Raw genomic sequence first — 72,089 nt, 5'->3', positions numbered from 1 at the left:
CCGCTGAGGAGGTTCTGAATCGATCTTTACATGTATAGATGTCAAAAAGAAAGAGGGCATGAGTATTGTCAGTGAGAAATATTGTAGACTAATACTTTGGTGAATGTGGGGGTATGGCAAGGAGGTAGGTCGTTGACTTTAACAAAGAGAGGAAGTAGGTGGTATTGTCTGGTGGTTTGGGAGTCAAGGATGATGTTTATTTTATAAGTTCACAACTTTTACTCTACACTTATTGTTTATGTATGTTCATCTGTGAGTGATAAACTTCAGTAAAAAAGTTTCAAAAAAGAGAAGACAGAAAAAAACTCAATTAGTCAATTTAAAATTATCTGAGAAAAAGAAGGCATGAAAGTCTTCAGTGTCTTTGGTAATGTGTGATGCAATCTATTTCTAGTATTCTGATTACTATCTAATTATAATCTCTTTCTCAATTTGACCACTGCCCCTTTGGGTAGAGATGATGTGAGATGAGTCATGACATTATAACATGAGTGGTTAGTATTAACTGGCTTGAAAATTTTAACTGAATAAGACAAGGGGGAAAAGATCAATGGGAAAATCTTAATTTTTGCCAAAACGCTGTGCATTTATTTTTCATTCACCTGGAAAAAATTAAGTAAAAGAACCAAAACATGATTAATTCAGAATATAAATATAAACATAGATTTAATTTCCCTAAACAAATCCAACTACACAAACATTAAACAAGAAGACTGTTTAATAGCTGTCACATGATGTAGTCATGTTGAGAATTTGATGTAAATGTGTATACCAAGTGGAAACAATCACAGATAAGTGGAATAGGTAGATTTGCAAATGGAGAGTTGTAATAAAGACAAGTGCCAATATAATTCAAAACTTCCCAATCCCCAAATTTCATAGGTTTTAGGGCAGGGGTTCTTAATCTTTTTTGTTCCACGGACCCCTTTGCCAGTCAGGTGAAAACCATACACCCCTTCTCAGAATGTAGCAGCCAATAGTTTTATGACACTCAACATTGGCATGTATTTAAATTAAATTTTAGGATTATTCAAAATTATGTTTTCCCATAATTTCAATACCTGATAACCTAATATGGTTCAACATCTGTTCAAACGGTCATTTTCGGCAAACATTTAGAAATTCGAATTCCCCCACAGCGTCATAAAACCATCTCCTCCATCCTTACAAAATCTTTTTGCAGACAATTATCCACTGCACTCACAACACGCTATATCAAAGGAAAAATCATACTAAATGCACACTCTACTGTGTATTATTTAATAAATACATCACACCCACAATAATGCATCCCCACAAGAATAATATGCTTTTAAATGCATAAAATAAAATTAAAAAGGAAATCAGTTACATATACTGAAATACAGTTACTAAAATTAAAAAAAACCATATGGTATAATACTATACTTATGTGCTTCTTTCTTAACACATTAAATAATAATTCAATATATCCAAAATATAATAATTTTAAGTTAAATTTTATTTTTTAAAGACATGTCATTATGCAGACTGTTGTTCTTTATCTTGAATAAGAACATTAAACTCTAATTGAGTTGATTTTTTAAAATTCAAACTAATGGCTCCCCTGAAATCTTTCCATGGAAACTTTTGGGGGTCTGTGGACCCCTGGTTAAGAATCCCTGCTTTAAGGTTTTATCATGGAGACCTTATTAGTATATTTATTTAAAATTTAATAGTTATCTAAATTGTAAGCATTTTTTTAAGTCTTGCCCTTAAAGATACATACTCAGAATATATAAAGAGGCAAATTGAAACAAGAGGAACCAAAAACTTAAATCATTTGAAATCAAAATGCAGTAAAGAGAGCATATGAGAGTCATTAGAGACATTTTACACAATTCACAACCCTCTGAGTTTTAGAGATCTTCTAGGTCAGCACAAATGAAAAATCGCATTAAGAGTAGTTTTTCCCTTGAGGAAATTTGCCCTAAACTCACCAACTAACCTAATAAGTTATACTTCACCAATAAGAATTATTCAATATGTGTGTTTTATAGGGAAATCTATTCTTGGTACAAAATCAGATTATTGGTTTGCCAATTTTACCATCAATATATTGCCAATAAAATCACCCAAATTTTTAACTTATTAATACATCTCATTCTCTTTGTTTATATTTTTCTTTCAATTCAATATCCTTTTCTCCTTCTTTGTTTATTTTTGCTTAGTTTTTTTTTACTTTTTTCCTTGCAATGGTAATTTTAACATGCAACAAAGAAATATAAAAATGAAAAATGCCAGTCGTGTTTAAATAGCATATTAAGACATGCTCTGATTGACTGAGCTTGTGGATGATTTAACAATAGAGTTTTTAAAATATACAAAAGGAAGTAGACTTTTTCTAATTAAATAATTGCATCCAAAATAATAGGAACAGAACACAGAGATGAATAAGGATAATTTACATGTATAATTTTGACCATATTGAAGTTATTTCAGGACATATAATTTAGTAAATCCACTACTAGAAATGGAAACATGAGACTATTTGCCAAGCGATAAAATCTGAATTCTTCTGCATTTATACAGAATTCAACATTATTACTAAAATACCTAAGAGGAAACCCTGGAAACATTCTTTATTTTCTGCATATACACTGGGATGTAGTAAAATTAGAGAGAGGAATCAAAGATGATTCAGAGAAAAAGTTGAATGAGCACTATAAACATAAATCTGAGGAAATACTGGTAAGATTGCAGTAGCATCAGCAACATACATTTTGGGTCTTCCTGAATCCGCATATTAAAACTGGCAAAACAACTAGATAGCAAAATCCAAAAACCTATGGGCAATATATAAAACAAAGTTTTGTGAAAAGATACCTCCAAATTACTAATAAGAAATAGAATGGCAATAAACAAAAGATGTATATGAATTTATCATCTATTCTGGAGAAAAGAATGGGAAAAAATTGGGCATCTGACCGACCTGAGAATAGGAGAATCCCCAAATATCTAATGGATAGTCACAGATGTAGAAGTATTTTTGTTTTAGAAGAGCAGATGAAACCAGGAGTGATGGTGCCCATTGCAGTGGTGGGTAAATGCAAGGGTTCTTAGTAAGACCTAAAAGAAATGGAGCAGTCGAGCCCTAATAAACTTGTAAAACTGAGCAACCAGGACCCTCTTTCACAGTGGGGCTTCCACGTTAATGACAAAATACTGGGAGTGAAATAAGGTTCAATATACAGTGACCTTAGATATCAAGGATGAGAAGGTCCAGATAAAGGTAGATGCAGAGTACAGAGCTAAGAAGTCACAGAAAGACAATGTTTAGCTTTGTAAGAAACTGTCAAACTGTCTTCCAAAGTAGCTGCACCATTTTGCATTCCTTCCAAGAACGAATTAGAGTTTTTTTGCTCTCTATCCTTACGAGCATTTGGTGTGTCAGTTGTGCTGGATTATAGCCATTCTAATAGGTGTGTAGTGGCATTTTGTTATTTAATTTGTAATTCCCCAAAGACACATGATATTGCATATCATGTTTTTGCCATTTGAAGTGTCTGTTCACATCTGCTGCCCAATTTTTAATTTGGTCATTTGTTTTTTTATTGTGGAATTTTAATGTTTTTTTTTTTTTTTGTATCTTTTGGATACTAGTCCTTTATTAGATATGTGTTTTTCAAATGTTTTTCTCCCAGTCAGTAACTTGTCTTTTTATTCTTTTGATGATATCTTTTCTCATTTTAAAACAAAAATTAAAGCAGAAAGAATATTGAGCATATTAATCCATTTGATATCCCAAAAAAAAACCCATAAATCTCTATTAAAAGAGAAAATGTTATGTGAAAATATTGCTCAAAATATGGCTATTTTAGCATATATATTGGTTCTACTTTCCTATTTAAACTGTAGGGAAGTAAAGATTAGGTGTAAATTAAGATAAACTGAAAGAATAAAAACAGTAAGATGAAGAAGCTGCTAATATTTGCATGATATGTTAATTTAACCTTCATAATTATCAATATGGAAATGTGTGCATATGCTAATTTAATAATGGTATTAGTCACTATTTCTTCCTTTATCTACTATGTAAATTCTTCCACTATGCATTTCCGTTCTTTGATTATAGAATAATATATTCCTATTTTCACAAGAAAATTTTTATTACTGAATATCAAGTCAGCACCATCATAAAATAAAAGTACCATTTGCTGAACATTTACAATGATCATTGAATAGGGTATTTTTTACACATATCTGTAACAATACTACAGAGGGGCTTTTATTATCTCCATTTTATAAATGAAAATTTTAGGTATAAATTAATTCACTAATTAAATCAATGCCATTCAGCTAATATCCAGGATTAAAATCCAGGTCTGCCCGACCAAGGTCTGGAAGTGGAAGAAGCTTTAGATGTAGATAATGCGTTAGATAGTATATTGGATATATAAATAATTTAGTTTTTCCCTCTGGTAATTTTCTGATGTCAACGAAGAGATTACGTTAATTTTTGAAGTTTGTGCTACCACTCTCTCTCCAATCTTAAATAACAAAGTTTTATTAGTTTTAAAACAGTTACCCTGGCATTTTTATGCTTCACTGTTATGATTTGCAATTTATAATAAATAGCTGGAGAGTAGGCTTACATTAAATTGTTTCCAAGTAGAAGCAATATAGCCAAGTTGTTAAGAGCCACAGGCTCTCATGGACTATGCTCTGGAACTTGTTAGTTGTGGGACCTGGGGCATTTTGTTTGAATCTTTTGTGCTTCAATTTGCTCTCAAGAAAATAGAGATGATGTAAATAAATCTACCTCCTAAGGCTTTTGAGGGGATTAAATTAAATAAAATAATGTGAGCAAAGCTCTTGGAAAAGTACATAGCTCTTAGTAAAAACTCAATAAATGTTAGCTTTTTTCCAAAACTGGAAATATTTAAATGTGCTATCTTTTTATTAGATTTTCTGCCATTAGATTAAGCAGTCTACATGAAAGTAAAATGAGTAAAATCAAATATCATTACTTAATAACTAAGGATTATGAATCATTATCTGAATGTACAATAAACGGATATTAACACTTAAAGTCCTGTAGCTGGAGTTAGTAAATGGATTCGGTATATTCCATTGTATCTATTATAGAGTTATGTATGACTCCCACTAAACTTTGATCCTATTACTAAATAATGCTCTTCTCCGGCAATCTAACTTTTACATCAATATGTAGCATTGGTTTTTCCTTCAGGTATAGGTTTTCTGTCTTATGATATTATAATCATTGCATAAAAATCCCTTCGGTCTTTTATTTAGAAATCTTTTAAAATTAAGGGCAATGACAACTTTTAAAAACCTACCCCTGGTTCCACAGATTTGTACATTCTGTCACCTCTGCTAAAATATGATGGACATCCATGCTTGTTTGACAAATTTTCCCAATGAAAGACCAGAAATCTACATATTCATCTTTGAAGCTGCTTTCAGAGTAAAAGTACTATTACATAGTATTTTTAATTAAAAATTTTTTTTCTATGTTTATTATATTACATATTATTTTTAAACCTTGCATTCCTGGTGGATTATAAAACTGGAGAGATGCATGATTTAGAATTCACAATGACACATGGAGCTATTCTTACTTCCAGATATGAAAATGCAATAGACAATTTCCATTAAATTATTAAGATAAAATAAAAAGTTTTATTATAAATAAATACAGCTTCTTTCATATAAATTCAGTTATAAAGACTTTAATCTAAACTTTTAAAAAGGCTTTTTTAATCACTATTTTTTATTTTAGAGAAGAAATTGTAAATTATTCTTTGTCTTTATCATTAACTACAATTAAGTAGCTAATTTTGTCCATAAAGATGCTAGGCATTATTCAATAGAAATAAAAACTCAGCCCAAGAGTTCTGTTAATTTATTATTTTATTCTGTGAACGCTCAGCTAATCAGAGATATAATACACTGTAAAATGGAAAATTTAACTTGTGCAAAATAAAAGTCATTATTCTGCTTATGTGTTTGTAGATAGTGCCATATTTTTAATGAGATGAGCGAAGAGATGCAGTGGAATTTTGTAGGGAAAATCTGCATTGTTCACCAAGAATGCATTGTTAAACCTATTTCTTTCTCTTGCCTTTGATTCCATTTCTTTCTAAAACGTTACCAAATTTGCCTGTGAAATCTCACATGAACATGTACATTCACTTAATATTGAGTCCTGAAAAATCACTTCCTTTGAGTTTTCATATTTTCAGTATTTTAACTCAATATTTCCTGGCTTTTGATGGCAAATTTCCATAGTTTTAAGAAAAATAAAATTTCTTTTCCAGTGTAACTCACTTTAAATGTACTTACTAAGCAAAAATTGGCAAAAGGAGTGGTTACAGTAAACTCTTTACTTGGACTCTGTGTGTGTGTGCATGTTTGGCCTTCCCATCTCTGAAATTTTTCTAATACCATCTAGTTCCTAAAACAGGCCCTCTGGAGTGATCAGCCCAGCTCTCGGCTGTTTCTTGCCTAGTAGGCTGCTTATTTCTCTAGCATATTGTAGTATGTGTTCATGCACTAGCCTTCAGGTCTTACATTGCTCAGTAGAGAATGTTAGATAGACTAATTCCTTTGATTGAGACAAATACCAAGGGTTTGTCAGTAGAGCATCAGAAATCTGTAGCATCTAGTTTTTCCAGACTCAGGTCCATGATTAAACTTTATTTCACATTTTCCTTGGAGGTCTTCTATTTTTGTGCCCTTCTTCCCCCATTCAAATACATCATTATTGTGGAATCATCACTCAATAGAAACAAAGGCAAAGGTCTCTGAAATAATGACAAGTAACATTTTTAGATAAATTTTCTTGCTGGTTATTTATTTAAATTGAAGCAAATATGTTAGATGATATGTAGAGATACTTTCTACATATAAAGAATTGTTTATCATTATTCATGAGAATTAATTTCTGCACATCTGGGGCAGGCACCTCCATTATTCTTATTCTTAATCATTATTCTTTGTAAATAGGTGAGGAAACTAAGATACAGAAAAGTTAATAGTTCGTAATGTGCTAACAATTAGCAAAAACAAATTTTGAAAGCAGGCATTTAGGCTCCAGACTGTTGCTCTTAACTGTTATATTATGATGGAAGATACCAAATTGTATTTCTGTGGCCAGAAATGTGTCTTCTACATTTGTTGGACAACAATGCTGTGCTTTCTTTCTTGCAGATCCATCTGTACCTCACTAAACAGCCAGAAGGAATTTCTGAATAGAACTTTTCCATGCTATCGGTGAAGGGCATCTTACAAAAGTTACCTTATTCAGAATCTAATAGGTGTTCTATTCAATTATTAGATTTTAACCTTGGAGGAGGACACATTTATCTCAAGGAAGACAAACTTTTTGTGGGAAAAATTAACCATGATCATAATTAAATAAGCAGCATTATTAAGAAAATATATAGAACTTTTCATAATACAGAATAATTTGATATTTGTTTACCCCACAATCTGTCATTTATCATTTGGTTTATAGCTACCTCAACTAGAGTGGAAATTTGTCTGTAAATATTTTAAGGTCAGTATAGTCAAAGATGGGGATTTAGATGTGTTTTGGAGAGAATGGGGCAGACTTCTGGTTCTGAAATTTCCTTCTGCTACACTTAATGATATCTGATATTGAGAACATGAATAGACAGACCTCAATAGACCAGGAGCAAGGGAAAATAAATTTAGACACATTCTTCTTGATTCTTATTAATATTCTGTAGATGTCTATAGAAATATTAAAAGGGGTAAAACAGATATGATGAGCATCCTCATACTATAATTTCTAATGACTTCATTTAGACAATAACCTGGTCAGCAGTTTCTCTCTGATGGCTGATCAGGATAGACATCGTAGCTGAAATTGTTTGAATGCCTATTAAAGAGTTGTGCAGTTTTGTGGGAATGTGCTCCTATGGAAGAGAGCCTAAAAGACACGGCAAACTTCTTGTGGTCATTCTCACAACAAACATAATTCCGAGGGCAAGTGGAAATCTTTAACCCCTTTAAAGAAGTAGGGTTGGGAACCACTTGCATTAAGTAAATGATTTTTCATAATTGGTATTTGTGCGCTTTTATTATCACATTAGTGGCACCAGAAGTCAATGTTTAGAGATGCCTACCACTTCATGGCTACCAATCATTTTGAATAAATGATTATATCAGAGCATCTGCCACCATTTCTTAATCTCTCTCTCTCTTTTATTTTTTCTTCTTCAGTGAATAGCTATCTTCAGGTAGTGTAGAAAGTCTAAGTCCACACAAACTCTTTAATGTTAGCAAGAAACAGTAGTTTCAAACTTTTGGTCTCTTTTTCATAGATATAAACACCTCATTAGATTACTCAGAGATTGGGTTGGAATCAAACTTCATCATTTCATCCTTTCTCTTGTCTGCATTGCAGGGTCATTACGTGTTCCCTCAGTGTGATACAGTTTATTATAATTCATCTGCTTAGAAGGAAAATTTCAACCCCTGCCTTATAACTCACAAACACTAGATGTCAGCATTGCTCTTTTTGTTTCTAACAAATGGGGTTAGGGATGATGTCATGTAGTCTGCTCTGACTTTGAGACAGAACTCTCCACTGAAGAAATTCTGCAATCACAGAATCATTTACTGAGATAGCTTACATTATACTCTGAGGTTCTCTAAAATATGGCTCCTCTTTTAATTTACCATGATCACCATTTCTCTTCTGTGAACAGCAATGTTAGTGTGGAAAACAAAAAGGCAAAATAAAAAGAATTGAAAAAAATAAACAGGTTATTTTTCAAGGCATTGTTAATATCAATTTTCTGGAATCCACTTTAAAATATGGCTATAAATGCCGAGCATTTTTGAAACGTTGGTCAGAGGCTGAGATAAAAGTGTGCAAATAAGCATGCTTAATAATTTCATAAGTTTTAAGTCACACTTTGAAAAAAAAACAAAAACAGAATGAGGGACAACACATACAGGAATAAGTATAACAAGAATGATCTTGGAAGGAACACACAAGCCTGTGACATTTGAACTTAGACCTGAATGAAATGAGGTAGTGAACCTTGTATTACAACCACAGCAAGTACAAGACTTTAAGTAGAAACGAACTACCTGTTCTTGAGAATGGCCTTGTAGCAAAAATGTCGTGAACTAGGAAAAGGTTGCAGAAGATTAGTTTGGGAACATTGCGGCCTTGAGGTCATGGAGGAGCATATGATGATGATGATCATAATGACATAATCATGATCATGATGACAAAGATAGCTAATATTATTGATACTCAATATATGCCAGGCAGTTTCGTCATCATTTTACATGTATTAAATAATTAAACTGTCATGAAAACCCAATAAGATAGATTAGTCTTTTTTTCTTCTTTCCAGATGAGGGAACAGGGTCTCAGATTGTTTAAGTAACTTTCTGAAGTTCATAGAGTTGGTAATTGGTGAGCTGGAAGATACATTATGACATTTTTAGATCCAGAGCCTTTACTCATGACCACTAAGCCATTGTAAGGAGTTCACATGTATTCTAAGTCTTCATGCATGTGTCATGATTTTAATGCTGTGCTACAATAAAGTAGGTGATGCATAGTTATAAGAATAGACACTGAAATAGTGGGTAAGGAATATTGAGATTCTTATTTAAGCTTTGCATCTAACTCACTAGTTGAACTTGGAATATGTCTTTGTGTCTCAATTTCCTCTTCTGTAAAAACAGTGTGAAGATATGGACCAGAGTTCACAAATTAGTAGGCTCAATGATGGTTAGAGTAGTTCCCCATATGTGTTCTTTTCTGACCCTGTTATTGTTGTTTGAATAAATTGAATTAGCTTAAAAACTTTGAGAATAGAATTAGAATATTTAATATAAATTATGCACTTATGGCTTTAATTTTAAAACCTGAAGATATAGTGTTATTGAACTTGTGTTCTGCAAGCTAACTGGTCACCCAGAACTGAAAAATCTATGGATACTTTCAGACACAGCTTGACTTCTCTATTTCTCCAAAGTCCCACTGTTTCAGAAATTTACATGCCTGCACCAAGCCATAGCAGGTATTTTTAATGAAATATCCTAGTCCAACTATTTTCTGAGGCCATTTCTAGTTCTAGATTTTATGCGTTCAGTTTTTGTTCTGTTGTATAGGAGACTAGGTGGTATACAAGAGTCGGTTATTGAGCAGAGAGAAAGAAGGCACAAAAAGGCAAATTGGTTTAAGAAAGACAAGTTTTTCAATCTCATCCTTTCTCAGGGAACATTATGTATTTCTCTGGTTTTTCCCATTTATGCATTTCTTGAATGCATCTACACACTGGAAATGGATTCCAAATTTCTTCTGGAGCATTCATAAGACCCTCTTAAATGAAATTCACTTTATTTTTCAAGGATGAAAATATGTATTTGCTTTTCTCCTTATACCCCATTTCATTTCCCTTTTCTGTTCCTTCTTTTTGGTCACAGTAATTCATGTTGGTGAGTGGTCTGCCTTGTGGCCATTATTGTAAGCTAAAGAGAAATTTTGTAGAATGAAAGATAGGAAAGTGCTGGATTCTTTGGCTTTCCTTTCTTAACCTCAGTCTTCCCTTTGGTGTACTTTTGCTTTTCTCCTTACCTAGAAAAGAGTTAAGGTGATAGATAAGGACAACAAAAGTAAATCAAACTACATATCAGCGGCAAGTGATAGGAAAAAAAAATATTAAGAAAAAATTTTAGCATCAAAATTAATAAAAACAGAATGGAAATTTGTAAGACACAATAGATATAAGATACACTTTTCTAAATTATTTGCCTTGAGTTCTTTCATTTAATCCATGTTATTCCAGATAAAGCTCAACTACTGGCAGGGACAAAGGACATCCATTTTAAAATTATTTTTTATCAATATTCTGATAATGTCTTCTTTTTTAAAAAATACATCTGAGCTTTGTTCCACATCCAATTTTGGTTTATCTATGTGCTTTCTTCCATGTATTCTTCTAAGATAAATGTGTTAGGAAAAGCTACAAGCTTTGCAACTGGGACAATGAAAATGACTGCTGACTGCTACTCTAGAGAAAGCAAACTGAAAAACTCTTGTTTCCCCAGAGATCTCAGCAGATTAAAAGTAAGAACAATCTAGATGAAAGTAGTGTGCACAAGGCTCAGATTCCTCTTCAGGTGAAATATATGAAAATATTATTTTGCTCATGACCAAGTGTCATACTTTCATACATGATTGGGCGAAAGGACTTGAGGACATGCCCTTTTTCCAAGCTTATTAATCTTCATGAGAACCTCAAGGATCCCCTTTCCCTGGTCTTCTAAAATACCATCAGCTGTAAGATACAACATTATTTGCCTATCAATGGCTAAATAAGAATTTATGCTACCCATTAAACTTATACCATGTTTCCCTGTTACACAATCTATTATACGTTATTGACAGAGTTATCTAGATTCCAATAGATAGATTTTAATCATATATCATTTTTATGCACATACAACATGCAAAAAATGAAAAGATAAGCAAAATATTCTGGTTAATATATTCTTAGAACTAACTCACATTCAGAACCACTTTTGGATTTAGAATCATCACAGCCTATATTTTCCACTTACTATTTACTTTATGTCAACAAGAATTGTGAAGATGAAGCTCTTTAAAAAAATTGAATCCATGAAAGGATAAACAACTAGTGTCCTGAGGTCTTGGGTAGACCTTGCAATTATTGTAACACGAATTGCTGACTCCCAGTTGGTGCTGTTTCTAACTCTTTTCCATGAACATATGGTTTCTAGGATTAACTGTGCTCCTTCATTATTGTTTCTACAATCTTCTTCCATGTCACTAGGACTCACTTTGCAAGTTTGATGCTGGTTCTTTTATACATATTGTCTCATGTGAAAAGCGTTTCCTAGTGCTGCTATTATAAAGTATAAGAAAATTGGTGGCTTAAAGATAAACAACAGAAATTTATTCTCTCACAGTTCTGGAGTCTAGAAGTGCTAAATTGAGATGTTGGCAGACTATGCTCTCTCCAATGACTCTAGGGAAGATTTCTCTTTTGCCTCTTCCCTTTCTGGTAGTGGTCAGCAATCGTTGGCTTTCCAGTTGTAGTTTGATAATGAGTCTCTGACTTCGTCTTCACGTGACCTTCTCTGCAGTGTGTCTTCTCCTATTCTAAGAGGACACTAGTCAGAGTGGAATAAGGGTCCACCTTCCTCCAGTATGACCTGATCTTAGCTTATCTTATTTCCATATAAGGTTACATTTTGGGGCCCTGGGTCCTAGAGCATCAACATTTCTTTTAGGGAGATATAATTCAACACATTATACAAGCAAATACTTCTGAAATTCTGCCAGGCCTACATGACTATAAGATGGTTTTGATCATAAGAGCACTCGATTTCAGAAATGTTAAAATGTGAAAGAATTGACTAAGTACCAATGAAATATAGTTTATAGACTTGGTATGGACTGCTGTGTTGACTGGCATGACAGATGATGGTTGCTGATCTTGTTGAGCCTCCTTAAGACCTGAGTGAAGTGTCTGGTTGAATTCCAAGTGGTGTTCTTCAAAATGTAGAATTCTAAGTATTTTTCCCTCTGCTTTGAGCCTCATACTACTATTCTGGGGCAACTGTAAATTTTAACTTTGCATCTACTACCTGTACAAAAGAGGGGAGTTTTAAAAAGATTTTTGAGGAATTAAAATAAATTTAAACGTATTTTAATTTTTAAAAGATATTTAGATTATTCAAGTGTCACATAAAAAATATAAGGAATTCCCATATGCCCCCCTCCCCACACTATAAAACTAATCTTGTTGCTTATCCAAAACTCTGCTAATTTCAAGGTAAAATATAAAGTTCTAAAACAATGGTGCTAAGGCATTGAGAACATTTTGGTTATTACAATCCATTAAGTAAGAAAGAAAATTCTTGTGGTAAACTGCATGGTCATAGTGCAAATTAAGAAGAGTTTCAAAAGTCTTTGAAAAGTTTAAAGTAACTAAAGTCATGTTGTTGTGTCAAACTATTCATGTCTGCCTATTTGCTCAAATTGTTAAAAAATATGCAGTTATATTTATAAATATTCTTAAAGCCCAAATTGAACTAAGCAGGATGAAAAAGTCACAGAAATCTGATTATGGAAACAATTGGGAAAGGGCCTCCTCTTTACAAGAGCTTTTAAGGCAAGACTAGGTGTGGCAGATTAAACCTATCTTACTAGGCTAGGGAATTGAGAATCAGTTTGCCTGGTAATTTCCCAGTTTAAACCTTTGTCAGCCATAAATTGAAAAAAAAACAAAACAAAGATTAGGTTAATTTTCACAGAAGAAAAATGTTGATGTAACCCGGCGGCCTGCTGCCTCAGTCTCCCACTCCCGGGTTGGACAGCAGTGGAGGAGACCAGTTTAGGCCAGTCCTATGGGCAGTGGAAGGATGCCCAAGAAGGAGCTAACTAAGTCGGTGCCATTTCAGCACTAAATTCTATTCCTTATTTGACAAAGGGGGGAGCAGGTAAAAACTAAAATGGTTGGAATGTGATAGAGGAAGCAGTTAAATCAAACTTTTGCGTGGGAAAGTTAAATCTCAGATAAGCTGTAACTTCTGAAGTATCCAATCTATGGAAAAACAGGAAGAGCTTGCATGCTAGGCTTAGGGGTATAAATTGTGTCATTTTTCTTTGTTCGGGGCACCAGCCATGTCTGGCTCTGCGCCCCTTCTTGCAAGATTGAGAATAAAGTATTTTCTTCTCCACAATCTGGTGAGCCTTATTTTCTTCCAGAAGATTTCTTTCCAACAAAATAAGGTAATTAGTGGCTCTATTAACAAATTTCAGTAAGTAAAGGAAAGTCCATAAAAACTATGGAGAGATCTTTCCTGGGTTATGATTTTAAAAAATTAAGTAATTGTGTAATGTGTTTTGAAACCTGGAAGTCAGTATGCATGTGTTTTAAAACCTGGTAGTCAGTTATGCTTTTAAATTAATAATTTTCATAACTTAAAGAAGTTTTAGCTTCCTGTAAGGGAAAAAGAGAACATTCCTTGCATAAACTATTATGGTTTCAATTTTATTTAACTTGAGTGTAATCTCCCATAGTTAATTTATAAACTAAATTAACATATGTACAAAATCTTTACAGTAATGAAAATTGTAAGTGAAAATTGTAAGTTCACATTGGTGAAATTAGGCTAAAGGGAAAAGATTGTAGATAGGCTCTCTTAAATAGAGAGTAAATTTCTTTCATTGGTAATTGTAATTTAGTAAGTTTATTTAAACATGAGGTGTCTAGTCAATGCGGTTATAGTCATTGTAAAGAGTTTGTAAAACATCTTCCAAACTGAAAATGTTTAAATAATTCTAGTTGTAGAAGTCATTGTTAACTAAAGAAACTTAGATTGGTATTGGTAGCAGAAATAACTTCATGATAATAAACCTGTCTGAAGGCCACTGCAAAATACACATTTAAGTAAATGGTAATAAAAGGTTGTCTTGATTCTATTGGAAATATTCTGTTTTCATTCTAACAATGAAAAATAATATTTTTCCTCTATTACTAAAGTGAAGTACCTACTGTTATCTTCATAGTAAAATTGTGTAAGTAGATGGTCATTTGATATATGTATTGCGTTAAGTTGTTTAAAATATATATAAAACAAGGAATAAACTTTAACATTGTCAAACTCTTGTGCATTCGAACCAGGCCTTGTATACATTACAGGTGGCCTCTCCATGTGAGTTATTGGCTAGGCTGGTCACTGACCCCTCAATTAAAAATATGTGCTATATCAGTCTCTGGTTCTGCTCCTGAAGTTGATGGAAACTATATTGCAGTTTCAAGCTCCTGCAGCCAATAATGACTCAGTACAGCCAAGTGTACAATGGATATCGCTTCCAGACTGGCACTGTTCCATGGTGCCAGAGAGCGCTATGCACCAGGCTAGTAGAATACTGGAAAATCTCTGGAATACTGGAAGGATGCTGCAACTTGCTCACTGCGTTGAAGAACATGCTAAGTGGAGCCATGATACCAGGAGACTGTAAGTAAAACTTAAACAATTGGCATTATGGCCTGCTCTCATGGAGAGATAACATGTAAAGTATTACAAACCTGAAACTCAAAACTAATAATGGCAACTCTGAATCCTTATGCATTAAGTAATACACTAGTTAATATTAAGTGCTGTACCTTTATCCTGTACTAAATATATGCCTAATAATTGTAATGTTATCTTTTCTATTTTGGATCAAGTGCAGAAGTATATTAGACATGTTAAATTCCTGGTAAAATCATTTTCTAAACAGTTAATAACATGTCTATAGAATAAGGTGGCAGTCTCAGCCAGTCTCAGTTAGCAAAAGTGAGGCTTGCTTGCTGATGGTGAGTCACCTATTGAACAAGTCAAAATTGCTAGAAATTGTACAATGAAAACCAAGGTGTAAAAATCTTTATTCTGTAGTTCTGATCACTCCCACAGGTGAAAACTAAGAGTATTTCCAAATTAGTGTTCTAATCCTGAGTGAAGCCAGTTGCCCAAGGAGTACCAGTTCACCAGGAGCATCTGACAGAGCGAATGAGTGTCAATCATTGAACAGCTTGGAATGTGTCTTCAGACAAAGCTAAGTGTCTGTTGCAATTTCTCTCTAAAGATGGATAACTTAAAAAAGAATATATATGCTGTTCCCACCAGCTTTTAAGGAATGCCATCTTTATAGGTACCTAACCTTGTCTACCTCTGTAATCCAATGTGTCCTCTTTTAAAAACAGGTATTCCAAAATTTTTAATTAAGTTTGTTTCTTTCAGAGTGAACATCTTATTAACCATATGAAAACTTCATCCAACTTCGTACAGAATGCCAGATCCATCTTCCTCCAGTTAGAATAAATTAAAGAGTTTTACACCTTATTAGGCAATGACTACAGCCCATGGCCAGCAGGAAGCAGTTACAGAAAAGAGATCGTCTCCCTTCAGCACCCCTTTTAAATTAAAGGTGTAAACTCTTTAAGAGTAAAATAAAAGTAATAGATGGATCTGGAACCTGACTGGAAATCCACGTGAGTGCCAGTGGCAACAGAATAACTGCAGGAGGCCCCTGCCCAAGATTCTGCTGTCCAGAATGAAAAGCTCTAAACTTCTAAAAACAGTCCTGATGCTGTACTAAAGACTGATAAATAATCAATCAAAACAACAAACAGCCATCCACCTCATAGCTCCAACAATAATTATGCCAAAGCTTAGCAAGTTAATCTTTGGCAGAAAGGGGGGAATGATGTGGGCTATGGGTGGAAGGCTCTTTGTCTCTTCAGAAATAACTAAGCTGTTTGACTTGTGTCTCTTCAGAAATAACTAAGTTGTTTGACTTGTGGGTGTGGAACGGTAAGAGGCTGCAGTCCTGCCCTTAGGGACGGTGACAGCAGGCTCCAGTCCCAGGAAATGTTTAACAAAGCAAGGGCTATAAACTTTAAGTATTTAGGGGAAATGCAAAAACCAAGGCTTATCTAAAATGTCTGGAGTCCTTGCTAAAAGCTTACCTAAGATGTGAAAGAGATATATGCTAATTGAAGCCTATTGAGAACTGAAACAAAGGGACCATTTGGCCTTTCCTCTCTGTATAAAAGACGTTTGAAAATCTTGTTTGGGGCTCGGGATTCAAACTGAAAGCTCCCGAGTCCGGCCGGCCGTCAATAAACCATTTTTCCTTCTCAAAATCATTCCTGAGTCCTGGCCTCTCTATACTCAAATATTTGAACTTCTCTTAAATTCCACAACAACACCTCCCATATTTTCCCACATTAACAACATCCTTCGTCCTTCATTAGTGATGAACATTCATTGCAATTTTGGAGCATTGTCACTAAGCATGCATTGAACTTTATATTGTATTTTACACTCTCTCCCATCCAATTCTGTAGGTTATGATAAGATTTCTAATGGCCTGTATCTGTCATTGCAATGTCATTCAGGACAATTCCAAAGTCCCAAAAATGCTCCCATATTACACCTGTTTTTCCCTCAGCCTGCCCTCAGAACAACCAGCCACCATTGTCTCCACATCAATGATATAATTTTTTCCATTGCTAGAATCACACTGAGTCTATAGTAGAATACCAGTAAGTCTACTTTTTCCAGAGTTCATTCCCCAATGCTGAGGATTCTGGGATGGTGATGTCCATACCACCTCTAATTGAGAGGGTACTATGATCCCATAGGGCCGATGATGGGACTCTTTTCCTTGCCGTTGCAAACTCTCTCTTGGTTCCTTGGTATGATAGCTGTCCATCATTGCTTCCATGTTAGTTGTCCTGGGTAGGACCAATGAACTAGAGAGTAGGTGGTGCAACTCTGTTGAGATTCATGGCCCAGCTAGCACATGGCCGGCCCAAAGATTTAAGTCTCTTGGACATGCACCTACCAACTCTAGTACTTATTATAGGTTCAAATAGAAGGACAGACAAGCCATGTGTAGGGAAACCACAACTGCTTCCAACTCTGTCACTCTGGAGAGCATAAATTCCAAAATAAGGCCCACGGGCAAGGCACCAAATTCCTGAACTACTAGCCCTGACTAAAGTGTCTGGATGTCTTCAGAACCCTCAGAAGTGCTGCTATTTGGGATAGTATCTACTTTGGCAGTCAAAGAGATTCTGCTGAGATGTGCACAAGCATAACCTCTGGAATGATCGCCCAACTCACTTTGAAGCCTCTTAGCCATATAAACTCATTTGTCTTTACCTATTCCCTCTTTCGTTCAAGGTCTTTTTCCAGTTGCATTGCTAATTGGTACTTGGTAATAATCCCTCAGTGCCAGGAATGCTTATCCCCAGGAGTCATGTCCCATGCTGTGGGGAAGGTAATGTATTTACATGTTGAGTTTGGTTTAGAGAGAGGACACATTTAAGCAACAATGAGACTCCCAGAAGGCAACTTTTAGGCACCCTATAATACTAGGCTAAGCTTCAATTTCAAGAGTAAAGGTTCATATGCACAGTTGTCACTATCAAGGCTCCGTCAATGGACCATCCTCCTATACTAGTCATTGCCTCTGTACTTGGAGGATTCTTGCTGATCCATTAGAGAATGTGGCAGAGGTCCCCAGGGTGGGAATTTGATATTCCTTCAGTTATTGTGTGAGTTTGCACCCAGTGACAATGGCCCATGAATATTAGAACACATTTATGTGCCTTATACATATATCCAGGTGAGCTTTCTCTCATGTATCCCCTGTCACTGATACCCCACACCAATGATCCTCCCTTGCCATAGTTGTAACCCTTCTGTTATCCAAAACTTCTTTATAAATGAAGCCAATAAAATATCCAGAGAGTTAAGAAGAAAATGAAATAATAACGAGTTTTAAAAATACAAAATAAAGTACAAAACATTTAAAAAAAAATAAAAATTTGATGTAATAAAAAGTCATGAAAAAAATTTAAAACATTTTTGACATTAGGCCTTTCATCTCTGTAAGATCTGTCATCCTGTACGTACAGTGATATTTTCTTCCATTTTTCCCCACAAAGTCTTACTTTTATTATTTATTTTTCATCTTGTCTTCAAAGAAGTTTTAGATAATGAATAAGGGGACTCCCATATACCCAACATCCTTCCCCCATTCCCCCTTCGCTATTAAAAAATTTTTATATGTGAATGGTACATTGATTACAACTGATGCATAAATATTGAAACATAGCTATCGACCATGGTAAATGGTTAACACTATAGTTTACATTTTGGACTATAAACTTTTATAAACTTTGATACAATTCAACATGTCCTGTACCATCATAGCAAGATCATGTAAAACACTTATATCTCCCACAAAATGCCCCCTCTCCCATTTATTCAATTCCTGCCTCTCCCTCCCCTCAGGAACCATGGAAACCACCAGCCTTCACTCTTTGAAGGACAAGTTAATTGCAACACTGAGGGCTTGACACATTGGTCTGCCCTCCCCTATTAGGCACAACCCATGCTCTCAAGAGACTTCTGCCCTCTATTTGAGAACATATTGGGTCTCCCCCTGATGGGAGTCCACCACATTGCAGCTAAGCACCTTGCAGCTCATTTTGTGGTCTCCACCATTGAAATAACACACTATGGCAAGATGGACACACACACTCCTTAGAAGCCTGCCCTAGGTGCACCCTGTCCCAAATGCCCCCCACATCCAACATGCCAAAACAGCAGCCCTCACTTGCCATATTGCCAAAAGAGCATTCCACCCAGCATTGTTGGTTCACCCATGTCCCCAGTGTTTGCCTGTTCCCTCCCCCAAAACTCCTCCCCAGTTCCATGGACAGACCAACCCACCCCTCCAACCCCACCTCTGACAAACAAGGACTTTCCAGCCCAAAATTATCATTACACCATTGTCATGCCCCTCCACTCTACAAAAACACACACCCACCTTATCATAGATTTTGCCTATATGGGTGTTAGCTCACAACCTTCTTCTCCTTTTTCATTTCCTATAAATCTATCTTTCAGGCTCTAGCTTTGTGAGTCTGCTCACTTTGCTTAATTTATATCAGTGGTTATATAATATGGGTCCTTCAGTGCTTATTTTGTTTCACTCAATATAAGGTCCTTAATATTCATCCATGTTATCCCAGTGTTAATACTGTATTCTTTCTTACAGTTGAGTAATATTCCATTATATGTATGTATAAAACTACAATTTGTTTACCCATTCATCCATTGAAGAGCATTTGGGTTGATTCCAACTTTTGGCAATAGCCAATAATGCTGTTATGAACATTGTGTGCATACATCTGTTTATGTCCTTGCTTTCAGTTCTTCTGGGTATATGCCCAGCAGTGGAATTGCTGGATTGAGTCACAGTTCTATAGTTAGTTTTCTGAGGAACCACCAAATGGTCCTCCACAATGACTGCACCATTTCACATTCCCACCAGCAGTGGATGAGGGTTCCTATTGCTCCACATCCTCTCCAACACTTGTAGTCCTCTGTTTTTTAATACCCACCAGTCTAATGGGTATAAGATGGTATCTCATTGTAGTATTGATTTGCATTTCCCTAATAGCTAGTGATGTTGAACATCTTTTCTTGTGCTTTTTAGCCATTTGTATTTCTTCCTTGGAGAAATATCTATTCAAATCACTTGCCCATTTATTTTATGGACCATTTGTCTTTTTATTTTTGAGGTGTAGGATTTCTTTATATATGCTGGATATTAGGCCCCTGTCAGATATATGGTTACCAAATTATTTTCTCCATTGAGTAGGCTGCCTTTCACTTTCTTGACAAACTCCTTTGAGGTGCAAAAGTTTTTAATTTTGAGGCAGTCCCATTTATCTATTTTTTTCTTTTGTTGCTTGTACTTTGGGTAAAGTTCATGAAACCATTTCCTAATACAAGATCCTGTAGATGCTTCCCTACATTGTCTTCCAAGGTCTTTATAGTCTTGGCTCTTATATTTAGATCTTTGATCCATCTTGAGTTAATTTTTTTTAAGGTGTGAGATGGTGTTCCTTTCATTCTTTAGGATATGGATATCCAATTCTCCAAGCACCATTTGTTGAAGAGGCCATTCTTTCCCAGTTGAATGAGCTTGGTGGCTTTGTCAAATATCAGTTGATTGTTTATGCAAGGATCTATATCAGAACTCTTAATTCGGTCCCACTTGTCAGTATGTCCAATACCATGCAATTTTGACCACTGTAGCTCTGCAGTATGTTTTAAAGTTAGTGTGATTCCTCCAATTTCATTTTTCTTTTTCAATATGTCTTTGGCTAGTCAAGACCTCTTGTCCTTCCAGATAAATTTCATAGTCAGTTTTTCCAATTACAAAAAATGCTGTGGTGATTTTTATTGGGATTGCTTTAAATCTGTAGATCACTTTGGGTAGGATAGTCATCTTAATGATGTTTAATCTTCCTGTACATGAACAGGGAATATATTTGCATATATTTAAGCCTTTGATTTCCTTTAACAGTGTTATGTATTTTTCTGTGTATAAGTCATTTCATCTTTAGTTAAATTTATTCCTAGGTATTTGATTCTATTAGTTGCTATTGTAAATAGGATTTTTTTTCTTGATTTACTCCTCAGATTGCTCATTATTGGTGTACAAAAATGCTATTGATTTTTGCACATGGATCTTATAACCTGTGACTTTACTGAACTCATTTATATGTCTAGAAGTGTTGTTGTAGATTTTTCAGGGTTTTCTATTTTTAGAGTCATGTCACCTGCAAATAGTGAAATTTTTATTTCTTCCTTTCCACTTTGGATATCTTTTATATCTTTTTCTTGCCTAAGTGCTCAAGCAAGTACTTCTATCACAGTATTAAATAGCATTGGTGAATATGGGCATCCTTGTCTTTTTCCTGATTTTAGAGGGAAAACTTTTAGGATTTCACCATTGAATATGATATTAGCTGTGATTTTTATATAAACCCTTTATCAAGTTTCCTTCTATTCCTATCTTTTACAGTGTTTGTACCAGAAAAGTTTGTTGAATTTTGTTGAATGCTTTTTCTGCATCTTTAGAGATGATGATGTGTTTTTTTTCTTTGATCTGTTTATGTGGTGTATTACATGATTGCTTTTCATATGTTGAACCATCCTTGCATAGCAAGGATGAAACCCACTTGGCCATGGTGTGTAACTCATTTGATGTTTTGTTGAGTATGGTTAGTAAGTATCTTTTTGAAGATTTTAGCATGTAGGCTCATTAGAGAGATTGATGTTTAGTTTTCCTTTCTTGTGGCATCTTTGTTTGGCTTTGGTATTAGTGTTATGTTGGCATCACAGCATGAGTTAGGCAATGTCCCCTCTACTTCTACTTTTTGGAAGGGTTTACGCAGGATTGGTGCTAATTATTTCCAGAAAGTTTGGTAGAATTCATCTGTGAAGCCATCTGTTTCTGGGCTTTTCTTAGTTGGGAAGCTCTTGATGATTAATTCTATCTCACTACATGTGACTGATCTGTTGAGTTCATCAATTTCTTCTTTTGACAATATAGTCTGCTGTGTGTTTCTAGGAATTTTCCATTTCCACTAAATTTTCCATCTTCTTGGCATATAATTTTTCAAATATCCTTTGATGATACTCTTTATTTCTGTGGGATCATTGTTGATATCCCCTTCTTTTCTTATTTTATATATTTGCAGTCTCTCTTTTTTGTTAGTCTAGCTAAGGGTTTGTCCATTTTATTAATCTTCTTAAAGAACCAGCTTTTTATTTGGGGGGGGGGGGGAGGCTTTATTATTTTCAGTTTCATTTAGTTCTGCTGTAATCTTTGTTGTTTCTTTTTTCTCCTTCCTTTAGTGTTTGTTTGTTGTTCTTTTTCTAATTTCTCCAGTTAGGTCTTTGATTTGTGCCCTTTCTTCTTTTTTAATGTCGGAACTTATGACTATGAAATTCCATCTCATTACAGGCTTTGTGTTGTCATTTTCATTCATTTCAAGATAGCTACTGATTTCTTTTGAGATTTCCTCCTTGACCCACTATTTGTCTAAGAGTATGTTGTTTAACTTCCATATCTTAGTGCCTAATCTGTTCTCTTCCTCTTACTGATTTCCAGCTTTATTCCATTGTGTTCAGAGAAATTACTTTGTATATTTTTTATCTCTCTGAATTCATTGAGCGTTTTTCTATGGCCCAACATATGGTCTATCCTGGAGAATGATCCATATGCATTTGAGAAGAATGTATATCGCTCTGTATTTTGGTGTTATATTCTGTATATTTCTATTAGGTCCAGATCCTCTAATATATTATTCAAAGTCTTCGTTTCTCAATTGATTCTCTGTTGAGATGTTCTGTCTAATGGTGATAATGTTTATTAAAGTGCCACACTATAATTGTCGAGGCCTCTATTTCTCCACTTAGTTTTCCCAGTGTTTGCCTTGTGTTTTTATGTGCCCTGTGTATTAGTCAGCCAAAGGGGTGCTTATGCAAAAGACCAGAAATTGTTGGTTTTTATAAAGGGTATTTATTTGGGATAGGAGTGTACAGATACCAGGCCACAAAGCATAAGTTACTTCCCTCACCAAAGTCTATTTTCATGTGTCAAAGTGAGATGGCTGCTGATGACTATGAGGGTTCAGGCTTCCTGGGTTCCTCCCTTCCAGAGTCTTGCTTTGCTGTAGGTTCAAGGTCCCTTTTCTTCCCAGGGCTTGTTTCTTCCTGGGCTCAGTATTCCTTTCTTCCTGGGGCTGGCTTCTCTTTCCTCTGTGGGCTTACTTCCTGGGGCTCCAGCTTAAGGCTTCAGCATCAAACTCCAACATCAAAACTCCAACATCAAAAACTTTCCAACTCTGTCCTGTGCCATGCCTTTTATCTGTGAGCCCCCACTCACCAAGGGGGTGGGGACTTAACACCCTAATGACATGGCCCAATCAAAGCACTAATCATAACTTAATCATGCCCAGGTATAGACCAGATTACAAATATAATCCAATATCTATTTTTGGAATTCATAACCATATCGAACTGCTACACCCTGGTTAGGTGCATAAATGTTTATGATTGTTCTTTCTTCTTGGTGGGTTATCCCTTTTATTAATATATAGTGTCCATCTTTGTCTCTTACAATAGTTTCACATTTAAATTCTATTTGTCCAGTATTAGTATAGCTACTTCCCCTTTTTTGCTTATTGTTTTAAAATTGTGTTCCAACCATTTGCTTTCAGCTTCCTTGCATACCTGGGTTTAAGGTGGATTTCTTGTAGACAGCATATAGATAGGTCATATTTCCTTATCCAGTCTGCCAAATCTGTGTCTTTTGACTGGTAAATTTAATCCATTAACATTCATTGTTATTACTGTCAAGGAATTGCTTATTTTAGCTGTATTTTCTTTTGATTTATGTATGCTATATGTTGATTTTATTTCTCTTTTTATCTTTCTAGCTGTTCTTACTCTCTCCTCCAACACTCTGTCTCCTGTTTTCTCCTTTTGACTTGTAGGCTTGTTATTGACATAGTCTCTAATTTCTGTTTATCTGTGAATATTTTGAGCTCTCCCTCATTTTTGAATGCCAGCTTTGCTGGATAGAGAATTCTTAGCTGGAAGCTTTTTTTCTTTTAGCACCTTAACTATGTCATACCACTCCCTTTTTGCCTCCATGCTTTCAGATGAGAAATCTGCACTTAATCTTATCGAGCTTCCCTTGTATGTGATGGTTCTCTTTTCTCTTGTTGCTTTCAGTATTCTCTCTTTGCCCTGAGCATTGGACAATTTGACAAGTATGTGTATTGGAGTATGTCTGTTAGGATTTATACTGTTTAGAGTGTGCTGTACTTCCTGGACATAGATGCCCATCTTCCTCAATAGAGTTGGGAAATTCTCAGCCATTATTTCCTCCAACTCCTTCTGTCCCTTTCCCTTCTCTTTTCCTTTTGGGATGCATAAAATATGTATGTTTGTATGTTTTGTGTTGACATTCAAATCCCCAAGTCCCTGCTGAAATTTTTCTGTCTTTTTTATCTATGTGTTATACTATGTTTTATTTCAGATGTACATGTACTGTCTTCCACACCACTGATGCTTTCCTCTGCCTGTTCAAATATGCTGTTTTGTGCTTCCAGTGTATTTTTGATTTCTTGCATAGTGTCATTCATCACCATTATATCCATTTTCTTTTTATATATATTTATGATTAGTTCACGGTGTTCTCCCAGTGTCTTCTTATTATCCTTAATCTCTTCCTTCACTTCATTAAGTTGACTCATGACATCTTTTTTGACACCTCTGATTAGTTGTTCCACACTTTGCATCTCTTCCTGGTTTTTAATTTTTTTATTGGACTGGGTCATGTCTTTCTGTTTCTTACTTCGGCTTGTAATTTTTTGTTGGCATCTAGGCATCTGTTTATCTTGATTCATTTATTCAGTTGATTAGCTTCTCAATCTATTCTATGGTTTTATTTTGTTGTTGTTGTTGTGTGTGGTAAGGTTTCTCTTTGACACTTCATTTCTTCTATTCTATTTCCTTGTTTTCTATGTTCCCTTGAAAGAAAAAAATTAGGATCAGAAAGGAAAGAGATAGGAAGTGAGAAAGAATAATATTAATAATAATAGTAAAAGGTAGGAGAACCATACAAGACCTAGAAAATTGAAAAATAAACATGACTAAGAAACACAGAGGAATAGATTAGAAAGGTGAAATAGAAACAATGAAACAAGAAACATAATAGAGAAAATACATAGAATGAATTAAAAGGCTGGAATGACAAGAAAAGAGGAAAATAAAAAGAGAGAGAAAAAGTAAAAAAGTGAAAGTAAACTGAGAAAAAAGGAGAGAGAATGCAATAAAAACAAGAAAAGTAGGACACCAAATAAAAGAAGTGGAATGAAAAAACAACAATAGAAAACAGACAATGTAATGTAAAGGAGAGAAAAGAAATAGCATAGGTAGAGTAAATCAGTGAACAAAAGTAAAAAAGAAAAAAGAAGCAAACAAGTAGAGAAAAAGGAAGGGAAAATACAACAAACAAGAAACAAGACAACAGTGACTCATTTTAAAAAGAGAGAGAGAAGGAAAAATAAAAATAAGAAAAATAAACCTGGAAAAGCAGTCTTCTCTCTTAAACCATTGAGGATATTCTCAGGGTGATGGCTGGTGTTCATCAATCACTCACCCTGCAGCCTGTCCTCTGCAGGCTTTGAAATGGGTTTTAATGAGTAAAATAAGGGAAATTGAAAAAAAGGAAACTTCTTTTTTGGATAAAATAAGAGATGCAAGAAAATCTAATACAAAGAGAATGTTTATATGTTCCTCTTGTAAAGTTTCAGCTGGATGCCTGATAATCTTGTGTATTAGTCAGGGTTCTCTAAAGAAACAGAATCAATAAAGGATATCTGTCAAGAGTATGTGATTCTACACAGAGAGCAGACAACTGGGGGTGGGGAAGGGGAGAGAAATAAAAAATAAATAAAGAAAAAAGAGTATGTGATCTATAAGAGTCTTTCACGCAGTCATGGGGATGCACAAGTCTAGGTTCTGCAGGCCCGCTGTAACCAGGGGCTGCAATGAAAGTCCAATGAAGGTTCTTGATGAGTTCTGGGAGATATTGGCTGTCCAAAGACAAGCTGGGAAATTCTCTCTCAGTGCTGGAATCACTTCCCCTTTTAAGGCATTCAACTGATTTGGTTAAGCATCACTCATTGCTTATGGCAATCTCCCTGATTGATATAATTATAACCAGCTCTCTATAATTTACCACTGCAGTAAAGTCAATGGTGACTAAAGTCCACAAATGCCCTTGTATTACAGTTAGCCCAGTGCTTGCTTGACCAAACAGCTGGGCACAATTACCTGGCTGAGTTGATACAATAGCCTAACCATCACACCTTGTAGATCACTTTTCTCAGAAGAGCCGGGAATCAAACCAATGACCTCATTTATGCTAGACAGGAATTCTTCCATTGAGGTATTCTGCCTCCTAAGGTTAATGAGCCGTTCAGAATTCTATCTTCCCCTTTTCCTTTGGGCCAGTTACATTCCTGCACTCTGCGAGCGTGGTGCTGGTTAGCCACCTGTCTCTGCTCCTCTCTGATGCCATTCTCTCTTTCCCTAGGTGGCTGGGCATGACCACCTACCTGAGGAGATCCCTGTCCCTGTCCAGTCCAGTCCCTTCCAATATTCAACGGGGACCTAGCTGGCTGAAGTCGCCACAAAGAAATCACCTCCACCCTCCCAGACCCTTCTTCTTCTCAGGGAATCTGCCATCACTCTTCCATTTGGAGCAGGGGGTCACACTCCCCTTTGGAGAATGGGGTCACACTCCCCTTTGGAGCAGGGGGCCAGGGGCTCCACCTAGGCTGTCTGCCTTGAGGGCTGGATATGTGTACCACTTCTAGCCACCGAGACAAGCAAGCCAAGATTTTCCCTTAGCTTCCATATCTGTCCAGCACCTTCCTAGGTGACTTATTGAGGGCTAAAGAGACCCACGGGCTCTATGGTCATGGCAGATGGGGTTCCCTGCCATGTCAGATGGCCCTTCTTTGGAGCTGGTGTTTCTGCGTGATGAAACTGGATTCAGATGGAATCTCTTTTCATTAGACTTTCATGCTACTTTACTGGAATTGTAGTTGGTGTTGGGGTTTAAGATATATTTAGGGGATTTGAATCTCTGGACTGACAATATGATAGCCAGGCCCTGAGCCTCAACAGACTTCAGCTCCTACAATCTGATTTATTGGACTCACCTCACTCAGCTAAGATGGAGTTGAAGGACAACCACCACACCATGGAGCCTAGAGTGCCTACAACTGAAATCAGGAGGATTGCATCCAGTATCCATGTGGAATCTGAGCCTCCTCTTGACATAGGGATGCCACGGACATAACCAATCCACGGTCCACAGAGAAAAGGTGGCATTGGAGTGGAGTGGGAAAAGTGGACATGGTGGCTGATATGGGTATGGGGAATGGCAGGAAGAGATGAGATGTGGAGGCGCCTTTGGGACTTAGAGTTGCCTTGGATGGTGCTGCAGGGGCAATCACCAGACATTGTAAATCCTCCCAGGGCCCACTGGATGGAATGTGGGAGAGTATGGGCCATGATGTGGACCATTGACCATGAGGTGCAGAGATGCCCAGAGATGTACTTACCAAATGCAATGGATGTATCATGATGATGGGAGTGAGCGTTGCTGGGGGGAGAGTGGTGGCGTGGGGGTGGTAGGGTTGAATGGGACCTCATATTGTTTTTTTAATGTAATATTTTTACAAAATCAATTAAAAATAAATAAGTAAAAAACAAAACAAAACAAAACAAAAAACAGAACATACAAAGCTAAAAATAATAATAATAATAAAGCACCTTCCTGTTCTATATATATCCAAAGGAGCTAGCAGGGAGGATGATGTTTGCTTTCCTCTCAGTTAGAGTAAATTTCCCAGGAATTTTACCCTTGCTTAATATCTGGAGGGGGGGGAGGGGGGAGCCCTTCCTGGCAGACCAGAGGTTTAATAACTAATGGTTATTCATTTGGCTTCTTCGTCTCTCTGACCCCCACTCTTCTGGGAGTTGTGAAGCAGTATCCTGGTTTGCTGTACCCCAAAGAAGATCCCCAAGGCAGGCTCTGGTTCCTTCTCTGTTGTTTTAGTAAGAGTTGAGCCTTATCTGCCTATCCCCTGTGCCATGTTCCCACAATCCTCCGAGCAATTTTTAAGGTATCATCAAATAAATTGGCAAATAGATAACATAATATCTAGGCTGACAATGGCTAAAAAAATGGCAGAGAAAAATAAAATTCCCATATAGGAATTGTGGTTCAAAAACTTAATGAATATACATATAAAGTTGAAGAGTATGAATAAATTTATAATATGTATAATATGTACATAAATACATACATTCATATGTGTAATTCCTTTGGTGCAAATATGCTGTTTTAATTTGTAAAGTATAATCATTTATGAAAGAAAAGAGACTGCAGCATACATAAATTACAAATAATGAAGATGATGGCAAGTAAATTAATGTATATCATACTCTGTAAATATTTTGAAATACCTAAAATGGACATTGTAAATATCATGAAAAATATAGAAAACTGCAATGTACAAAATTATAAATTTACTCTAACTGAAACTATATAAATATTTCACTTCAAATAAACCTAAATTGAGTTATTATTAAAAAAAAAACAATGAAATTGTTATGTAGTTATAGTTTGTGAAAAGACCAAAATATAGCCAGTTAAAGAGAGGATAGTTTTATGCTTGTGTAGGAGCTTGCCTGAGAGAATAGAAACGTTTGGAGCCCAAAAAAGTTAAGTAAACTTAAGACATGTCAAATTATTTTATCATGATGAGGCTTCATAATATTTTTGAAATATTCTCCTTATATTTTTCCTCCTCATTTTCTGTTGCCTACTGCTCCTTTTTTCATTCAAGTAATAGAATATTTTTGTGATCCTACCTCTGGCGAGGAATGTAATGAACTGAAAATAGAAAAGAGAATTAAATGATTTTATTCCAAGTTTTACCTCATAAAAATATAAACCTACCAGATGATGATGGGAAGTCTTAAAATACACAACACTTTTGAAAGAAAGGAATTTGATGATACTAGGTTTTTCAGCCTCTGCCATGCCACCACTTCCCATCTTCCCCTTCTCCTACCAGACTAGAAGAAAATTTCTCCTGCTGGGAGACGTGAAAACAGAGAAGGAAGATGAAGGAACACTTTTCACCACAACACTACCACTCTTTTTTTTTTTTTTTACCACTCCATAAAGTGGTAAAAATGCCATCTACTTCACAGAATAGTTGTGAGGACTAAAATTTGAAATAAGGGTTGAGGCGGAAAAAGGAAAAGAATATGTTAGGCAGTGAGAGTTAATTCAGTAAAGTCAGATGCAGAGAACTGTGATCAATTCATACACACAAAAAAGGATCTAGTACCAAGACTGATTTTTATCAGTAATAAAAATCAATAAAAAACATTGATATTTAATTTTGACTATTAAATCTATGTTTACCAACTATATTCTAGGAACTGTGCTGAGCAATGGGAATAACTAAATTAATATCCTCAAGGACTCAGAGTCTAGTGGGACAATAAATAATGATAACAAATAGCATATAAAAGTACCTGTATCTACAAAGTTCTGAAACCCACTCACAGAGCAGTTCAAAGAAGAAATGGTAATTAAAGTAGGTCTGGAAGTTGAATATACCACCACTCTTTACCATAATTCATTATATGATCAAAATAAAAGAATGAATCATCTGAGCCTACGGTTATGCAGAAAACCATTTCATGACATTTAATGAAATCGAGAGACCATGTATGTTGTGGCCCAATACAAAAATGAAAATGTGTGACCTTTTGTTCAAAAAAGCAGAAAAAATGTGATTAAAATACTTAACTATAAAGCTTTTACTATAAACCATTTCCCTTTCTTCTCCAAGCTTTCCCTATATTTGTCAAGGTGTTTTTTATTTGCTATTTAATGTTTCAAAAGAGACAAATTTAAATTTAAAATTATTAGCGATTTGTTTGTTTACATTATACATTGCCAGTTTTAAATACAAATATAAGAACATTTGACTAGTGTGGAATCACTGAAATTACACGATTCATATTTTTCAGTTCATAAATGCATATCCCTTTTATTCTTACCAGAAAATTGGAAATACTGAATACACAACTTTCTCAATAGTTTTTAGTTCTTTTCTTGATATGCACACATTTTACCAACACTCTCAAACTTCAGTTTACTAACGAGTAAGAAAGAATTGAAGGAAAAAAGGACCATAGGTTAAATTATGTTTTATCGTTCCCTTTCCTTCTATGAAATCATTTTCAGTCCATGTGGTTGGTTAATACAGGGATTTACCCGGAGTAAGGCTGGGTTGAAATGAGATGTCTTGTTCATTTATATTTCTTAGCATGCCATTTGTCTTTTTGTGTTGGTAGCAAGTTCCAGTTCACATAGAAAGCATGGTGCCTCGGGGTTGTCAGCACCCTCCCCCCACCTCACTTTGTCAGAGATGTAAAACACTTAAAACACTGTCTTGCGCTGACTTTGAGTCTGGGTGAATGGGCAGGCATCATGGTCTCCCAGAATTCCTTGCTCATGGGCATCACAAACACTGCACGTGAATGGGGTCTTAAGGGGGAACATGTGAACTGCATGCATGTCTTCTGCTTACAGGCATGCCCCACTGGCCCCCTCATTTTCTCAAATTTAAAGATAAAACACAAATTCAAGACAGTGACTGCAGTGCATTAAAGCAAGCAAGAGGCCCTTCTGAATGTGGCACCACGTGTCAGCCTTAGAAGTGCGCTAGTTCGACAACTTTATGTGTGATCCTAGGCAGAAGGACTGTTAATTGCCAACCATGTGAGGAAAGACACTTCCCCTGGATACCAGCCCAAAGCTACAGACTCACCCTCAGCGTTCAAGTTCACCAGGCTGAGGCCTCAGACATGGAAACAGTTTCCCCGTTTGAATAGGTGGAGGGACTTTCAAGTAGTACACAGGATGAGTAGGTCATCAGGGTAAAGATGACTGGATTTATCGCAATAAAGTTTCAGGGTACTTACACTTCACATTATGCCAGTTTTATCATAATTATATACTAACCACCTAGTCTTCCAAAGCGTTAGTCCATACACTGCACATTGGTAACCTGCTACATCCAAGGCAGAGATGATGGTAAATCTGGTGGATTTCTGTACTTGTGCTCCACACCTTTTTGGATAGGGGGAGTCAATTTGGAAAAGTAGTAAGGTAAAGATGAAGTCAAGGAAAGGGGTGTTAGGATGGGTTAGAGTTTGAATTCTGGATCTACTCCTTCCCAGTTGGGTGACTTTGGATTGATTATTGAAAACTGGAGGCGATGAGTGCCCATTCCATTGGATTGCTGAACTAAATGAATTATACATATCAACACTTAAAAGAGTGTCAGGCATGTCATAAGCACTCATGCATTAACTACTTTTCTCAATATTTTAGTTATAATGTGTTATATTTTAGAGGAATTAAAGAAAATTGGATATAGAATTGTAGCCAAGAACATTGTCATTGGTGGTTTAACTATGAAATAAGATATTAAAAAAAAAAACAAATAGCTCAAAACTATAAGAATTCCTATAGAAAACTTTTAACTGATTGTCAAATTATAGCACATTTTGGTCAACAAAGCCAGTAAAATCTATAATCTGTAAACAAGTGAAGCTAACTAAATGCTGTAATTTAAAATCTGAATTCACCTTAAAAATTTTTTTTTCTCTGAACTTTCAGCTCAAAACGGAATCAATATCCATTATATGGAGAAATAGCCCATGTAGGAATAGCAAGCAGAGAAAATTACTGAAAGGATACCCAGTGACATCTATTACCCAGTCACTACTGATCCACAGGGATGAATTTAAACTTGTTGCGTTAAATCTCTGCTACTTGTCGCTGACTGACCTTCAGAGCTATGCTTGCCTGGTCCCTTCCTCCTGATTTTCTCTGCTGACTGCCTCCAGCCTTAAAGCTTACTGCTGTTTACATGTCTGCAAATGACAACAATTTGCCATTCTAGGATTGTGGTCTTTTCGAGCACTTCATTTCATCATGCATTTATTATAATAGGTCATTCTTATATCAACTGCCCAGCCTATCCGTGAAAACTAGTTTTAATTTGCATATGAAGGGCTTTCTCTGGCTAACTCACCTCCAATTGTGGTACCTAAATGGATGGAGAGGCACTAGCAGGCAGACTATCTTTGTACTTTGCTTCAGGCTGTGGGTGAACAATGTTGCAGACATTTTTTTTTTTTGTATAAACAAAGAGATTCATATTTGGACACCATCTGATTCTGACTAAACATGTTAAATGAGGAAAACTGCTATTAAAGTAGCTGAAAACAAAGTGAAATTTTCTGAATTTTTTGAATATACAGATGTGTGAAAAATAAATGTCATTGTTCTTAAATAGAAGCAAAAGAACCTCCATAGAATATCTTATGAGATATTTAACTTAGAATTCTCTTCCCAGAATTTGACTGTTTCTTTAATTTGGATTTGCCTCTTTCTCGGTGTGGCTTCCCTGATATGGACCTGTGAGGTAGGCGATTTTACCTCTTTCATTGAAATGGGTAAGATAGGAAATTGTATTCCTGATGAGAAACCAACATTTCTCTCTTCCTCCACAGGCATGAGCCTCCCAAAGGCATTATTTTACCATAGCAATTATTTTGAACAATAGCTAGCTTTAGTGAATTAAATTCATTTTTTCCCATTCCTACTGGCACTTAGCTGCAGGTTAGCAGTATCACAAAAACACTATTTCAGGCATTTTGACTGTCTGTTCCTTATCCATGGAGTGCACAAACAAGGGCTAAAGATCATTAGATTTCTTTTATTTTTCCCCTTTTTGTCTGCTAGGTTGTTACTTTGTGATTCATCCTTTGTAATTTCCTGAAAAGCATAGTAATGATCATTTGTAAAACCTTTGTAAATTAAACCAAGGAAAGTCCATTCCAAAATATCCCAACTTGTGATTTCTCTTCAGGATACATAGTTTGAAAACAACACAGCAGGTTCTAATATCTATGAAATAAGAATCTTATGAACAGACGAAACCCATTTCTGAGGACAGTTAGAAACCACTTACCTGAGAAGCTCCTGCTTAAAATCAAAGATGTCATGTCGTGACATATTCTCAAGAACATGATCCTTCTGTTTGTGAAACTTCCCAGTATTTGATGATTTATTTTCATTCCAAAGAAAAATCTAAATTGGAAGACAGTTTGATCTTATAATTTAGTGTAGTGCTCTGAACGGTATTTTCCTTAACTCCTGGTGAATTCCGAAAGAAGTCAGTAGGGTTGGTAGAAATGTAAAATGTTCTGGGAATGCTCTGAATTATTAAACTTCTTCCTTTAACTAAAGAACCAGATGGGGTGTGCATGAGTCAACTCCCACCCAATTGGCATTCTCAGCTATATTTAAAGTAGAAAGATAAAGACAGGAGAAATTATGAGAATATGCTTTTGAGGAAGGAAATTAAAATGTCATAACTTATAATGAAGCAATTTGAAAATCTATATAAAGTTTCTGAATGTGTGTATTCTGTGCTGTCTTTCCTTTAGAGAATGCTTAGAATAGAGAGGGGTGTGTGCATATGTGTGTGTGTGTGTATGGCAACATACGGTAATAACTTCATTAAGAATGGGACCTCATTATAAAAAATATATATGTATCACTGAAATTATTTCCAGGGAATTGATATTGAAGAAAACCGGTTGTTGAAATCCTTCAAGTGAAGAAGAGAGCATCTTTCCAGATGCAGGTGAAGCCAATTGAAATACACATGTGGTAAAAGGGCAAGTAATGATTCTGAAATTTGTTAAAATGTTAGAGAATGCAGATATTTGATAACAGCTTTCTGAGGAAGCAGAACTAGAACTTGAGGAAATATTTAAAAGAAAGATGGATTGGCGGTGAACTTGGCCCAGTGGTTACGGCGTCTGTCTACCACATGGGAGGTCCGCGGTTCAAATTCCGGGCCTCCTTGACCCGTGTAGAGCTGGCCCATGCGCAGTGCTGATGCGCGCAGAGTGCCCTGCCACGCGGGGGTGTCCCCCGCATAGGGGAGCCCCACGCTCAAGGAGTGGGCCCCTGTAAGGAGAGCTGCCCAGCGTGAAAGAAAGTACAGCCTGCCCAGGAATGGTGCCACCCACATGGAGAGATGACACAACAAGATGACGCAACAAAAAGAAACACAGATTCCTGTGCCGCTGATGACAACAGAAGCAGACACAGAAGACGCAGCAAATAGATGCAGAGAATAGAAAACTGGAGTGGGGTGGGGTGAGGTGGAAAGGGAGATAAATAAATAAATAAATCTTAAAAAAAAAATAAAAAAGAAAGATGGATTATAAAGATATTGGAAAGCTGCTACATACAGAAAACTTTTACAAATTGGCCTGGGGAAATGTTATTAGCATGACAATATTAGACTGAATGTCTGTGTTGGTTTTTCCTTAAACTCTGACTTATTAAAAATGCCTAGAAATTAGATTTTGCCTCAGGTCATTGGAGTAGTTAACTTCTTTATCTATCACACAATGCAAACTATTTGAAGCAGAAGAATCCCTGCCAAATGAGAAATAGAAGAAAAAAAAACATTTAAATTCTAGTTAGATTTTTTTGGTAAAACATAAGAACACACCAGGCCTAAGCTTGTGAGCTCTTAGGGTGAAAACTGCCAATTTATTATATAGTATCTTTTGCTTTTTTGTCATTTTGTAATAATTCATGTGTAGGTCAATAGACCATTAAAAGACTTATGTGAGATTTGGAAATAAAAATCTTATATAGGACATGACACTACTAAACTCTTCTTATATAGAGTTTTTCTTATGGCAGTATATTTTAAGATGTATAAAATTGCTAAAGTTCTTAAATACATTAAAATTAGCTATTTCATTTTCCATTTGTAAATTCCTTTCAAATCCTGTTTTGCGTCAACACTCTTTAAATCTCTACTTATGCCCTATGATTTCTATTAAATTTTTAATTGCACTTTTGAAAAGTGCAGATTATTCTTAAAATGGAAATTTCTATTTTTAAAATAAATAAAAATACTTTTGACTTTGAAAACAAAATAGCTTGGATTTTCAAGATGGAAGATTAAAAATAAAAAAATAAATGTCAAAATGCAGCAATTCTTTATATATATACTCATGTACATAAATGTGTGTATGTATGTGTATGTAATATTCACACTTTAAATTACTAGCTGCTAAATACATATGCAATAAACACACTGCAGAAATATATCTTATTGTAGCAACCGTGTACAAGAATTTTATTCTCATGTGAATTTTACTCTTTTGGAAACTAGAGTCTAAATTGCAATAGAAAGGAATGACTTATTCTTTCTAAATTAAAATATTAATTTATCTATACCTATATATCTTTATCTATATATCTATATATGCATCTAGGGTCTTTTATTTAGGACTTTATTAACATAAAAAGGGGTTTGGAGAGAATGATTAATCATAAAGTCTGTATAGGGAAGTATATGTACTTTGTTTTATAGTTAATTAAAATATTATTCATTTTTAGAAAACAATGGAAATTCTATACTATTTTAATGACATTTATGTCTAATGTGCCCTTTCTCGTCTGTTTCATCTTTCACAAGGATTACTAAATAATAATTGTTTAAAGCACCATTAGCTGAATATGGTTAGGACTAGAGTATTTTTTTCTGGTGTAGATTATATAATGTGTGTGCATGTAAAGTGTAATCCGCTGACCCTGTTCATTGTTTCCCATTTTTATTGTCAGTTGATTACATAAAATTCTTTATTGTTCTTTGTAGAAGTCTCAGTCTTTATCATTTCCCTGTCCTACCTTTCTAGGAATGACTGTGAATCACCCTAGTTCTGCTTTGCCTCTTTCTAACACCAGGGACTTCAGGACTTTCTCTCATTTTTCTCGTCCTGGGTTCATGGAGCGATCAAATGCAAAGATGAATTGGACATGAATTCTGTACAAAAGTAGCTTCTGGTTTAGAAGAGAAAATAAGGCATGTCTTATATACTAACAACACAGTAGGGAAATGGCTAAGTGCTTAGGTATCTTACAGACAGAGTGCTGGCTGAAGGAGTCGGTATAGAAAATTTGCTTAAATTTAAGTAGAGAGGCTTTCTCAAGAGAGTTGGAATTTAAATAGATCTTTGAAAGATTGAGCATATTCCCTCATGAGGAGAAGGTGTGAACTAAGGTACAGAAATAGAAAAGTGTTTACAGAAAACTGAGTGAGGCATAGAGTAGGTTCATAAAAGATTACATTTTAGTGGGAAAATTCAGAAAGATATGGTGAGATAATGTTGGAATATCTTGATTGATAAAAACTCGGTAATTTTATCCAACTGAAGAGATGAAAAATCTCTGAATAAGGAGTTATGAAAACCACAAGAAGATTATCAAGGTAAAGGTATAAAAGTTGGATTGAATAAAAGATGAGGAAAAGAAACTAAATTAGGAGAATGTTGCAGGAAGATGGATTGTGGAAAATAGGTATCTGATCTTTATTAATGTATATGAGACTTTGAAAATTCCATTGTTTTTCTCAATAAAGTCGACATAGATAATATTCTATAATTATATTCAAAATGAATAAAATATAAAATACATAAGATTAAAATTATGCTGTTAATAATTTTAATGTTTTGCATGTTCTGAAAACATTCAAGGTATCCTATTTTCAGAGACATTGTCACTTAAAAAAAGACAAGTAATTTGAGGAATTCATTACATTCTTGACACTGTGTTGAGTTTTGAGTAAATATAGACCCATAAGACCAAGCTTCTGTCTTTAAGGGCTTCTAGGTTAATGGGAGAGACAGGCAAGCATGCTGATGGTTACATTGCAACTGGACAAAGGCAACAATGAATATTAATTAGGGGCAGTTGTAAGACAGACATTTTTCTCATACCAAATGTGGTTAATGGGTGTCAGGTGTTTCTAACATCATTTGTGGGAAACAAAGATTTATTAATTGCTTGAAGAATTCAGTAAAGTCATTCTAGGTAGAAGTAAGAACCTATGCAAAGGCACAATGGAATATAGCATGTGCTTTAGGAAAAGATGTTCTTAGGCTGTACAAGTAAGGAGGGACATGGAGGCAATACTAATTATATCAGATTATCTCCAAATCAATCAGAAGTCTTTAGATTTTATACCTGAGAGTGATATGATCAGCATTGTGATTTAAAAACAATGATTCAGATGAAAATTTAGAGTATAATTGGAATATGGAAGACCGGAGCTAGGGCAATAATTTTTTTGAGGCTGTTATAAAATTTCTTGTGGTTCTTATACAGAAGCAGAAACAGGGCAGTTGGGTAATAGATTGGTTTCAGGTAGAATCTCTGGAACTTGAGAATTGTTGGAAAGCGGAATGCTGAGGAATAAAGAACAATAAAGAATACTTCTTATCCTTCTTATTTGGGCAATTTGTTGTCTGAATGTATTAAGCACCACATAGAGAATATATAAGAAGGGGAAGTTTGGAAAGCTATATTTATATATTCAGCTTTGTATATGGTGGTTTCGAATGTCAATGGGAAAACAAGTGATGATAGTGATGATATACAATGGATTATTGCATACATGGGTCTGGAGTTCAAGAGAGAGAACTAGATTTTTGCTAACCAAAGAGTGGTCTTTGGAATGGCAGCCCTGGCACCAGCATCTAAGGTCCAACCCAGAGCTAGAATATCAGAATCTTTCATTTAACAAGATCCGCAGGTGATACATATGCATGTTAAAGTTTGAGAAGCACTGTTCTAGACAACACACATAAAACTACAGAAATAAATCTGCTCATTCAGGTAAAATGTGTAGATTGAGCAGAGAAGAGTTGGAAACTGCAGAAAAAAACAATACTGAAATGATAATGCAAGAAAATGAACATTCAAAATAGTGAGTTTTATTACAGATGAAGAAAAACCAAAATAGGATGTGTTATCAAAGAAGTTGAAGAACAAGAGAATAATAATTTATTAGATTACTATAGAATAATTCTAATTCTGTAACATTACCTGGGTGTAGGGGGTTTGAAAAAAATTTTTTTTTAAGATTTATTTTATTTATTTATTTATTTATTTATTTATTTATTTATTTATTTATTTATTTATTTGTCTCCCCTTCCTCCCCTCCCCCCAGTTGTCTGCCCTCCCTGTCCATTCACTGTGTGTTTTTCTGTGACCACTTCTATCCTTATCAGAAGCACTGGGAATCTGTGTTTCCTTTTGTTTCATCATCTTGTGGTGTCAGTCTCCATGTGTGTGGTACCATTCTTGGGCAGGCTGCACTTTCTTTTGCACTGGGCTGCTCTCCTTATGGGGCACACTCCTTGTGCGTGGGGCTCCCCTACATGGAGGACACCTTTGCGTGGCACAGCACTCCTTGTGCGCATCAGCACTGTGCATGGGCCAGCTCCACACAGTTCAAGGAGGCCTGGGGCTTGAACTGCAGACCTCCCATGTGGTAGGCAGATGCCCTATCCATTGGGCCAAGTCCACTTCCCATGAAAATTTAAGGAAGATAAGACTCCAGAGAAATCATGTGTGGACTGCCTTTTTTTTGTGTGTGTGGTACATTCATTGTTTTTTTTTTTAATTTTTTGTCTTTATTTTTAATGTTACATAAAGAAAAATGAGGTCCCCATATACCTCCCACCCCCTCACCCCACTCCTCCCATAACAACAACCTCCTTCATCATCATGAGATATTCACTGCACTTGATGAATACATCTCTAAGCACTGCTGCACCTCATGGTCAATGGTCCACATTATAGTTTACACTCTCCCCCAGTCCACCCAGTGGGCCATGGGAGGACATACAATGTCCAGTAACTGCCCCTGCAGTACCACCCAGGATAACTCCAAGTCCTGAAAATGCCTCCACATCACATCTCTTCTTCCCACTTTCTATCCTCAGCAGCTACCATGGACATTTTCTCCACATCAATGCTACAAAGAAAGAGCAGGAGGTAGAATGAGAATAAATTGAAAGGCAAGGTGTGCTTTTTTCTCATCAGTCAAAACTTAGAATGTAAAAAAAAATACATGAAAACACCTAATTTTGAAAAAAGCGATGAGCTACACAAATGCAGAAACTTCAGCTTTCCCTTCTCTAATCTCATTCTCTTTTCTGGTGAAAGCTATTAACTCCATGAATTTGCTCATTATATTCATTTTGTAATAGTGAAGTCATGCAATATTTGTCCATTTGCGTCTGGCTTACTTCACTCTGCATAATGTTATCTAGGCTCATTTATGTTTTCCTATGCTTCATGTCTTCATTTCTTATTAATAATATTTAATAATGTTCTGTCATGTATATATACCAGTTTGTTTATCTATTCATCAGTTGATAGACCCCTGGGTTGTTTCCATCTTTTCACAATTGTGGATAATTGTCACTCTGAACATTGGTTTGCATATGTCTGTTTGTGTCACTGCTTTCAGTTATTCTGAGTATATACCTAGTAGTGGTATTGCTGGTTAATATGGCAGCTGTATACCCAACTTCCTTAGGACCCACCAAACAGATCCCACAGTGGCTGTACTATTCTACATTCCCACCAACAGTCAATAGCAGTCCTATCTCTCCACATCCTCTCCAACACTTGTAGTTTTCTGGTTGTTTTCTTTGTTGTTGTTGTTGTTTAATATTGGCTATTCTAGTAAGTGTGAAATGATATCTCATTGTAGCTTTGATTTGCATTTCCACAATAGCTAATGATGTTATACATTTTTTCATGTGTTTCTTCACCATATGTATTTCTTCTTTAGAAAAATGTCTATTCAAGTCTTTTGCCCATTTTTTAAATTGGTGCATTTGTCTATTTATTATTGAGTTGTTGGATCATTTTATATATCATGGATTTTAAGACTCTTGTCAGATGTGTGAATTCCAAATATTTTATCACATTGAGTAGGTGGCATTTTTACCCTCTTCATATAGTCCTTTGTTGTGCAAAAGTGTTTAATTTTGAGTAAGTCCCATTTATGAATTTTTCCTTTGTTGCTTATGCTTTGAGTATAAGGTTTAAGAGAACCGCATCTACCACAAGATCTGGAATATGTTTCCCTATGTTATCTTCCAGGAGTCTTATGGTCCTAGCTTTTATGCTTAGATCTTTGATACATTTTGAATTAATTGTTATAAAGGGAGTTAGATAGAGATCCTCTTTCATTCTTTTGGTGAATAACTATTAGAATATACTGTTCTACTGGCACCATTTGTTGAAGACACTGTTCTGTCCCAGTAAAGTGGACTTGGTAGACTTATCAAAATTTGGTTGTTTATAAAGGTAAGGGTCTACTTCAGAACTCTCAATTTGATTTCATCAATCAATGCATCTATCTTTATGCCAATACCATGCTGTTTTGACACCTGTAGCTTTATAATAAGCTTCAAGGTCAGAATGTGTGAGTCCTCCTAACTTACTCTACTTTTTAAATATATTTTTGGTACTTAAGGACCCTTTCCCGTCCAAATAAGTTTGGTAAATGACTCTATTTCTGTGAAGTAAACTTTTGGAATTTTTATTGGTATTGCATTAAAGCTATAAATAATTTTTGGTGAAATTGACATCTTCATAATATTTAGTCTTCTAGTCCATCAACACAGAATGTTCTTCCATTTATTTAGGCATTCTCTGAATTTTTTTTGTAATGTCTTGTATTTTCTGAATACAAGTCCTATACATCTCTGGTTAAATTAATTCCTAGATAATTTGCATATTTTTGTTCCTACTGTAAATTGATTTTTTTCTTTATTTCTTCCTTAGTTTGTTCATTACTAGTGTATAAAAACACTACTAATTTTTATGTGTTAGTCTTGTATCCTTCCATTTTGCTGAGTTCATTTATTAGCTCTAATAGCTTTGTTGTAAATATTTCAGAATTTTTGAAATATATGCCTTCTGTCAATAGTGAAAGTTTTACTTCCTCTATTCTAATTTGGATGCCTTTTATTTCCTTTTCTTGCTTAATTTCTCTAGCTAGAACTTCTAGGACAATGCTGAGTAAAAGTCGTGATGGTGGGCATCCTTGTCTTGTTCCCAATCTTAGAGGGAAAGTTTTCAACTTTTCCTCTTTGAGTACTATGTTGGAATTTCATGGATGTCTTTTATCATATTGAAGAACTTTCTTTCTATTCCTGTCTTTCAGAGTGTTTTTTTAAATTTTTTTATCACTAAAGGATGCAAGATTTTGTCAAATGTCTTTTCTGCATCAATCAAGATGATTATGTGGTTTTAACTTTTGATTAGTTAATGTGGTATATTACATTAACTAATTTTCTTATGTTGAACCACACTTGCATACAGGAATAAAACCACTTGACCATAGTGTATAATTCTTTTAATATGCTGTTCAACTCAATTGGCAAGTATTTTGGGGGACATTTTTGCATGTAAGTTCATTAGAGAGTTTGGTCTAATTTTCTTTTCTTGTGGTATCTTTATCTGACTTTGATATTTAGGTTATTCTGGCTTCATAATTGTGTTGCTCATTTTCCTCTCCTCTTAAAATTTTTTGGAAGAGTTTAAATAGGATTGGTAGTAATTCTTCTCAAAATGTTTGTTAGAATTCACCTGTGAAACCATCTGGTCCTGGTCTCCTTTGTTGGAAGATTTTCGATGACTAATTCAATCTCTTGTGATTATTTTATTGAGTCAGTATAGGTTGTTTGTGCATGTGTAGGAATTTGTCCATTTTATCTAGGTTGTCTAATCTGTTGACACACAGTTTCTCATAATATTCTTTTATAATACTTTTTATTTCTGTGGGGTTAGTCATAATGTCCCTGCTTTCCTTCCTGATTTTATTTCTTTGAATCCTCTCTCTTTTTTTCTTTTGTCAGTCTAGCTATGGGTTTGCCAATTTAATTGATCTTCTCAAAGAATCAACTTTTGGGTTTGTTAATTCTCTCTATTGTTTTTTGTTCTTATTTCATTTATTTCTGCTGTGATAATTACTAATTCTTTCCTTTGGCTTAGTTTGGGATTAGTTTGCTCTTCTTGCTCTAGTTCTTCCAGGCATGCAGTTAGATCCTGAATTTTAGCTCTTTTATTTTTTAATGTAAGCATTGAGGGCTATGCATTTCCCTCTTAACACTGCCTTTGCTGTGTCCTATAGATTTTGAAATGTGATATTTCTGGAGTTCACTGTGTTTCTTGGACATATATACTTATGTCTATGAGAATTGGGAAATTTTGAGTTATTATTTCCTCAAATACTTTATCTGCCCTTTATTCCTTCTTTTCTCCTTTTGGAACTCCCATGATAAGTATGTTGTGATTCATGCTATCATTCAACAACCTGAGCCCCTGTTCTATTTTTCCCATTCTTTTCACTTTTCAAGTTGTTCAGCTGTTCTGTCTTCTACATCACCAATTCTTTCTTCTATGATTTCAAGTCTGCTGATGTATGCCTCTAATTTATTTTTTTATTTAAATATGCCTCCTTTATTACATAAAGGCAGTACCACCACTTATTTGTTCAACTGTTTGTGCATCACTACATTGTTCAACATGTTATGCCTTTGATGTTAAAGATAAACACCTCAAAGTGCCATTGGGTTAGTTGCTTCATGTGAGCATGAAACATCGCACTTGCTTTCTGTTTCACAAATAGTCAACAAAGTGCTCTAGGCAATTTAGGAGCTCTCCAAGGCTCCAAAGTAAACACTTATGTAAGGTTACCCTACACCAGACTGTATCAAAAACAGCAAAGTTCTGAACAACACACAATTCATGTTTTCAAAGGTGTCCTATTCTGTCATGTTAACTAAGTCTGTTACGATGGAGCTGTAACTTATGTTATAAGCCAATTAGTTCTTCCAGATAGTATATGTTTCCTGAAGACAATACATGATTTCCCAGACGCAAGGTCATGCTATTGGGCAGTTTCCTGGCTAGGATGTGAGAAGCTGCAGCACAGGGGACTGCTTCCAGGATTCCCACTGCATGCTCAAAATGGTGCTCTGCAAGATCAATGTTTATTATGAGTGTAGGCAATTTTAAGGAAGTCTCCATTACATAAAGAATTTGGGTCAAAATTATAACTAGATTGTGTCTAATTCTTCAAGCAAAATAGGAACTGCCAAGATTCAAAACAGAATAATTCTCTTCATACTGCCTTGTACTTTTGTTTTTGTGAACTGCATCATTAAAAATATTAAGCTTACCAATAATCTTTACAAGCCAACACATCAAAAGATGCATTTGGTGAAGAAGAATTTAATTTCATACTAATAAAACTTTCTTTATATTTTAGATTTATTTAGGGTCATTTGCATATATTTACAGAATATTTAGTTTGCTCTGGAAGATGACAAGACAGCTCTTCATTAGCGAGACATTTGCTTAAATATATTTGGTTTATTTCTATAAGAAGAGGATAACATTAAATGTGAAAGATTTTGTTTTGTGGCACTGAATCTACATAGGGCTTCCTTCAAAAGCTACAATTAATGATTCACCCATCTTCTCTGCAATACAAGTCCAATTGAGGTATTCTGACCCATTTGCTTGACATTCATGATTTAGGCCTTGAACTTTCTTTTTGATTGCATCCATAGAGCTCTCATAGATTGTTTTATTTTGTAGAGCTGCTAGTTCTGGTGCTCACTCACACACACAAAAAAACATCAACTCCTTTTTTATGGATTCCTTGTTTCAAAGCTTGCATCACACAAAGAATAGCCACAATCTTTTTCAGGAAGCATTCCAAAAAGTAGTTTAAAGGATTGTATGGTTAACCTACATCTCCAAACAAGATCTCTTTGACTTTTCTACAATGATGTACTTTTTTGTCTGCACATTTTTGACAAAAAATGACAGACTTCTTTATTTTCTTGATGACTCTGGGTGAGGAGCATTTCTGAATTTTCATGTCACAAATTCATGACAAATTTCATCAGCATCTTGTACTCCTGGGATCATCTTTTCCAAAACAGTTGCAGTGAAGCAGGGAATAGAGCTAGTTGACAGTGAGTCTGCTATGCATTGTCTTCATAGAAGCAGGGCAGAGCATGTTTCTTTTTTTTTTTTTTAAGATTTATTTATTTATTTAATTCCCCCCCGACCCCAGTTGTCTGTTCTCTGTGTCTATTTGCTGTGTCCTGTTTCTTTGTCCGCTACTGTTGTCGTCAGCGGCATGGGAAGTGTGGGCGGCGCCATTCCTGGGCAGGCTGCACTTTCTTTCGCACTGGGCGGCTCTCCTTCTGATGCGCACTCCTTGCGCGTGGGGATCCCCTACGCGGGGGACACCCCTGCGTGGCACGGTACTCCTTGCGCGCATCAGCACTGCGCATGGGCCAGCTCCACACGGGTCAGGGAGGCCAGGGGTTTGAACCGTGGACCTCCCACGTGGTAGACGGACGCCCTAACCACTGGGCCAAGTCCGTTTCCCAGAGCATGTTTCTAATGTATTCTTAATTTCATATATTGTATCTCTCATTCCCAAATTAATCTTTGGTTTTGTCCAATGTCTTCTTTTATTTAAAATCAGTTTACTTTTACATATTAATAAAGCATACAATCTTTCCAAAGTGTACAATCAATGGTGTTTGTTATACTTACATAGCTTTGTATTCATCAATTCAATCATTATTAGAATATTTTCACTATTCCAATATTAATAGTAAAAATAAAAAAACCCAGACAAACAAACAAAAAACTGTACCCCTTAATATTCACCTCTCAATCTCTTTAAGCTTCCCCTGGATACATAGCTGCTATTTAATTTCCATCTCTAATTTATTTTGTACATTCATATTTTTTATTTTCTTAAGCATTTTTTTCAATTTTAATGATACTTATTAATAAAGCATAAATCCAAACAAAGAGTACAATCAATGGTATTTGGTGCAATCACATGTTTGTGCATTCATCACCCCAATCACTCCCAAAAGAATTATTATTATTACAATAATAATAATAAACAAAAAACAATCAAACATAACTCATCACCTCTTAATCTCTCTATGCCTCATCTGGCATACATAGCTGCAATTATTTTTCCTTCTCTCTAGTTTATTTGTGTTTATATTTTGTAAATACTGTCATAAATATGCAACATTGCTCATATTCATGTTTTACATGAGGTTTTACTATATTATAAGTCCCATGTTACAAGTTTTAGCTTTCCTTCTAGTAATATACTTTAACTTAGACTTTCTTTTTCAACTACTGGCATATCATACAATTGTACTGCCAGTTCCAAACACCATGGTATGCATTAACCATTTATATTCATTTCCAAAGACTTACCAACAAACCTTTTACCAGTTTTGCACAGATTAATCCTCAGCTTTCCCTTCTCTACCCTCATTCTATTTTCTGGTGACCTATAGTCTAATTATTAATTCCATGGGTTTACACAGTATGTTTAGTTCATAATAGCACAATCATGAAGTAGTTGTCCTTTAGGGTCTGGCTTGCTTCGCGCAACATTATGTCCACAGGTTCATGCATATTGTCATATGCTTCATGACTTCATTTCTTCTTACTGCTGCATAATATTTCATCACATGTTTACAGCACAATTTGTTTATATATTCATCAGTTGATGGACACCTGGGTTGTTTCTAACTTTTGGCAATCATGAATAACCTGCTATAAACATTGGTGTACAGTGTACAGATGTTTGCTCATGTCTGTGCTCTCAGTTCTTCTGGTTATATACCTAGTAATGGTATTGCTGGGTCACATGATAAGTCTATATTCAACTTCCTTAGGAAATGACAAACAGTCCTCCACAGTTCTGTACCATTCTACATTCCCACCAACAGTAAATAAGCATTCCTGTCTCACCACATCTTCTCCAACATTTACAGTTTTCTGATTTTTTTTACTAGTGGCTAGTCTAATATGTGTGAAATGATATCTCATTGCAGTTTTGATTAGCAATTCCCTAATACCTAATGATGTTGAACACTTTTTCATGTGTTTCTTTACCATTTGCATTTCTTTTTGCACAATTGTCTTTTCAAGTCTTTTGCCCATTTTTAAAATGGGTACTTTGTCTTTTTATTGTTGAGTTGTATATTCACTTTGTATGTCATGGATATTAAACCCTTATCAGATATATGATTGCCATATATTTTCTTCCATTAAGTTGGCTGCATTTTCACCCTTTCGACAAAGTTCTTTGAGTGCAAAAGGGTTTACTTTTGAGGAGGTCCCATTTATCTATTTTTCTTTTGTTGGTCATGCTTCAGGTGTAAGGTTTAAGAAACTATCACCTTCCACAAGATCTTGAAGATGTTTTCCTATACTTTCTTCTGGAGTTTTATGGTTGTCACTTTCATATTTAGTTCCTTGATTAATTTTGAGTTAATTTTTTTGGTAAGCTGGGAGATAGGAATCTTTGTTCTTTCTTTTGCGTATGTATATACAGTTCTCTCAGCATCACTTGTTTACTAGACTGTTCTGAACCAGCTAGGAGGGCTTGACTGTCATGTCAAAGATCATTTGACTGTAGATGTGAGGATCTATTTCTGAGTTCTCAGTATGGTTCCATTGGTCAGTGTGGCTGTCTTTATTCCAGTACCATGCTGTTTATACCACTGTAGCTAGGTAAATATGTTTTAAAGTCCAGAAGTGAGAGTGCTCCAACTTCATTCTTCTTTTTAAAGATATTTTTGGCTAATCAGGAAACTTACTCTACCAAATACATTTGACAAGCATTTTTTTCCACTTCTGCAAAAAAGACTGATGGGATTTTCTGGGGGATTACATTGAATCTGTGAGTCAATTTGGATAGAATTGACATCTTAACTACATTTAGTCTTCCAGTCCATGAACATAAGACTGTCCTTCCATTAATTTAAGTCTTCTTCAATTTCTTTTAGCAATATTTTATAGTTTTCTCAATACAGGTCCTTTATGTTCTTAGGTAAGTTTATTCCCAAATATTTGGTAGTTTTAGTCGCTATCATAAGTGGAATTCCCCCCGCCCCCCCCCCCCCCAGTTTCCTCTTCAGATTGCACATCAGTAGCATATAGAAATGCTACTGATTTTTGCATATTAGTCTTGTATCCCACCACTTTGCTGAACTTGTCTATTACTTCTAGTAGCTTTGTTGTGGATTTTTTTCAGGAGATTCTAGGTAGAAGATGATATCATCAGGAAATAGTGAAAGTTTTACTTCTTCCTTTCCTATTTGGATATGTTTCATGTGTTTATCTAGCCTAATTGCTCTAGCTAAAATTTCTAGGACATTATTGAGTAACAGTGTTGACAGTGGGCATCCTTCCTTTTTTCTTACCTCAGTAGGAAAGCTTTCAGTCATTCACCATTGAGTACTATGCTAGCTGTAGGTTTTTCATATATGCACTGCACCATATTATAAAAGCTTCCTTCTATTTCTATCTTTTGCAGTGCTTTTATTAAGAAATTGTGCTATATTTTGTCAAATGTCTTTTTGGTATCAATTGAGAGGATCATGTGATTTTTCTTTCTCTATCACATTAGTGTGGTTTATTTCACTAATTGATTTTCTTGTGTTGAACCACCCTTACACACCTGAGATAAAACCCACTTGATCATGGTATATAATTTTTTTAGTGTGCTTTTGGATTAAGGTTGCAAGTATTTTGTTGAGGATTTTAGCATCTATATTTATTGGAGATGTTGATCTGTACTTTTCTTTTTTAAAAGTATCTATCTGGTTTTGGTAGCAGGTTGATGTTGGCTTCATAGAAAGAGTTTGGTAGCATCCCTTTCTGTTCAGTTTTTTTAAGAACTTGGGGAAGATTGATATTAGATAGACTTTGAATGATGGGTAAAATACATCTGTGAAGCCATCTGGTTCTAGGCTTTTCATCTTTGAGAGGTTTTTTGTTTTTTTTTAAAGATTTATTTATTTATTTCTCTCCTTCCCTCCCTCCCCCCCCCAGTTGTCTGTTCTCTGTGTCTGTTTGCTGTGTCTTTGTCCACTTCTGTTGTTGTCAGTTGTTGTCAGCGGCACAGGAATCTGTGTTTCTTTTTGTTGCATCATCTCGTGTCAGCTCTCCGTGTATGCAGCATCATTGGGGCTGCACTTTCTTTCACGCTGGGCAGCTGTCCTTACGGGGTGCACTCCTTGCGCGTGGGGCTCCCCTATGTGGGGGACACCCCTGCGTGGCAGGGCACTCCTTGCATGCATCAGCACTGCGCATGGGCCAGCTCCACATGGGTCAAGGAGGCCCGGGGTTTGAACTGTGGACCTCCCATGTGGTAGACGGACACTCTAACCACTGGGCCAAGTCCACCGCCCTTTGAGAGGTTTTGATGACTGTTTCAATCTCTTCACTTGTGATTGGTCTGTTGAGGTCTTCTATTTCTTCTAGAGTTGATTTAGGTGGTTTGTGTGTTTCTAGGAATTTGTCCATCTCATCTACATTGTCTAGTTTTTTGGCATACAATTGTTCATAGTATCCTCTTAGGAGCTCTCTTATTTCTGCATGGTCAGTGGTAATGTTCCCCCTTTCATTTCTGATTTTATTTGCATCTTCACTCTTTTTCTTTGTCAATCTAGCTGTGGGTTTGAAGATTTTGTTGATCTTCTCAAAGGATCAACTTTAGATTTTGTTAATTCTCTCTATAGTTTTACTGTTCTTGATTTCATTTATTTCTGCTCTGATATGTACTATTTCTTTCCTTCGGCTTAGTTTAGGATTTGTGTTTTTTTTTTGTTTGTTTGTTTGTTTTCCTAGTTCTTCAAGGTGTGCAATGCAATTAGATCTTCAGTTTTAGCTCTTTCTTCTTTTTTAATGTAAGCATTGAGGACTATAAATTTCTTTCTCAGTACTGCCTTTGCAGTTTCCCATAGATTTTGATATGTTATGTTCTCATTTTCATTCATCTCAAGATATTTGCTGAATTATCTTGCGATTCTTCTTTGACACACTGATTATTTAAGAGTGTGCTGTTCTATCTCCATATATTTATAAATTTTACCTTTTCCCACCCATTATATTTCCACCTTCATTCTGTTATGATCAGAGCAAGTGTTTTGTATAATTTCAATCCTTTTAAATTTATTGAGACTTGTCTTGTGACCTAATATATGATCTATCTTCGAGAAAGATCCATGAGCACTTGAACTAAAGTATATCCTGCTGTTTTGGGGTGCAATCCTCTATCGATGTTTGTTATGTCTAGTTCATTTATCATATTATTCAAGCTCTCTCTTTTCTTTATTTATCCTCCGTCCAGATCTTCTATCCAATACTGAAAGTGGTGTACTGAAGTCCATAACTATTTTTGTAGAGATATTTCTTTCTCCTTTCAGTTTTGCCACTGTGTGCCTCACGTGTCTTGGGGTATTCAGGTTAAGTGCGTAAATATTTAGTATAGTCATTTTTTCTTGGTGAATTGCCCTTTTTATTAATATATGATGATCCTCTTCATCCCCCTCTTATAATAATTTTGCATTTGAAATCTATTTTGCCTGATATTAGTGTGAGTATTACAGTTCCTTTTTAGTTACTATTTGCATGGAATGCCTTTTTCCAACTTTTCATTTTTAACCTAGTTATGTCCTAATGTCTGATGTGGGTCTCTTGTAGACAACCTATAGACAGCACATATTTTAAAAGTACGTTCTATCAGTCTATCTCTTTTGATTGGGGAGTTCAATCCATTATCATTCAATTTTATTACTGTAAAGGCATTGCTTACTTCATTCATTTTGTCCTTTGGCTCTCTGTTGTGGTATCATTCTATTGTCTGTCTTCTTATTCTTTGGTTTACCCTTCCTAATAATCTTCATTTTTAAACTTTTCTCCAAATCTCTCACTCCTGTTTTTCCCTTTCAGGCTGCAGCACCTCCTTTATAATATCTTGTAAATCTGGTCTTTTGGTAACATAGTATGTTATTTTCTTTTGTCCATGAAGAATTTGAACTTACCCCCATTTTTTAAAGAATAGCTTTACTGGATACAGAATTCTTCACTAGCAGTTTTTCTCTTTCAGTACCTTAAATACATCATACCACATTCTTCTCTTCTACATGGTTTCTGATGAGAGGTTGGCACTTAATCTTACTGAGTTTCCCTCAAATGTAATGCTTAGCTTTTTTCCTGCTGCTTTTCTAATCCTCTCATCATTGCTGATATTTGTCATTTGAATAGTAGTTGTCTTGGGTTGGTCTATTTGAATTTATTATGTTTAGGTGTGTTGTCTTTCTTGGATATTGATATTTACATCCTTGATAAGGGTTAGGAAGTTCTCAGTCATTATTTCTTCAAATATTTTTTCTCCACTTTTCCATTCCTTTCTCCTTCTGGGACACTGATAAAGCAAATGTTTGTTCAAATCACATTGTCTTTCAATTCTCTGAAACTCTGTTCCATTTTTTTCATTCTCTTTTCTTTCTGTTCTCCTGTCTTTTCCAGTTCAGATTTTCTGTCTTCAAAATCACTAATTCTCTCTTCAAGCAATTCAAATCTGCTCTTAGGTGTCTTTAATGTATTTTTAATCTCATCCATTGTGTCTTTCATTCCTATAAAGTCTGTTATTCTTCTTTGCAGGTTTTTTAATTGTTTTTTTTTTTTTATGCTCTCCCAGTGTTTTCTTAATGTCTTTATTTCTTGAGTTGTATTTCCTTTAAATTCTTTGAAGTGATTTAGGACAGTTGTGTGATTCTCACGGAGTGATTGTCTTAAATCCTGTATCTCTTCAGGATATTTGGTTTGTTCCTTTGGCTGGACCATCTCTTCCTGTTTCCTAGTACGACTTATATTTTTTGTTGCTGTTGTTGGTACTGAGACATGTGATATGTTGGTGAATTTACTCTGATGGCCTATTTATCTCCCTTGCCTAATGCTTTTTTTTTCCCACCTCATTTCTTTGTTATTTCACTCAAATTATTCTGTCTTTAAATTTGCCCAGCTTAAGTTATCAAAATCAGGTCAGGGACTCACTAGTGGGGTGCAGACTTTCTCCTAGGCATTGGATATAGAAAGTATGGAGAAGAGATTTGTACATGAAATTTACAGACTAGCCAGGAGATGGTGCTCATCAGCACACCTGTCCATGGAGGTGTTTCAGTGTTGGCTTTCCAGTGTTCCTGTATTGAATCTCCAGAGTAGAGATTCATAGCAGGCCCTAGTGGCTGATTTCACTGAAGAAAAGCACCCTGACCTCCCCTACCTTTTCCCTTGAAACAGCTGTCAGGGAAGAAGATATCTGTTCCCCTCTCAGTCAGCTGCAGTAAACCAGAGGTTTTACCCAGCTTAAAATCTTCAGGGTTGGGTAGAGGAGCTCTTTCTGGCCACCATGGAGGCTTGGCAACTCATGTGTATTGTTTCAGCCTTTTTAGCTTTCTGTTCCTCACCCTCCTGGGAATATATAACACTGTCCTGTTCTGCTGGCTCCCAAACAATTCCATTGCACAACTTTTGCTCTTTCTCCTCTGGTTTTTGAGAGCATTCTGCTCTGACTGTTACTCTGTTACTGTCTTCCCACAACCCCTGCCCTGGGTCTTCTTAATGTCTTTTATCTATTTAGCTTTATTGTCCTTCAACTCCTTGATTTGATCTAGGAGATTTGTATAAACATTACTGATTAGTTGTTTGAAATCCTGTATCTCATCTGGAATCTTGATTTGTCCCTTTGCCTGATCCATATCTTTCATTTTTTTGGTATGGCTTGAAATTTTTTGCTGATGTTTAGGCATTTGTTTATGATGGTGAGTTTACCATGATGGTCAGTTTCCCTCTCTGGCCTAGGGTTTTAGCATTGTGTGGTATGTGTTACTACTGTTCTTTGATTCTTGATTCAATTTATTCTAGGACTTTAGGACTGCCCCTGTCTAATTGCTCAAAGTAGGGCCCTGGACCTAGTAATGGCATACAGACCAGTTTCCAAAGAACTTGGGGAGGGGGGCAGTAAAGGTACCAAATAGTCTCTATTATTAATATAGTTTTTCTTTTTTTGCTTAAACTTTCCTGGTCTGCCAGCAGATGGTGATCTTTGGCAGATCTGTCTGCAAAAACCCTAGTAGGAATATGTTCACTAGAATCCTGCCCAGGCTGGCAATATAAAATCAATGCCCTGGAGATTTCTCCCCCAGTGCAGGTTATTCTGAGCTAAGCCTGGCAATTCTAACTTGCTAGGCAGAAGCTACTTTCCTCCCTTGGCTGGCTGCATCCTTTTCCTGGGGAGAAGTTAAATTTCCAGTCAGCATTCAGTCTAGGTCAGTAGGGAGGGTGATTGGGAGGGTAGGCTTTCTTTAATTCCCTGCTAGCTCCCAGGGAAAGCAATGTCACAGCCCCACCTGGCCTGAAAGGATGTGACCCATGTGATGTTGCATACCAAGTTTGCTGGTCAAGAGCCAGATTGGCCATAGGCTGAGTCTCTCCCTCTCCCTTTTCCTGGGAAACTGGATCCATGCAACCGCTCAGTCCATAGCCATCAGCTATGGACTGGAGAACACACTGCTGTCTTTTCCCAGTGGTAAGTGGATGGGTGACAGCATCTGTGATTGCAGCTTTACTATGGATCTTCCCTGCTGAGTCTCTGTTTCCTCTCCTTTCTGTCTTCTAGGTGGTGTCCAGCCTTCCCCTGGTATCCTAAGTCCTAGATCAGTTTTCCAGACAGTTACTACCTGTCCTCTAGCTATTTTTCTGGGAATGAAGTGACTTCTATATCTCTCTAATCCTCTCTCTTCCTGGAAGTCATATTGAGGTGTCAAGATTTGCTCTTAAATAATCAATTTAAGACAGACTTTCTCATATTTACATGTTGATGGGAAAGAACCAATCGAGACACATGCCAGAAGATTCACAAACAGCAGGAAATAATCGATGAAGCAAAGTCCCTAAGGGACATCATGCCTATGCAGGGAATATGTAGACATGTTCTCAAAACTGGCCCCACATTTGAATCATTGCTTGCTTTTTAAAATTATTAAAGCCTGACCGGCTTTTCCCCAGACTGACTGAATCAGAAGTTCTAGCACTCTGGTCTGGGCATTCAAGGAATTTTTCTGAAACTCTCAGGAGTTGCTAATCAGGGGTCAACATTGATGATACTTGAATAGTTAGTCAAAAGTAAAACTAAATGGCTGAAAGACACTGGTGAGAGGGAGAATAGAGAAGTTAATAGAAGACCCAAATACCAAGAGATATTGAAAAGAATATTAGAGACTCCAATACTTATTCCCATTTATTCCATTAACTCCCTTCACCCCTCTGCCCTGCTGTTCTTGTTACCTGTGTCCATTCACTGTGTGATCTTCTGCATCTATTTCTCATTTTGTCTTCTCTTCTAGTCTTTCTCCTTTAGGATTCATCAGAATTTAATCCTGGAGACCTCTGAAGTGAAGAAACATTCCTTGTCAATTGTGCCACTTCAGTTTCTGGTCTCTGTTGTGCTTTACCTTAACTCACCCCTTCATCTCTTTTGTTGTGTCATCATCTTGCTGAATGATTCACTTGCATGGGCACTGGCTCACCACATGGGCACTTAGCTTGCTGCATGGGCACTCAGCTTGCCGTGCGGGCACTGGCTTGCTGTGCCAGCACTGGCTTTCCATGAGAGCACTCACTTGGGCACTCGGCTCACCACACAACCTCTCGACTCACCACGGGCACTCAGCTCATCATGTGGGCACTCATATGGGCACTCAGCTCACCACATGGCACTTGGCTCACTGCACGGGCACTCACACAAGCACTGGGCTCACCACACGGGCACTCAGCTCGCCACGTGGGAGCTTGGTTCACCGTGCAGTGACTTGGCTCCCCACATGGGCACTGGCTCACTGCACAGGCACACTTTCTCTTCTTTTTCAGTAGGAGGCCCCAAGGGTCCTCCTATATTGTAGGCAGAGGCCTTATCACTTGAGCCACATCCACTTCCTTCTATTTTTGAAAACTGACTTCTGAAAGAAAGGAAAAAATGTACAGTCTGTTATAGACATTAGGAATTTTATACCATTAAAGGTGTAGATAAAGCCACCGTCTTGATATAATGAATTAGAACTGACCACCTATGCAAGTGTTTATACTACCTTAACAAAACAAACCTGGAACCATAATTAATGAGATTTTCAAAGGAGGTGTTGGTTTCTATTATGCTTATTTTGTTTCTTCACAAGGCAAGTAGAGCAATGAGTTAACTAATTCAGATAATTCAGTACCAACCCACAATCAAGTAACAATCATATAACTATATCACACAAACTAGAATGATTTTTATAATTTATATTGGCTAAATTCCTTGGAAACCTGTAAAACTTTGTATTTGTTTTTTTCATAGTTAGTTTTCTGAGTTGTAATATATAAAAAGCCCTACTTTGTACCTTTAAGGGCATTTTATAGAAGCAAAGCCTTCTAATAAGCACTGAGATTGATCACAATGAAATTGTGTAGCAAATATTAATGCAAAAACTTATTTTTGCCAAACCAACTTCCTTCATTCCCCAAATCCATTAAAAATGGTACATTTAAACCACCATTAAATCTATTTTACACATCAATAAAGTGCAGTAGATAATGAAATGTAATGAAACCATTACTCCCTTCTATTAACACTGGTTTCTTAATGAGAAAAATGTGACTTGGTTTGCTACCTGATAAAGTAGAGAAGAATTAAAGATCTAATGAATTGTATACTTATATTTAAAAATACAACATTATTTCAAAGGTAACTCATGGCTTAATCTCTTGAGTGTCCATGTAGGATAATCTGTGTCTCATGCTGGCATGTCAGTTGATCACAAAGATATAGAGAATTATTCATTTTTTTCAAAATCTATAGTCAAAAGATTTCCTTTTCCTCTACTACCATGGAATTCATTCATATCTGGGTCACAGTAGATGAGATTATATTTTTAATTAAAACCTTTTTAAACAGTTTTATTGAGATACAATTCACAAACCATGATATTCAACCTCTTAAATGTAGAATTCAGTGGTTTCAGTAAATACCCAGAGTTGTGTGACTATCACTACTATCTAGTTTTAAAACATATTCATCACTCCCCAAAAAAACCCTGTACTCATTAGCAGTCACTCCACATCTGTCCCTCTTGCCAGTGTCTGGCAATCATGAATCTTACTGTCTCCATGTATTTGACTTCCTGGACAATTTGTATAAATGAAATTGTACAATGTATAACCTTTTTTATAGGCTAATATGCCATCTCTTTTACAGGTTTAATTCAAGTAGCATAATGCTCAAGATTTTCCATGTTGAAGTATGCATCCATACTTCATTCTCTTTAATGTAAAGAGTATTCTATTGTATGGGTATACCTCACTTTGTTTATTCATTAATCAATTGATGGACATGTGAATTATTTCCAGTTTGAGCTATTAAGAATAATGCTGCTATGAACATTCATGCAGTTTTTTTAAATTGCAAATAAAGTTTTATTGTCTTAAATACAGTAAAATTTTCCAAAGTAAAATAAAAAAGTAAACACCTAGTAGTAATCTTTCATTTTTTAACAAAGTGACTAAAAGTCTCTTGATTTAATAGTGCCACAATGACCATTCCATGGGATAAACAGTTACTCTTTTTTTTTTAACCAGAACATCACATAAGTTTATTTCACATGTAACAGCATTGTTAAAATTGATAAATTTAATTCTTAACTGCACCAAGTAATATTTAGCAATTTAAGTAATTTTAGTTATTCCATCTCAAAAACTGAGGGAGCTTTTCTTTTCCACCACCACACACAACATTTTTCCAGTAATTTTATTTTTGTAGGACTTTCAAATGGCAAGTAAAGTACTTTGGGGATATTTCAGAACTTCTTTAACCAAATTAAAACTATTCTGGGTAAATTACATATTGCATATATTAATCTGGAGATTGTTTCTTTAGAACCTAAATGCAGTTACCATACAGTATAAATTTTTACCTGTTCTCCCCATAGTAACAACTATCTGTCCTGAAAAATAGGATGGACATATTTTGTGATCTTCTAGTTTATAGAATTATTGTTTTTATCTCTGTGGCAGTTTGATATGGTTGATGAATTCAAAAAAGAAGTACTGATTATGTTTGTAAACTGGTCTGTTCCTCTGGGTTAGTGATACCCTTCGACGGTATTGAATTCTGAGGTTTCACATTTACTTGATAAAATGATGACTAGGGCTTTGATTGGGCCATGTCAGTAGGACATTGAGTCCTTGTCCCTTGAAGGATGGAGACTCACAGAGAAAACAACAAGGCAGAGGAGTCAGTTAGACTTTTAATGCTGGAGCCCCAGGATGTGCATACACAGAGAAACAGATAAACGAGGAAAGAAAGAAGGCTCCATTAGACATGACAGAGGCCTGGGAAAGAGAGATGAGCAGCCATTTGCCTGATAGTTTATAGCTGGCCTTGTGGAAAGAGCAGGGCAGCCGAGTAGAGAAACAAGCCCCAGGATCGAGATGAGACTTATCCCAGCCTACAGCTGATATTGGAAGAAACTGGGACCATAGAGCCTTAGGAGAAAGGAGAAGCCTGAACCCTTGCAGACGTCGCAACCGTCTTGCTCCAACATACGGCAACAGACTTTGATGACAGAAGTAAGTTATGCTTTATGATCTGGTAAATGTAAGCTTCTACCCTCCAAAAATACTCTTTATAAAAGCCAGATTTCTGGTTCTTTGCATCAGCACCCTTGGCTGACTAATTTAGCCTCCAAGATAATTTTTATTATATATATCAAAACTACCAACTCAACAAGGTATACTCATTCAGTCTGTACTGACTCACAGGCATATGAGTGCGTGCCCAGCTTCTACCTCCTCCACATTCTCCTTCTCTGTAAGTAGAATTATTTAATACAAGTTTGATGCATGATAATTAACCCTTTATAAACATTTACAATTTAGGTTAAATCTTTGACTAGGGTGGAGAAAGAAGTTTTGACAGGGAGCTCACACACTCAATTCAAAATTAATTTTTTTCTCCTCTTTAAATAACATGCACTTAGTTGTCATGTGGCATGTTTTCAATAACTGTATTTAGAGATACATTCATAGGACTGATTAGATAGTCCAGGCAAAATGGTTGTAGAAGTAGAGTCAGTGTCATCTCAGAAAACTCATTTACCTATCACAATCTATTTTGATATCTGGAAGTTGACAAAAAGAATGAAGTCTTCAAACCGTCTTCTGTAACTCAAGCACTCTTCTCTTGGCAAGAGCAAGCTGAAGCATATCCATGAAGGTTAAAGTGTTTAATGTTAAACATTTCTTCTAAGCTTAAATTTGGACTCTTAAGAAATTGATGCTCATGGAACAGTGAGGTCTTTTTAGAGTTTTACTATCTTAAGATTAGGCCCCTATATATTCTTTCATCAACTACCTTCCTTTTCTGTATTATTCTTTTTTTGCCATTTAAAAATTTGTTAAAGTATATCATTCATACATGAACTTACATAAGCAATTTAAATGCTGTGAACTTAAAAACCAATCATGCATAATATACAGAGCTCCCATACCTCATCCCACCACCAATACCTTGTATTGTTTTGAAATATTTGTAACAAATAATTAAGTGCATCATCAAAGTATCACTATTAAATATAGTCCATATTTTACTTTTGCTGTATTTTCCCCCAAACCACCCTATTCTTTTTTTGTTCATTAACCATACCATTTATCTAAAATGTACAATCAATGGCATTTGGTATAATCATAGAGTTGTGCATTCATCAATCAATATTAGAGTATTTTTATTACTCTAAAAAAACACACAAAAAACAAACCACTATTATACCCATATGTTTGCTCTACTAATTACAAATTCTATGATGTGCTTTTACCGTTTCTTTTCATTTCTGAACTTTCACAAACAACCTTTACCAATTTTGCACAATTAAGCCTCAGCTTTCTATTCCCTAACCACAATCTATTCTCTGGTGATTTATATTCTAGATATTAACTTCATGAATTTGCTCATTATATTTAGTTCATATGAGTGAAATCATAAAATAATTGTTCTTTGTGCTTGCTTCACTCAACATAATGTCCTCTAGGTTCATTCATGTCATATGCCTCAAGAATTCGTTTCTTCTGACAGCTGCATAGTATTCCATCATGTATATACACCACAAGTTGTTTATCCATTCAGTGGCTGATGGACACATGGGTTATTTCCATCTTTTGACAATCATGAATAGTGCTACTATGAACATTGGTGTGCAGATGTCTGTTCGTGTCACTGTTCTCAGTTTTTCCAGATATATACCTAATAGTGGTATGCCAGGTCACATAGTAAATCTTAGAAACTGCCAAACAGAATTCCATAGTTGCTGTAACATTCCACATTCCCACCAGCAATGAATAAGCATTCCTATCTCTGCACATCCTCTCCAACACTTGAGGTTTTCTGTTTTTTTTTTTAACAAATCAATTTTATTGATACATATTAGTAAAGCATAAATCCATCCAAATGTACACTCTATGGTATTTAGTGTAATCGCACATATGTGCATTCATCACCCCAATCATTCCCAGAACACTTTCATTCCAATAATAATAATAAACAAAAAACAAATGAACAAAGAAAACTCATTACCTCTCAATCTCTCTATGCCTTGTCTGCTGTACATAGCTGATATTCCTTTTTCTTCTCTTTAGTATATTTGTATTTATATTTTAGAAAAATAATCTCATATATACAATATCACCCATATTTTTGCTTTGCATGAGGTTTTAAACTATCAGATAGAGTCCCATGTTAGTGTTTAGCTTTCCTTCTAATAATACCATGACCTTAGACTTTCCCTTTCAACCTTTGTCATAACCATATAATACTTATACTCAAACACCATGATATGCTTTAAGCATATGTTGTTTTTTTTCCTTTGAGGCTGCAGTACTCTCTTCTTTTGGTAACATGTTCTATCCGTTTTTGTTTGTCTGTGAAGACTTGAACTCACCCTCATTTTTGAAGGAAAGCTTTGCTGAATAAAGAATTCTTGGCTGGCTGTTTTTCTCTTTCAGCACCTTAAACATGTCATACTATTTTCTTCTTGCCTCCATGGTTTCTGATGAGAGGTCAGCACTTAACTTTTCTGAGTTTTCCTTGAATGTAATGCTTTGCTTTTCTCTGGCTGCTTTCAGAATCCTCTCCTTATCTCTGATATTTGACTTTCTGAAAAGTAGGTGTCTTAGGGTAGGTCTATTCAGATTTATTCTGTTTGGGGTGTGTTCTCTTCTCCCCCTTGCCCATTGATAATGCAAATGTTCATGCATTTTGTGTTGCCATTCAATCCGCTGAGATTCTGTCCCATTTTTTCCATTTTTCTTCTCTTTCTGTTCTCCTGTCTTTTCCAGTTCAGATGTTCTGTCTTTGGAGTCACCAGTTCTGTCTTTGAGCAATTCAAATCTGCTCTTATGTGCCTCTAATATATATATATTTTTAAGATTTATTTATTTTTTAAATTTATTTCTCTTCCCTTCCTGTCCCCCGCCCCCAGTTGTCTGCTCTCTATGTCCATTCTCTGTATGTTCTTCTGTGACCGCTTCTATCCTTATCAGCAGCACTAGGAATCTGTTTCCTTTTTTTGCTGTTGCATCATCTTGTTGTATCAGCTCTCTGTGTGTGCGGCGACATTCTTGGGCAGGCTGCACTTTCTTTCGCACTGGGTGGCTCTCCTTACAGGGCGCACTCCTTGTGCATAGGGCTCCGCTATGCGGGGACACCCCTGCATGGCAGGGCACTCCTTGCGTGCATCAGCACTGCGCATGGGCCAGCTCCACACAGGTCAAGGAGGCCCGGGGTTTGAACCATGGGCCTCCCATGTGGTAGGCGGATGCCCTATCCATTGGGCCAAATCTCCTTCCCTCTAACGTATTTTTTAAATTTTATTTTATTTTTGTATTTATTTATTTTTTTTAATGTTACATTCAAAAAATATAAGGTCCCCATATACCCCCCACTCCCCTCACTACACTCCTCCCCCCATAACAACAACCTCCTCCATCATCATGAGACCTTCATTGCATTTGGTGAATACATCTCTGAGCACCGCTGCACCACATGGTCAATGGTCCACACCATAGCCCACACTCTCCCACAGTCTACCCCGTGGGCCATTGGAGGAATTACAATGTCCAGTAACTGTCCCTGCAGCACCACCCAGGACAACTCCAAGTCCTGAAAATGCCCCCACATCACATCTCTTCCTCCCACTCCCTACCCCCAGCAGCTACCAAGGCCTCTTTCTCCACACCAATGCCACATTTTCTTCGATTACTAATCACAATAGTTCATGAATAGAATATCAGTAAGTCCACTCTAATCCATACTCTATTCCTCCATCCTGTGGACCTTAGAATAGTTGTGTCCACTCCATATCTATATCAAGAGGGGGCTTAGATTATATTTATGCACTTCTAATGTATTTTTAATCTCATCCATCATGTCTTTCATTCCCATAAGGCCTGTTACTTTTCTTTGCAGGCTTTCAAATTTCCCTTTTTGCTCTCCCAGTGTCTTCTTAATATCTTTTATTTCTTTAGTCATTTTTCTTTAAATTCTTTGAAGTGATTTAGGAGAGTTGTATGATTATTAATGATTGTCTTAAAATCCTGTATCTCTTCAGGATATTTGGTTAGTTCTTTTAGCTGGACCTTCTCTTCCTGTTTCCTAGAATGGCTTGTAATTTTTTGCTGATGTCTCAGCCTCTGAATATGTTGGTGAACTTACTCTGATGGCCAGTTTTTCTCTCTATTGCTTATTGGGTGTTTTTTTCCTCACAGCTCTTCTTTAATATTTCATTCTTCTTATTCTAAGTCTTTAAAATTGTCCAGCTTAAGTTGACAAAATTGGTCTAGGGATTCACTAGTGAGGTGCAGATTTTCTCGCATGCAGTTTCCAGACAAGCCAGCAGGTGGCGCTCATAAACACACCTTTCCTGTGTTCCTGTGTTGGATATCCAGATCAGATATCTAAAGCAGGTTCTGCTGGCCACATTCATGGAAGAAAAGCACCCAAATCTCCCTCCCTTTTCCTTTGAAACAGGGAGGAAGATGTCTGTTTTTCTTTCAGTTGGTTCCAGTGAGTCAGGGGTTTTACCCCAGCTTAATATCTTGGGAGTGGGAGAGGGGAGCCCTTCCCAGCTGCAGTGGGGGCTTGGTAACTCATCTTGGTTGTTGTGGCTTCTTCCTCTCTTTGTCCCTCACCCTCCTGGGAGTTGTGTAGCACTGTCCTGGTCTGCTGACCCCCAAAGTAGGTTCCCCAGATAGCTTTTGGCTTTTCTCTGTTGTTTTTGTGAGAGCATTGAGTTCTACCTGTTAGCTTGATGCCATCTTCCCACAATTCCCTTCATGCTTTTATTTTTTTTGCATGGGCTTATATTTCCATTTCTTAGGTATATACCTGGAAGTAGAATTGTTGGGTTATAATATGGTACCTTTACATTTGATGGTTTTAATAGTTACCAAACTGTTTTCAGAAGTGGCAGCACCACTTTGCAGTCCCATCAGAAATGTACGACGGTTTCAATTTCACCACACCCTTATCAGTTCGTATTATGGTCTAATTTTTTTTAACCGCCTAGTAGGTGTGAATAGTTATTTCCTTGCCATTTTGACTTGCTTGTGCCAATGTCTAACAATGCTGAGCATCTTTACATTTGTCTATTGAACATTTGTACATCATCTCTGGAGAAAGGTCTATTCAAATCTTTTGCCCATTTTTAGTAGAGTCATTTGCATTTAATTATTGAGTAGTACAACATTTTTATATATCCTGAATACAAGTCTCTTATCAAATTTATGTTTGCAAATATTTTCTCCTATTTTGTGGGCTTTTTCACTTCCATGGTGTTAATTTTGATGCACAAAAGATAGTGATTTTGATGAAGTCCAACATATCTATTATTTCCTTATGTCCCTTGTGCTTTATAAACACCCAAGGTCATTTTTATGGATCAAATCATGTCCCCCACAAAGACATGCTCAAGTCCTAACCTCCAGTTTTGTGGATATGAACTCATTTGTAAATAGCACCTTTAAAGGTCCTATTAAGAGAGGTCACACTTAATCAATGTGGGCCTTAATCCAGTATGGCTGGGATCCTTATGAGAAGAGGAATAAAAGCAGTAGAAGACAGAAGGAGAAAGATGACTAAGTGATGGAGGCACAGACTGATTCATGGATTGCTAGTAAGAGACCACCAAAATACAATAGTTATATTGATAACAGAATATAATCATTTGCTCTTCATTTATACAAAAATATATATATATATATAGTTTTGCTGCAGTAAGAAATTTTTCTTGATAGTTTTTTCCCATCAAGCACTTTGAATATGCCATCTCACTGTCTCACTGTCTTCTGGTTTCCCTGTTTATTGATGAGAAATCAGCAATTGATCTTTGATGATCCCTTGTACATGATGATTCATTTTTTTCTCATGCTGCTTTTAAAATGCTCTCTTTATCTTTGTCTTTTGTAAACTTGACTAGGATATGTCTAGGTATGGATCTCAGAGTTTATCCTGTTTGAAGTTTTCTGAGATTTTTGGGTGTGTTTATTAATTTTTTTTCATCTAATTTAGGAATTTCTTGGTCATTATTAAAATATTTTTCTGTCCCTGACTCTCTTCTCTCGTTCTGGAACTCACATTATGTATATATTGTTAAACTTTGTAGTGCCCTACAGGACTCTGATGCTCTGTTTATTTTTATTCTTTTTTTTCTTCTTATTCCTCAGATTCAGTAATCTAACCTAGCATATCTTTAAGTTGGTTGATTCTTTCCTCTGCTATCTTAAATCTGCTTTTGGTCCTTCTAGTCTATTTTTTATTTCAGTTATTGTATTTTTCACTCCATAATTTCTTTTAGTTCTTCTTTATAATTTCTATCTCTTTAATGATATTCTATATTTGGTGTGTGTCATTCTCATGCTTTTCTTTAAATCTTTGGGTATGATTTCCTTTAGTTTTTTGAAAATATTGATAAAAGCTAGAAAGTAAAACATCTGGGTTTCTGTGGAGACAGGTTTTTTCCCTATTGATTTATGAGTCTTTTAATTCTTTCTGAAAAAATGCATACCTAAAGAAATGCACTGCAGTACCTGGAAACCACATGATCCCTACTCCCCAGGGTTTGATGTTGTTGATCTTCACTTTCAAAGTGATTTTTCCTCTCCTAATTCTGTAAAGTCTGCATTTTTGGACCATTTTTTCACTGAAGCCATTGCTCAGTTAGACTAATGGTCAGTTACTAATAGGGCAGAGATTTCCTGAAATACTATGAACCAATAAGTCTCCTAGACTTTGTTGTGGGATTCTGTTTGTGTCTTGGAATATGTGTTAATGCTCTGGGAGGTAGTTTACAACTCTGCCTTAGTTTTCAATACCTAGGTGTGCAAAGTCTCAGTATCAGCCAGAAATTATAGATTAGGACCCTTTAAACTCTTTCCTGAATGAGTGCATAGCCCAAGTTTGTTTGTGGCCTCCCAGGTCCCAGAACTATGCCAGAGTATTTCCAAGCACCTATGGATATATTATTCTTGAAATTTTCCTTTTAAGCTTTTAGGTTTATATCTTATTTGCCTAACTGATATCATTGCCTTAGATAGTTGTGATGTTAAATAATCACAACTAATTTTTTTTTTTCAGAGAAATGTCCTGAGGTTATAGTTTCTCATTGTGCCAGTTCTGGATTAGGTAAAATAAAGATAAGCCTTGTGAATAGCACATTTCCCAGAATTTATCTGACAGACCAAATAGTGAAAATTCTCTGGGGTTCTTTGGTAAGTTCCAATCCCCTTTGACCACTTCTAGTGACTGCTGGGCAGCTGGTTTTCAAAATTCCTATGGAGCTGGTAAAGGGAGATGATTTATTACTTACAGAACATCTCTGAACAAGTTTCCTGAGCTCCATTACCATGGGGTGATATAACGAGAGCTCATGTTACACTGTATATATCGATGTTTTGCACCACGGGAGAGGGACCCAAATATTATGTGACTCCAAGCTTTAAAAGAGCAGCTGATACATTGGCTCTAAATAGAGTTTCTCTAAAGAAAGACATGCATTCTGTAATGTGTACAAATCACATGAGATGGGAAAGGAATATCACTATACTATGTTATAAGGAAAAGGCTTCTGGGAAAAAAGTCTCTACATCTCTCTAAAGCAATAAATGACTTAGAGTTTCCAAGACATGCTTGACTACTTAAACATCATTTAATGAAGTTTGCCGGTACCCTCTGTTCAGAAAGTTCAGACCATGTAAAAAAACTAAAATGTTCATGGAGAATTATCTTCCAAAAGTTGGCAATATGTGAACTGTGTATCACCACTCCACAGTGAGTAAAGCTTACACCAAAATGTAAAGCAACCACAGTTCCTTATCTCATTGTGGACTGATAATAAACAACTTATGACTGACTACTTTGAGTAGCACTGAGTTAGATCATGGTTTGAAAAGTAAAAAGGACTGTATTTAAGAGATGCAGAGGGATAATGAAGCTTTAGAAATGCTCTATTTCAGCACATAGAGAAATATGTAAGGAGGTTGCTGACAACCAGGCTCTCTTGTCCATAATTGCAGGATCTAGATCTTTCTTGGAGGCTGAAAGGTATGGGGAGAATGGTTCTATTGCAGCGTTTGTTTTCCATAATTTTATAATTCCAAGTCACTTCACAAGCACTTCCAAGGTAATAAACTCCCGACTCCTGTCTAAAATGTAGTCCATGCAGTGATACTTGTAACAACTTATAATAAAGTGATTTTGGTGGCATTATTTCTATAATGTGAACACCAATGGCTAGGTGGATTGAGAAATCAAATATCTGCTATAATTCATATGTACTCATGCATTCATATTTAGATTCACATCTTTATATAAAACAAAACGCCAACACTTTAGCATTTAAGTTTATTAGATTTCTGCCAATTACCTCCCTCAGATAGTCCCAAAGTGAGTGGCTGAATGTTCTAGTCTTTCCCATTTGGTACTAACATTTCCTCATTCGTGATAACACTGATTCCACCTTGACTTCTTCCACTGTCACAACATCGGAGTGGGCCTTCATGACCAGCTATCTAAAATCCTGCCTCACCTCTATCAATCTTTATCTTCTTATCCTGAAATTTTCAGAACTGGACTTTTTAAAATTTATTTTTTATGTTTATTATTTTCCTTCTCCTGCTATATTAGAACCACCATGAAAGCAGAGACTTTTTCTATCCTCAGTGCCTGGAAATTGCTCTGGTACCTAGGAGGTGCTGAAAAAAAAGTTTATTGCATGAATGATGTATAAGCCAAAGGTAGTATGCATCTGTGAACCAATTTGGAAAATATTTTATTGATATCAGTTGGTATAAAGATTTTTTTTAAACTTGTACATTTAAAAAATCATTTTTCTATGCAATTATGATTGTTCCTGGCAATGTATACTTCTTTCTAAAGTATAGATAAATATATACCTTATGCTTTATTCTCTTTATACTAATCCCTTTCTCTGCTGTGTTTTAGGAGACACATTTTGGCAGGAGTAAACAAATTAAGCTGAGATGAAAAGACAGCAAGAGAGATGGGATGAGGAAAGATTACAAGATAAAATTAAAAGTACAGAATTAAAATATGCATGGGTAGCAGTAGGGGACAAGTCAAAGAATTAGAGGTAAACACGAGACTATTTCTCAGAAAACGAATGCAGAAAATAATTGAGAAAATAGTACATACAGAAGAGAATGGACAGAATGCAACCCATAGATAACTGTTTATACTGAAGGGGGAAAAAAAAACCAAAACAACAAGTGGTAAAATCAGAAGTCAACAAAAAATAGAAGGAAATATTCCCAAGTGGAGAGAAAATAAATCTACCTTCATGGAGCATTGCTATAGCTCAAAATTGTTATTGTTGTTTTGTTGTTGTTATTTTAAAATATTAAGTGAAAAGAAAAGTACTTATAGATCCTTCATGGAAAGTCTCTGAGCTACACTAATTCAGGAAGATGGAAAATTGGTTAGGTACATGTAGCTAATATTCTGCAATACAAATATCCAGAAAAAAAAAAAATTCAAAGTAATAATGTTATAATTTTGAGAGAAATAATTAATAGTTTTAAAAATTAAAATTTCCAATTGTTGTTCAAGAGTGAAGATGGCAAGATTTGTTTGCAAATGTATAAATATATAATTTTTTGAAAATGTCTTTTTATGTCCTTTAAAAATGCTTGATAATATAATGAAGTTTCAATATGAGAAAAGTGAATATCATTATATAGAAGACTTCCAGAATTAAAAAAAAACTAGTTAAAATAGTAATAACTAAAACCTTTAGTAAATCTGGTCATAAAACTTAAAGAAAGGAAAGTAAGAGTCTCAAAAGAGAAGCCATGACTTGCAAAAGAGCGAATTAGGTTCATCTAAAACCTCCGACCATATCGACAATGACTGAGAATTGTGGCTGGGTTAAGGCAAAAAGAAGAACGGGGAAACTGCCTAACAGGTAGCACGCATATGAACAATACAAAGACATTAGTGATACCATGGAGAGAATACACTGTCCTTACCTCTCAGGCGCTAGTCTACGTTTTCAGCGTGTTTTACCACTTTTGGTACTCACGAAAACCCTGTGAGGTGTGATTGGCACCCCCATTTTAGGGAACAAGTAAGTGATGACCAGATAAGTTGAATAAATTTCTCAAATACCTACCACTAATAATTGGGGCAGCAAGAATTTAAATGGAGTAAACCTGGCTCCAGAATCTGTGCCCTTTTCCACTTCACTGTAATGTGATTATTAGTCAATGACAGGGTAATGAGGGCAGTTCTTTCTGTTCATCTGCTTTTTCTCTTCCTTTCCAATGATGGTGCTTTGCATATATAGTAGCAAAATAATGAATCGTTTATAAATTTCTCCTTAATTAAATGATGAAATACAAATTTAACTTGTTGAATTAATATTTTGATACTCACCCACAAATATAAATGGACGATTTTTTTCATAGATGGGATTTTCATGAAGGGTTTAACCAAAGCATAGTTTGTTAAAAAAAAAAAAGTCAGATGGGGCTCATTTTGAATTTCAGCTCCACTGTTTACTTGTGTGATTGTTAACAATTTGTTTAACTTCTTAGTATATTAGTTTCCACTTTTGAATATTGGAGATAATAATGTCTACCTAACTTTCTTATAATGTTATTTTGAAGATTGTTTTAAGATTATATAAATAAAGGAGCTAGAGTTAGATTTGATATAAGCGGGTAGACAAAAATTGTCATTGCTATTAATTTACTAATTGTATTACAGACTTCCAATAATCTTAGAAAAAGGAAATAACATAGAAAAATAAACAAAATGATCAGTTTTCAATATATCCTGTTGTATAATCATAGTGAAATTGTGAAGCAGTTATATAGTTATATTAGCTATAGCTATTACATAAAAATATTGAAATTATTTTTCAAATCTGGCTTTGAACCTAACTATTTTGCTACCTTGAATCATAACAGAATACAATAGGATACATGCTGTAGTTAGCATTTTTATGCATATATAACTTATTTTATTTTTCTATAGAAACAATATTTTTATCATGTCTCTGAAAGATGTAGAAATTTTTTAGGACATCAAGTAGATCACAGGAATAATAGAAGCATTTGAAGAGAGAAACTTACAGTGAATAAGAAACAGATGACCTGCATTTCTGTTGAAATATTTATATCCTTAAAGGAGACGTGATAAAAGAAAACATGAAAAAGGCAGGGGAAGAAGGAAGGTATAAATATATCAACAAGAGCTTCATGGCTAGTTAGATGAATAAAGGCTGCAGCAGCTCTGTTTATTTTCTTTCGGAATTGTTAGGTATTTATACGTTGTACACATATGGAAAGTAATTTTTATTTCCTCTCCTCCTCTCTTGTTCATTTTACGTAAATATTGTTGCTGGTTATTAACTTCCCAATGTAGCCTTAAGACAAAGATACATTCATGTAGGACCTTGACCCAATTTGAGGAAAAAGTAGTATCTCCTAGTGATAGAGACCATCACTGCTGCTAGCGCAGGGGACCAGACGGTTAGGACCTTGTATTACCCTTCTTGTGTTGAGGATGAGAATATCTTCCTTTGTATGAAACGTAGTTGCATATGGTTAAGAGAGAGCATACAGTTGTTACTGTAGCTGTGTTCAGATGTGTGTAGCTAAGTATCCCAAAGGGTGGGATTAAATGTCTGTCAGCTCCAAAGCTGCCCACCAGCTCTAAAGTGTCAGGGCCCTTCTATTTACCTGCTCTTCCAGTTGGTGTCATCCAGCAATGACTCTTCACCAGTTTTTAGTGTGTTTTTTTTTTCTTCCCTCACTTCCAGAAACAGCCTTTTTGTGCTGCCTCAGAGACAGTGGTACCAAGTGGCAGCGCCCACTCTTCAGAGTTCTGGGCCTAGCTCCACGGGTCCTTCCTCTAGTCTTCCAGATTCTAATTGCCCCAGTCACTGCCCTTTTATTTCCCCAAGCCCAGGAAGATAGCTCCTCCCTGCTGCTGTTATTTAAATTATTACTGCATTTTGCCTTTTTAGTCCTTGAATAAAGCCATTCTCATTACCAAATTTTCTCTCTTTCAAAAATTGTGGTCTCTCCCTTTCTCAACAAGTTATGCAAACCACAATTTTCTCATACTTTGCCAAATTCCTTAATATTTAAGGACAAGACATACTAAGGAGAATAAAAGTCTTCATTCCTAGATGTATAAATTACTTGACATGAAATAAGACTGTTATAAAATTAGTCTATATGTATCTTAGGCTATAAATTATGTACTTGGTGTATTCTATTCAATATCTTTTACTACATTCTATTTAAAAGTTTACTGCACATATAAGCTGTAAATTAAATGCTATTTTAAGACATGAAGAATTTACTTAAAGGTTTTTAGCTTCTGAAAAAATAAGTTTTTAGGAGTAAACAGTACATCCTTATTAATGAATTAAAGATACTTTTACACAAAGTTCACCTTGTCCTTCAAAATGCCAACATCTTTCTAGTCTTCCTTAAATAATACATGACTTTTACTATTATGTACAATTTATGTTTGGAATTTATGTTCATCAAGAATATTCTAAGCATTTTAAAGTAAGGTTATTCCTCTACGTTAGCTCATGTAGGGAAAGGTGTGCATGGGATTTCACAAAATTAAATGTTTAACTTATAATTCACTGTGCAGAATTCCTAGGGTTTCAATTTTTATGCTTAAAAATTGTTTTAAAGATACTTAGATTATATAAATGTTACATAAAAAATATAGGGGATTCTCATATGCCCCGCTCCCTACCCCTCACAGATTTTCCCACATTAACAACATCCTTTATTAGTGTAGTATGTTTGTTATTGATGAACACATTTTGGAGCATTGCCACTAAGCATGGATTATAGTCTACATTGTAGTTTACACTCTATCTTGCACAATTTTGTAAGATATAACAAGTTAATAATCACCTGTATCTGCCATTGCAATGCCATTCAGGATGATTTCCAAGTTCTGAAAATACCCTAATATTAAACCTGTTTTTCCCTCTCACTCTCTAGGGTTTCTTAATACCCACATTTTATTTTCAAGAGAAGTGAGACAGTGAACTGCAATATTACATTTGGCTTTGTGCAGTGGGGGAAGGGTAGAAAGAGTTGGAAAAGGGGAGGAAGAAATGTTCTCTTGTTCAATTTTTTCAGTGCCCTGGGGTTTATACTAGTAAAATTCATGGTAACCATGACTACTACATTTTTCCTGCACATTTTTAAGCAAATCACTTAGTCCCTTTTGCTAGGTTATTCTGTTGGTGAATTGCTGAATTTTTCTAAACTATACAATTATGAACCTCAGGAAATAAGATATTCAGGAGTATTTTAAATGGTAACTTGGCTTCCCAATGCCAGGTGAAGAGATTGTGAATGTTACTTGTCTGGGGAGTGTCTTGGGAAGTCAAGAGTTGCTGATCTTTGTAGAAGTATTGTGGATGTCTCATCACTTTTGTAGACCTGGCAGTTGTAGTAGGTGGAGCCTTTCTCTTTCCCAAAGAGGGTTCATCAATGAGGGAAACAGCTAGACAGTTATCTTAGTTTTCCAGAGATGCTATGACAAATACCACAGGTAGTTTGGCTCAACCAAGAAGAATTTATTGTCTCACTGTTTTGAGGCTAGAAGTCCAAAATCAAGATGTTAGCAAGCCCATGCTTTCTCGTGGAGTTAGCAGTGTTCTGGTGGTTGTAGTTCCCTGTCACACGTCACACTCTCTGTCTTCTCTGGCTTTTAATGTATGGTTTCTACTGACTTCTAGTAATTGTATTTACACGTAAGTTCACATTTAAGGGAATGCTGATTAAGGTTTGAACTTGTCTTTTGTGGGTGTGTGATGTATTCTCCAACAATAGTTAACTAAAGAAGTTTGTTTCTTTTACTTAGGTATATTTGGTTGTGGTATAAACGCTTACTTGATTTGCCTGTGCCCTTTGTTGAAGGAAAAGGGCTAGCTTAACACTGTTGTGATTAATATTCTACACATCAGGGCAGAAGCTTTTAATGAGAATAAAATAATTGACAAAGGGTAAATCCATCAATAAAATGGAAAAAATTCTCTCTTTAAGATGTTCCCTGTATGGATCTAAATGTTAAGGTGGAACAAGAAATCTTGGAATTGTGGGAACATGGCCTACGGGTTACACAGAGAGGCTTAACTCTCACTAAAACAACAAAGAAGAAGCCAGGGGCTGCTGTGGGGACCTGCTTTGGGGCACAGCAAACTAGGACACTGCTTACCGACTCCCACAAGAGTGAGGGTTAGAGACACGAAGAAGCCAAAACAAGTAATCGTGAATTATTAAACCTCCCAGCTGCCGGGAAGGGCTCCCCTCCCCACGCCCAAGATATTAAGTGAGGGTAAAACTCCTGGTGAATTGGATCTGAGAGTAGAGCAGACATCTACTACCTCCACAAGAAGGTGCTCTGAGTCATCTAGGAGGTACTTACTGGACAGATAGGGAAGTCAGGAATAATCACAGGTGGCCCACCTCAGTGGCTGGAAGTGGCAAACATACCACTGGAAAGTGGAAAGTGATTTCTTTGTGGGTGGGTTTAGCCAACTGGGTGTCCTTTGCATATCAGAAGGGACCCCGACTGGACAGGGAGAGGGGAGGGGGATCGCCTCAGGCAGGTGGTCACACCCAGCCACCTAGGTAAAGAGAGGAATTACATCAGAGAGGAGCAGAGACAGGTGGTGGATGAGCATCACTCCAGCGGACTGCAGGGAATCTCACCTGACCAAGGGAAAAGGGGCCTATAGCCTTTGGAAAGGCTCAGTAACCCAAAGGAGCAGGATAGCTTAGTGGAAGAATGCCTTCCAAGCATATCTTACATCCCTGGCTCCCTGGCTCCATTCCTGCTCTCCCTTGAGAAGTGATTCACCAGGTTTTCAGGCATCCAGCTGAAATTTTATGACAGGAAACTTACAGACATTTTCTTTATATTTGCTTTTCGTGGTTCTCTTGTTTTATTTTTTTATTTTTTTAAAGAAAGTTTCATTTTATTTCTTGCTGTGAGTCTTCCCTTCAAGCCCCACTTTGGGCGCAGTTGCTGCAATCAGCTCACAGTAGGTTGGCTCGAAGGGAAGACAGCACAGATCTTTATGAAGTAAAGGAACGGAGAGAGAGACACAAGAGAGAAGAAAAGGCTGGGACTAAGGGACTTGCAGCTTCTGGAAGTGAGAGCATTGGCCCTAGTTTCCACCTTGAATTTATTGGAAACTATCAAGCAGCTGTTTGCTATTAGAACTGCAACATCATCTACAACAATAGAGAATAACTCAACATCTACAATAGAACAGGTGTAACATTTACAATAAGGAACAGGTAAGCCAGGTTCCCACAACAATTTCTCTTATTTTACTCACTAAAGCTCAGTTCAAAACCTGCAGAGGGCAGCCTGCAGGGTGAGTGATTGGGGAACACCAGCAGCCTGAATAGATTGTTAGGGGTCAAAGGGAGAAGGCCGGTTTTCCATGTTTATTTGTTTTTTTCCTTCTGTCTCCTTCTTTAAAAAACTGAGCCACTGCTATCTTGTTTCTTGCTTGTTTTGTATCCCTTCCTTTCTTTCTCTGTTTCTTTATTTTTCTTTTGGTTACTGATTTACTCT

At 35.9% G+C, this 72,089-nt stretch overlaps 1 long non-coding RNA gene and 1 pseudogene across 1 annotated transcript; both read right to left on the bottom strand.

Annotated features, from left to right (window-relative positions):
• Positions 1 to 22,197: 22,197 nt before the first annotated feature.
• On the bottom strand, positions 22,198 to 54,559 carry LOC131273062 (uncharacterized). Its single transcript, XR_009180182.1, has 3 exons — positions 53,207 to 54,559; positions 33,078 to 33,196; positions 22,198 to 24,962 (listed from the first exon to the last, which is right to left on the bottom strand). It is a non-coding gene; the product is annotated as an uncharacterized lncRNA (long non-coding RNA).
• Positions 41,373 to 43,945, bottom strand: LOC105745055 (destrin pseudogene; annotated as a pseudogene).
• Positions 54,560 to 72,089: the final 17,530 nt, after the last annotated feature.

This window comes from Dasypus novemcinctus, chromosome 1 (genome assembly GCF_030445035.2).
Source record: "Dasypus novemcinctus isolate mDasNov1 chromosome 1, mDasNov1.1.hap2, whole genome shotgun sequence".
Lineage (NCBI taxonomy): Eukaryota > Metazoa > Chordata > Mammalia > Cingulata > Dasypodidae > Dasypus > Dasypus novemcinctus.
The sequence above is the reverse complement of the archived record's forward strand: the minus strand, read 5'-3'. Positions and strand labels throughout refer to the sequence as shown.